Raw genomic sequence first — 59,506 nt, 5'->3', positions numbered from 1 at the left:
TGGCGTGTTAGTTTCTGCTTTACAACAAAGTGAATCAGTTATACATATACATATGTTCCCATATCTCTTCCCTCTTGTATCTCCCTCCCTCCCACCCTCCCTATCCCACCCCTCTAGGTGGTCACAGCCATTCTTTTTGTGACATGCTGCTGACGCCGCCTGCCCACGGCCGTGTCTGCCGGAGAACGTGCAGGGCAGCATCTTCGGCTGGGGGTGGGGCTCAAGGCTCCTCCTCCCCACCCAGGCCACTGCAGCCCCTCCCGCCTCTCCCCCAAGCCCTGACGGACAAAGAGGCTGGGAGGCAGGACTGCACTTTCCACAGGAGGTTTTACTGAGGAACTGAGGGAGGTTCCCCGACCCGAGGGCTGAGGGCCTGAAAGGCACACGGCGGCGCGGCGGCGGGGTCTCCCCCTCGGGTGGGGGCCGTCTTTGCAGAGACAGCTTCCCCACTGACCCCTCTTTGGCACTGAACTGGGCACAGCGGTGCCCTCATGCCCGGCAGCCCCAGCGTCCCTGCGCCCCCCGCCTGGCCCGCCCCCACCCATGCCCTGGCGGTTGGCAGTGTAGGCTGGTGGGGTGGCGGGCTGGCTGGGGGCTGGCTGAGGGGCCCAGGCCACCTCCCCCGCTGGCAGGGTGCTCATGTTGGCTCCGGAGAGGGCTACAAAGAGGAATGCAATAAATTAGCTTGAAGGAGAGAGGGCTGGGGACGGAGGGGGACGGGACTACATTCCTGTCATTGCTCGGTAGGAAATGCTGTGCAATTCTTTCTCCCGAGGGCTCTTTGGGATGACTGGTGGGGAGAAGGGGCACAGATGAGGGGCCCTGCCTCATCGCGGGGCCCACTTGGCCGTTTTTATGGCAGTAAGGGTGTTCCGGGGGACGGGAGCCTCGGCAGGCCACTGGGATGATGGCAGTAGAGAGATGGACCGGCCGTGATGTCTCCAAGGGACCGCAGAGGAGGGAATGGGGGGACTCCAGACTCAGGAGGAGGTGCTGCCCCGCAAACACCAAGGCTCCTGGGCACGGGCTGGTGCTGTGAGCGGGGCCGCGCCTCTGGCCCCTCTCCCCTTCCACTCGCCCGGGTCCCAGTCTGGTGGGGCTGGGAAGTGGGCACGGGTTTCGCTGGCTGTCCTCTGGGAAGCCTGGGAGGATGGCAAAGCATGCAGGGTGGGCCCGCAGCAGGGCGGGGGGTGGGGGGAAGCTTGGTGGGCAGGCGCTCCGTTTCCTTCACGTGATCCGAGGGCTCGGTGCGGGGCGTGGGCCAAGGGCTAAGAGCCAGGGCCGTCTGTCAGGTGGCAGCGGCCTGGAGGACTCCGGGGCCTTGGCCCAGGATCTGGCGGAGCTCCTGGAGGCGCCGCTGCATCTTGGGGATGCCCGCCAGCTGCTGCTCGAGCCGCTGCTTCTCCTCAGTCAGGCTCAGGCGGGCGGCCGAGTCCAGCTTCTCGAACTTCCAGCCACCCTCCCCGTCGAACTGTAGTAAGTGTGTGTGGTACTTCCTGTACCAGGAGAGGGAGCGGGAGGTTGTTTGGCAGCACCGCCCCCTCCCCAGCTGCAAAGCCACGGGCGCGTCGCTCACCGGAAGGGAGGGCACCTACCACAGGGAGGGTCGGTGGGTGATGGAAAGCAGGGCAATGCCTGCATCCTTGGCCGCCTGGAAGATCTTGCCTTCCACGTCGATGCTCACGGCACTGGTACATTCATCCAGGAGGGCGTACTTGGGCCTTGGGGGTGGGGGCTGAGTGGGTGAGCCTGTGGACCCTCCAAGGCCAACAGCCCGGGCCGGCCCCAGGCCCCAGTGGGGGCGGGAAGCCTGATCTGCGTGCTGACCCCCGTCCTTGCGGTCCCATCCCTGCTGGGCCCTGGGGGGCAGGGCAAGGCCTCCTGGTGGCGCTGCCCTCCCCACTTAAGGGGGTCCCAGGGAGCACAGATGCCGAGCAGGCTCCTGGGAGCACCCGGGGAGCACCCTTGTCTCTGCCGCCGGCTCGGAGGACTCCCAGTGCCCGAGGGAGCCCGACCACTCAGGGCAGCGCGGCTCACCTGTGGTAGAACATGCGGGCCATGCCAACTCTCTGCTTCTCGCCCCCGGACAGAATGTCCTTCCAGTCACACACGGCCTCCCAACCTGGCAGGGGACAAAGGTCGCCGTTCAGTTCAACAGGGGCCGGGCAGCACGGGCAGAGGGCCCGGGCCACCACGATAGCGGAACACGGCAGCGCACGTGACTCGGGGAAAGGCTGTCCACTGGGGACGTGTGCTCTGGGTACCTGTCCGTCTGTGGGGACACCGGAATAGTTCAAAAGAGTTGGGACCAGAATTACATCCCCTCCAAGAAAAGATACATGGGAGCCCTCACCCGCAGGGCATAAGAATGCCACTGCATTTGGAGACAGGGTCTTTACAGAGGTGATCGAGTTAAAGTGAGGTCACTAGGGTGGGTCCTCATCCAATGGGACTGGTGTCCTTATAAAAAGGGGACATTTGGAGACGCACACACGCACAGAGGAGAGACGACGTGAAGACACAAGGAGCAGACGGCAACTACAAGCCCGGGAGAGAGGCCTGGAACAGACCCTCCCTCACGGTCCCCAGAAGGAACTGCCCCTGCCCACACCCCTGGATCTTGGCCTCCCGGCCTGCACACCGGGAAGACGATACGTCTCTGTCATTTGCCCCACCCAATCTGTGGCGCCAGCGAACTCACACAGGACCTAATGGGGTGCTAATGAAGTGCCAGTGGGCATCAAACACTCATGGCAGAGCCCCAAGGATGGCTGCGATGGGCTCTCCAGAAGGCTTCTCACCCACAGGCGCCAGGCCTGTGCATCCCTGCTTGGTGGGGCACGTCAGCCAGGCTCAGGAGGCGAGTGGGTAATTCATCGGAAACACCTCCTCGCCTGCTCCCTCCACTGCCTTCCCAGAAAACTAGAGATTTTGGCAGGGCACGTGGCCACACACAAAAAAGACAAAATCCCCCAGCTTGCCTTGATGAGAGGTTTAACCACAGGACTGAATTCTGGCCAATGGGGTATAAGTGTAAGTGTTACACACGTGGCAGCTTCTGGAACTTTCTTTAAAAGACAGAAGGCATTCACTCTATGATTTGCACACACCCCCCCCCCGCCCCTGCCACTTTCTCCATCCTATGGCCTGGGATATGATGTGATGCCGGAGCAGCCACCTTGGACCGCGAGGTGACCTTGGGAAAGGAAGCCACATATAGCAGAGTGATCTGGGGGCCTTCGTGGAGTGGGGCTGCCCCCACCAACTGCGGCCTGCCTTCCTCAGGACTTCTATGTCACGGTAAGATGAAGGTGTAAATTATTTCAGCCACTGTTGGCGGATGGTTCTATTACTCACAGCTGAACTCGATGCTAATGGGTGTAATGGCCGGCCTCAGGGGCCCCAGGCACTCAGGGGTGTGTGGAGCCCAGGAGGAGGGGTGCACTCCCAGGGCGAGCGAAAGAGGCCCGACCAGGCCAGGGGGAAGCTGGGCATGAAGCTTTGCAGGGACCACGGCAACCAGGGCAGGCCCGGGAGGAGCAGCCCCACTGAATCCACCGCCTGCGGCCCCCTTTCTGCACAGGTGACAACACCTGGGAAGGACTCTCATGAGTCATCTGCCACGTCCTGCAGAGCCCCCATGGGTCCTCACAGGCACGCTTTCATTTACTGCTGGCACTGAGGTTGAGACTGGTACCTGGCCCCTTCTACAGGTGGAAAGCATCTCAAGAGGTCAGGTTTTGCTCAAGGTCAAGCTGCCCCTTGGTAGCCTAGGTAGGACTCGGAGCTCTGCCACTCAGCTTTCAGTATAAAAATCCAAAATCTGGCAGCTGGGCCGCACTCTCCTCTTCCGCCCCTCTGGGCACGATAGGCGATTAAAGACCAACCTGAGAAGTCCCCAAGCGATGCGTTCTCTGGCCATCGGCCTGTCCCTCCCTCCTGCGGTCTCTTCCCAGGGGACAACACCTCCCAGGCTCGAGCCAGACACGTGGGTGGGCAGGCGTCCCCTCCACCTCTGCTCCCGCCGTGCACACTCCAGGCTGCCCTGCCCACAGCCGTGCTCTGCCCTCTCCCTGAAATGCATAACTGACCTGTCGCTTCCCTGCCTGGCCCAAGAGGCCCTGCCTACCATGGAGCCCAGAGCCTGGAGAGGGTGCCCCGCTGGATGGCCCCCGCCAGGCTTGGCTCCCTTCCTGAGTGGAGCGCACTCAGGCCGTCTGGGGCCGCCGCTTCCTGTCGGTCCTCCCCAGGGGGCGGGGCTCTCCAGGCCACAAAGCACTTCGGACTCCCGTCGAACGTCGGTTGGGGTAGTCTTCATCCCTCGGGGGCCAGGAGGGAGGCACGGGCAGGGGCAGCAGCAGGTTCCCCGGCTGAGCCTTGGGACAAAGGACGATCGATCGACGGCTTCCCCTGTGGCACTGATGAGTGGGGTGCCCCTCCTCCTACCTCCTTCCCGCTGCAGGATGTGGTTCAGGTGCACGATGTCCAGAATGGCTTCCAGGTGCTGCTCTGAAAAGCCCTTCCTTCGCATGTCCTCCACCGAGTCCGGGTAGATCACTTGGTCGCGCAAGGAGCCCACAGACATGTAGGGCCTGCGGGAGAGCCACGTGTCCACCGAGGGCAGGGCGGCCTGGCTTCCCTGCCGACGCCCTGTGCCCGAGCAGGCTCCGCGTGGGCCCTGCCTGCGTGAGAGGGGTTGGCCGGAAGGCCGCCGCGCAGCGTGCCGCGCCCACCCACTCCCACACGCACGCACACTCAGCTTGCACGCACGCATCATGGCACATGTGCAGGTACTCGCCCGCACACACTCATGCGTGCACACGTATCCCCCCGCTGTGAAGCCGCTGGGCGAGAGGGTTGGGGCGGAGGGGCAGCACCCTGCCGTCCTCTGCCCAGGCCTCAGGCCCTGCCACCTCTGGGACGTCAGGTTCCGCAGGTCAGGGGGGTGGGGGCAGACCTGGGGACTCGGGCTCCCTCCCTCCCCCCCCACCCCCCGCTGGTGGCCCCATCACCCCAGCGCTCACCTCTGGGGGACGTAGAACATGCGCTGGGGCGGGGGCTTGTAGAGCACGCCGCCGTAGGTGGGCCAGAGACCGCCCAGGATGCGGAACAGAGAGCTCTTGCCGCAGCCGTTGGGGCCCGTGATGAGCAGGTGCGTGCCCTCTTCCACCTGCAGAGGCAGCGGCCGTGGGACCCGGCCCGGCCCCCCCACCCGCGGCCTGCCTGACAGCCCCGGAGAGGCGCCCGCGCCCAGCACGCGCCGTCCCCCGTCTCTAGGTGAGGCATGGCGGCCCCGACATGCACCAGAGAGCAGGGGGCCAGCAGGAGGAGGGCCTGTTCTGCCACAGTCCAACAAACGGCTACGTGCCCCAGAAGGTCAACGTCAGCCTGCAGCCCAGCCACCCCACTTCACCTGGAAGCCAAGCGTCAAGCGCCTGAGGCCCCCCGTGAGCCGATTACATCATGTCCACTGGTGTTCTGGAAACACCTGCTATAGGAAAAAGGCCGCCCGAGCAGGCGGGGAGCGTGCGGATGGCAGGGAGCCCGCCGTCCTCGGGGGGGGGGGGGGAGAGCATGAGGCACGGAGTCAAGGCACGTGGGGTACAGCTCCCTCCGCCCACCGCCATGTGTGACATCACAGCAACCCTAAGGGCCTTCCAGCCAGTGCAGTCCTCGCGAGATCCCAGAGTGTGGCGGATACGCGCGTCCGTCTGGTTTATCTCGGTCAGTGCCATGGGTTGAATCGTGTCCCCTCAAAGAGTCCTATGTTGGAGTCCTAACTCCCAGGACCTCAGAATGTGACCTTACTTGGAAATAGAGGCTTTGCGGATATAATGAAATTTAGATGAGGAGTGGGGTGGGCCCCTAATCCAGTGTGACCTGGTGTCCTTATAAATAGGAGACATTTGAACACAGAGGCACGTGCACAGGGAGAGTGCCATGTGAAGATGAAGGCAGGGACTTCCCTGGTGGCGCAGTGGTTAAGAATCCGCCTGCCAATGAAGGGAACAGGGGTTCGAGCCCTGGTCCGGGAAGATGCCACATGCCGCGGAGCAACTAAGCCCGTGTGCCACAACTACCGAGCCCGCAAGCCACAGCTACTGAGCCTAAGTGCCGTAACTACTGAGCCCGCACGCCTAGAGCTGGTGCTCCACAACAAGAGAAGCCACCGCAATGAGAAGCCCGCGCACCGCAACGAAGAGTAGCCCCCGCTCGCAGCAACTAGAGAAAGCCCGCGCGCAGCAACGAAGACCCAACGCAGCCAAAAAAAAAAAAAAAAAGATGAAGGCAAAACACCAGAAGCTGGGAGAGGCCTAGACACCCTGATCTGAACTTCTTTTGGTTGAGGCCCTCGTTTGCTGTTCCTCCTTCGTTAGACTATAAACTCCCCTGGGCAGGGCCCAGGCCTCCCTCCTTGCAGATGTGGGAGGGCTGGTTGGTCAGGCCCCGGCTCCTCTGTGTGCCTGGCTCCAGGAGAGCTGCCTCGGCCCCAGCCAGCTCCACGGCAGCCTCCCTTGTCTCCTTCCCTGCATCTCTCCGACCGCCCTTCTGACCCTATCACCTGGCTGATCAGGGCCAGGAACTGCTCCCCGTCCCCAACATCTCCCAGCCCCAGAGCCCAGCTCCACCAGTGGCTCTGCCAGGACAGAGCCCTTGCTCAGCTCCTGGTCACCCGTTCCTCGCCTGACCTCGCTCTCTAACCAGCCGCGCCCCTGCTCACCATGGTCTCTGAGCTTTGCCCAGCTGGGCTTCCACTGGGCCTGCCTGGAAGTCATTCACCCTGCATAAACTGGCCGTCAGTGGCAGCCTCACACCCCAAGGGTGACTATTGCCAGGGGCGATAGGCATCGCACCACTGGCCTGCGTCCAGCCTCCAACTGGTTCTCAGGTCCCCTCTCAGCACATCAAGGAAAGGAGCTCTAGGCACTGGCCCTTCGTGCTTATTCCCTGCCTGGCCATGGCTTCCGCTGCCCTGGCTCCTCAGCGGGGCACATGTGGCCCCTGCAGGACCTGGACCCGAAGTCCCTTGGCTCCTCGTCCCTGCCCTCTTCTTCACCACGCTGCCCGCCTGCCCGCCTGGAGGCTCCTGGGTGAAGCTTCATGTCACCTCTACTTCCCCAGGGATGTAGACCTCTACTCTACCTTTCCTGTGGCCCTCGCTGGACCCGGGACAGCCGTCTAACCATGGATCTTTTCTTTTTTTTTTGAAGTTTATTTTGGCCACACTGGGCGGCATGTGGGATCTTAGTTCCCTGACCGGGGATCAAACCCGCGTCCTTGGCAGTGGAAGCATGGAGTCTTAACCGCTGGACCACCAGGGAAGTCCCAAATCCGGGATCTCTGTAACCCTTTGGGGCTCCCCTGATTTACCTGTGGTTTACAGTGTCCAGCCTGGAGCTCAGGGAACATTAGTTGAATGAATGAATGAATGAATGAATGAATGACTCCTGCACCCAGGACTCCCCTTCACTCTATCACTCCCTGACCCTGTCCAAAGCCCTGGCTGGGGACACAGGTCACTGGTGGATGTCTGCCCCCAGGGCATCCTCTCCACAGACAGCTTGCGTAATGGTTGAGAGCCCTCCCAGTGGGCCAGGCTGCGCCCGGCACACACCCGCCCTGGGGGCCTCTCACAGCAGATCTGTGGGACCTCAAGCCCGGGTAGGTGGAATAGAATCTCTTTCATCACAGCTGGAGTTGGACCAGAGTCCCAAAGTCCTGGGCTACTCAGGGATAGGGGTGGGCGTGGGGTGCTGGCAACGACAGGGCCAGGAACCTTTGGGTGACTCCAGCCCAATCCAGGTAATCACTGGTCTCTTTTAATCAGCTCTGACTCCACTGCCCCAGAACTAACAGTCAGTCAGAGACACGTCGGTCTTTCACCTTGAGCTTAGCCTGCCTGCCACGTAGACCTGGGGTCAATGGCTACTGGCAGTGCAGGCAGGCTGGCTGGGCTGGATGCTGAGGGCTGAGGTGGGTGCAGAAGGCCAGGCCCCGGGCCCCAGAGCTGGGCTCGGCCCCGCCCGTGCCTCCAGGTTGGGGCTCGCCTCCGCCCTTTGACCTACCCTGATGTTGAGGCTGGCCACCACCACCTCCCCCGCGGGCGTGACGATGGGGATGTCCTCACACACGATGCCCTGCTCCACATCCACCACTTGGCCTGGAGAGGGAACGCGAGGAGGGAGAGAAGGAGCAGAGCTCTCCCTCCACCTCCGGTGCGCGCCGTGTACCCCCAACCCGCGCCAGCGTGCCAGTGTGCGGCCCAGGGGCCCTCGGGAATACAGTGCGGCTGCCCGCCAGCTGACTACAGCCCCCTTGCTGTGCTCTGGGCGGCGGAGGGGCAAAGCCGGTTCCCTGGCCCCTGGAACCCGAGCGTGGCGTCCGCTCCTGCAGCCCCTCAACGCCACACCATCCGAAAGGCGGCTCCGACGCCTGGGGCCTCTTGCACAGCGCCCCAGCCCCTACTGGAGCTTCGAACTTTCTCTCGCTGCCCGCGTGGGTGAGTGAGCCCCTCCGCTCAGGGACCACGCCCTCCTCTCTCGCAAAGGGAAACCCTGGCCGGGGCACCTGGAAGGGACTGGGCACGTGAGCGCGGTGGCCAGCGGCGACTGCTCTGAGAGGGAGGGCTGCAGGGGCCGCAACGTGCCCAGGAAGCCCTCCGTGGGGCGCCGGGCAGCCTGCCGCGGGAGGGCCGGGACCAGGGCGGCCTCTCTGGGGAGGGCACCCTTACCTCGGATCTGCAGGGACCCCTCCACACGGACACCGGACCTCACCACGGCCCCGGACCCCGCCTGAGTGTCCTCTGGCTCCCCGGGCCTCTTGAAACGGCAGTGCCGGACGTCTTCAAATACCTGGAACATCTCGTGGACCCGGGCTGTGTAGCCAGCCAACTCTGTCACCTGCAGGGAGGGTGACCCTGGCTCAGCCCCTGCCATTGGGGGCGGGGAGGGAGGGGAGACGGTAGGGGCAGGGGCTGGGCAGGGGTTACCTCTTTGTAGGACGCCATGACCCGCTCGATGGCGTCCGCGGCAGCTGTGAGGAGGTTGCGGGCAACGGTGAAGGCCTCCGTGCGCTCGCTCACCAGCTCCTCCCCCCTCGTCTGCAGGGCCGCCTTCTTCGCCACCTCCGAGTCTGCAGAGCACAGTGGGGCAGGGAGTGGCAAGGACAGTGGAAAATCCTAACTGACCCACTGGGGGAGAGCGGAAGTCTGGCCAGCCAGTGGTGCTCGGACAGCCGGCTATCCACATGCAAAAGAAGGACCCCTTCCCTGGTGGCGCAGGGGTTGAGGGTCTGCCTGCCAATGCAGGGGACACGGGTTCGAGCCCTGGTCTGGGAAGATCCCACATGCCACGGAGCAACTGGGCCCGTGGGCCACAATTGCTGAGCCTGCGCGTCTGGAGCCTGTGCTCCGCAACAAGAGAGGCCGCGACAGTGAGAGGCCCGCACACCGTGATGAAGAGTGGCCCCCGCTCGCCGCAACTAGAGAAAGCCCTCGCACAGAAACGAAGACCCAACACAGCCACAAATAAATAAATAAAATAAAATAAAATAAAAAGTTTCTAAAAAAAAAGAAGGACCCCTACCGCACACCACACACAAAAACTAACTCAGAGTGGAGCACCGGCCTGCACGGAAGAGCTAAGACTACACAACTCTTAGAAGAAAGCAGGGGTAAACCTTCGTGCCCTGGGATTAGGTATGGCTCCTTAAATACGACACCAAAAAGCACAAGTGACAAAAGCAAAACAGGTAAGGGAGCTTCGACAGACGTAAAAAGTTTTGGGCACCAAAGTAAATCATCCAGAAGGTGAAAACACAACTTACAGACTGGAGGAAAATATCTGCAGATCATATATCTGATAAGGGCCCAGGTCCCAGAATACATAAAGAACTTTTTCAATTCAACAATAAAGAGACAAACGACTCAATTAAACAATGGGCAAAGGATCTGAATAAACATTTCCTCTGTAAAATATACAAATGGCCAAGAAGCACATGAAGAGATGTTTATTGGTCACCAGGGAAATACAAAATCAAAACTGCAATGAGACACCACTTCACACTCACTAGGATGGCTATAACTGAAAAGACAGTAAAAGTGTTGGTGAGGAAGTGGAGCGGTTGGGCCCATGAGACACCGCTGGTGGGAATGAACAATGGTGCAGCCGCTGTGGAAGACAAGTTTGGCAGTTCTTCCAAATGTTAAACAGAGAGTTACCAAATGACCCAGCAATTCCACTCCTAGGTGTACATATATCCAAGAGGAGTGAAGACAGAGGTCCACACAAAAAATGATACATGAGTATGCGTAGCAGCGTTATTCGTAAGAGCCGAAAGATGGAAACAACCCAATTGTCTACCGATGGATGAGTGAATAAACACAATGCGGTAGCTATATACATACAATGGAACATTATTGAACCATAAGAAGGAATAAAGTACTGATTAATCCTACAGCGTGGATGAATCGTAAAAACACGATGCTAAGCAAAAGAAGCCAGATACAGACAGGCCACATATCGTGTGATTCCATTTATATGAAATGTCCGGAAGACGCAAACCCACAGCGACAGGAAGATTAGTGGTCGCTGGGGGCTGCCAGGTGGGGTGGGTAGTGACCACTAATGGGTCCGGGCTTTCTTGTTGGGGTGGTGACAATGTTCTAGACTTAGACAGTGGTGATGGTTGCACAACTTTGTGACTATATCAAAAACCACTGAATTGTACCCGTAAAAAGGCCGAATTGTATGGTATGTTAATTACGTCTCAATAACGCAGATATTGTGTCCTGCACTACAACGGCAGCCCCTCCCGAGCCTCTCAAACAGGACTATCCCCTTTCAGACCTCCGGTCTACCCCGTGTCGCCCTCATCTCTCCCCTTGCTGCCGTATTCTGTGGCCATCCTCAGTACTACTATTTCTCCCTGAGAGCCTGCTCCTGTCTTGACTTGCTTTTTTCTTTTCTGTCTCAGTTGACACCCCATGGTCGCTCACTTCAACCCCCTCTTGTCAATGGCCTTGACTCCCTTGACCGTTGGACCCCCTAGAGGGGCAAGGTTTTTACACAAGGAATGTTCTGGAAATGGTGATGGGGAGCACGGGGGAGGCCAACTCTGAGGGGAAACTCTATCCAGGGGCATAAATGGATCTGAGGTTGGAGCCTCAAGGATGTGATGGTGGGGGTGGGCTGGGAAGGGCCAGGGAGTCAGGTCAGGGCAGGTGCAGTGTGGGGTGGATAGGGCCAGACTGCTGGCTAGAGCACCAGGAGTCCAGGGAACTGGGTGGGGGAGGGGAGTGGTGATTCTGACAGTCTAAGGTCCCTAGGCAGGGGGGACACAAACCCTCCTCCCCGGACATCCTGAGAGTGGAAAGGGACTGCGCACAAAGGGAAAGGGTCTGCGTGGGGGCCCTGGCAACAGTGGGCCCCTCCCTGGAGACAGCATAACCCTCTGCAGCTTTCCTCGGAGCCTTGGGGGCTAAGATGGGTGCCCCAGAGCCAGACACCTGACAGCTCTTCCTGGCCAGGCCGCCGTGCCGGCAGGCCAGAAAGGCAAAGGTAGCTACACCTTCCCCTGTGGATAATCGCTTGCCTCCTCACCCGGTTCCCAGCGCTCTCTGTGTCCAGTTACTGGGGACACAGCAGGGACAAAACAGACAAAGCTCTGGCCTCCTTGAGTTTAAAGTGGCAGAGCCTCTATAAGGCAGCCGCAGACGTGGAGCAGACGGGCTGTTCAGCACTTTGAAGAGCAGCGAGGCGGGGGAGGGGGAGAGAAAGGCGGGGCGGGGGTCTCACCTAGAGGGTGCCTGTGAGCAGAGCTCCCATAGAGGGAGGGAGGGGCCGAGGGATGGCAGAGGGAAGAGCATTCCTGGCAGCTCGAGGAGGAGCAAAGGGCCTGAGGCAGAAGCAGGCCTGGTGCCGCGGGCAAGGCCAGTGAGACAAGCGGAGTGAGCAAGGGGGATGGGAGCGGTCCACATGTTCACAGGTGACTGGCTACAGGGGCTGTGAGGGTGGGGACAGGAGCTCAGGGCTCTGAATCGCCCACAGAGCCCGACACAGCAGAGGCGCCAAAAAGTCCTAGGCCTTCAGAGGAGGGAGAGGCCTCGGGGACTAGACAGGCTGAGCTGTGCCCAGTGCCAGCTTCAGAGGGAAGCGGGCACAGGCACTTCCTCACAGAAACCACGGCTTGGTTTCCTCCTGGGTCCGTTCCCATGCTCCTGGCTTAAATCAAGGCCACCCTTTGTGTAGGTCCATTGGTGGAAGCAATTACCCCCTCCAATTAGATCTTTCCTCTTAGGGGTCACCCAGAGAGGGACAGACAGCTGAGGGTACGGAAGCCCCAAGGGAGAGACACCAATAGGGAGAGAATCAGAGAGACTTCTGGTTCTGAAACACGCACGTCAGACTCCCTCTCTTTACGTATATCTGAAAACCCTCTTACTACCAAACTGCATAAAATACAACACCTTTTAAATCAGAGCTGTGCTTGCGGGAAAGCAAGGGAAATTCCCAGGAGTGAGACGAGAAGCCAGTTGTCAGGTGCTCCTGTGACATCCCCAGAGACGGAGAAGACAGGGCTCCAGGTGCAAGGACCAAAAAGTCTCCTCTAAGAATCTGTAATTATGTGTCTGGGCTGCAAATTAATATCACCTGCAAGTGCGGGGACCCCTCCTCCCCCAAGCAGAGAAGTTAACATGAAAGTGGCCTCCAACTGGTTCATTACCGGGGAGCCGCTTGGCTAAAAGTAAAGCAAATGTGCGCAGGGGAATCCTACCCTCCAGTTAGGCCGCAGAACCCACAACGACCGCGAGCAAAGAAGACCGGCAGACGGAAGAAAAAGCTGGCTTAGACCCCCAAGAATTCAGACAACCGAATAGCTGCACAGAGACCATGGAATGAGCATGATTAACATGGTCGCCGGCAGAACTTTACAGAAATAGTCATTGAAATAAAAAACAATTCAAATTAGGGACTTCCCTGGCGGTCCAGTAGTTAAGGCTCTGCGCTTCCAATGCGGGGGGCACGGGTTCGATCCCTGGTCGGGGAACTAAGATCCCTCATGCAGCGCGGTGTGGCCAAAAAAAAGGGAAAATTCAAATTAGATGCAGCCGAAGAGAAAACTAGCAAATGCGTAAGCAAGAAAATCTGAGGGAACCTCCCAGAATTCAGCATAGATAATGCTAGATGGGGAAAAGTGAAGAGAGACAGAGAGCCACAAAGGAGTGAGAAGCCCAACACGTAATGAGAGTTCCAGAAGGAAAAAGTGAAAAGAATGAGAGAGGCAATATTTGGAAAGATAATAGCTGAGAACTTTCCAGAACGATGGAACAATCTGAGTATTCAACGGCCATAAAACAAGTCTCAAGCCGAATAGACAGAAATGCACAGGCAAACGCTTCCTAAAGAAACTGCAGAAAAAGAGAAGTCTAACCAGGCAGACCACGCAGGCTGCTGAGAGCAGTTAAGCTGGTAACAGATTTTCCAACGGAGGTAACGGGATGTTGTCAATGGGCTGAGAGAGACCGACCATCCGTCTCAACTCCCTCACCCAAATGAACTTCAGTTCGGGGGTAGGGGGGAGGATAAAATAAAGACATTTTCAGACAAGAAAATAATCTCGAAGCTCCATGATGAAAGCCTCACAGTAAGGACTTCTGAAGGACGGCTGTCTGAAGGAGGGTCACTGGGCCGCGGGGAAGGGCTGGGAAGCCAAGAAAGCAGAAACTCACAGGTGAATCTGAACACGCACCAACCGGATAAAGCAACGGCAAAGCTGTTGCCGGGGACATCAGCACGCCAGGCGGGCTGGTCCTGCAGTCCACGTGTTCTAAGTAAGGGCCCAGAGGAGGAGGAGCTATTGATTAACCCGGACTGTTCTCAAGTAAGCACACTAACCTTCGAAGGGCAACCATGAAAAGACTGCAAACAGAATGAATTCCTTGCAAACCAGCAGAGGAACAAAATGCGAATCCTTCCCAGTCCCCCCAAGGCCTTGGGGAAGAGGGCTCTGCCCTCGACAACCTGCAAGAGCTATTGTAGGCGTGGGTGGGAAAGCCAAAGCCCAAGCCAGGAAGGGGCTCCCTCGACGTACTTCCCCACCCTCCCACTTCCAAGATGAGCCGAGGACAGGGCCAGCTGCGCAAGGGTGCGCGCGCCTGGTGGTGAAGGCTGTTCCTGAGTTGCAGTCCCTGGGCTTGGCCAAGTGGGACCAAGAAGGGTGAGATGCTGTAAAGGGGAGCCGCACACAGGGTGGCGGGCAGCGAGGAGCTCCGGGAGAGTGTGACCTGCCGGGTGCCCCCCGACCCCAGAAGTAGAAAAGTCAGGTGGGCCGGCTGAGCACTGGGGCCCCCCAAGCCCAGCCCAGTGGTGCAGGAGGACAGGCCCCCTCTCACCTGACTCTGAGTAGCCGGTGGCGGTGATGATGGGGACGGCCACCATGAGCAGTCCCGAGGCGCTCCACACGTACTTCATGAGGAACTGCTCCAGCATGACGTACCACAGGCGCTCCAGCAGAATGAGGTTGATCTGCGAAGCCAGGTCCTGGTAGGAGTGCTGCAGCAGGGCCAGCTCCACCTGCAGGGATGGGGCACCGGAGACCCAGAGGCCTGGCGGTCAGTCCCACAGGGGCAACAGCGAGAGTCCCCAAGTGTCGCTCACACAGGCCATGCTGTTTGATGACCACGACAAGGTTGAGAGCCGGGGGTTAGGACTGGGCCACGTTTACAGGGGACAGGTCTCAAACTCGGGGGAGGTATGGGATCGACATCACAGCATTGGGGTACAGCGGCAGTGAAGGGGCTCACCCCCCCACCTCCCGAGGCCCGCACTCATCCCCTTTCCGCTACCTCTTCAGTTGGGGTGCTTACCACACCCCTCTCTTTGCCCTGGACAGCTTCTCGAGACGGGCTGAGGGCAGCCACCTTGCCCGTTTCTTTGGGCAACTGCTGGGGGGCTACCCTGAACTAAGCGAAGGACAGCACAGGAAAGCAAAAAGCGGTTGTTGGTTTTGAAGGACTTGGTTCAATAATCTCTACTTGCTCAGGCCCCGCCTCCCTCTACTTTCCCACAGCTCCTCTGGGTGAGAAACTTGCACTGCATTCTCCCAGCAGAACCTGCAGGGCACACTCTCAAGCCAGCTCGTGCAGGCATCTCCCTCAGTGGACAGCCCCACGCCCAAGCCAGCTGAGGACTCCAGCCCACCCGCTCAGCAGTGAGTGGGCCTCCCCTGCCCTCCCCTTCCTGCACTGGCCACTACCTGCCATCTCAGGAGAGGGACCCGTGCAGGGCCTGGAGAAGAGAGAGGAGGAGAGGGAGTGCGAGAGAAAGAGGCTCCCTGTGACAGCAGCAGTTAGACGGGCGGGGGGCTGGAGTGGTCAGGAAGCAGTCACAGCAAGGTGGCCATTGGGGCATAGATTTCTTGGTCGGGGGGCACATGCCCTAGCCCCGCCTTCCCACCCCTGACTGACAATAGCTGCCCAGCCTGGAACCATTTCCTTTACCAAGTGGTTTCACAGCTGACTCTCCATTTGATTCTCACCATGTCCCACTGTGTGTGTATTCTCATGTCCATTGCAGCCCAGATAGGCAAAGTGACCTGCCCCAGCTCACACAGCCTGGAGGTAGCAAGAGGTATGGAATTTGGATCACATTGGCTGAGCCATTAGGAAGACCAAATTCTTGAAAACGATGCTTCATGCTTCCACTTATGAAGAAAGGTCTACCTAGGCACAAGCCAATAAGAGGCTGTGTGTGCTTGTATGCGCGTGTCTAAATAAGCCTCCTCCTTGAGATCCCAGTAACAGCAGAATACCCTGCTGTCTGCCCTCCAGCCAGTCACCTCTGCCCTAGCCTGTTGATCTGAGCCTGGGCATGGGGACATCAGCCAATGGGACTGAGATGAGCCACCTGCCTACACAGTAAGGGCAATCAACCCATCCATGAAGGCCCATCACTCCACACTGCTTTCAGGCCTTTGGCTGAGGCCTAAACAGACAGGCTGTGGACGCTCACAAGGTCCCTCCCGCCCTGGCCGGTGAATCCTCCCGGTGAGCATGCGATTTGCTGAAACTAGCCCAGAGGAAGTCCTTCAAGGAGCCAGTGATCTCTCTTCTACCCCCACCACCCAGGTCTGCGGCACCGCTCAGTGGCTCTTCCTCAAGCCGATCTCCTGTTCCTGAAATGAGCACGCCTACTCTGAGAACCCGGGCAATCCAGGCTCGTGCTGGGAGCTGGCAGGAGTGCTGGCTGGGGCTGACAATGTAGCTACGGGGAACGTGCCAAGTGCCTCACCCAAGGCCACGGCTGCCTGCCAAGGCCCTGCGGCCCAGAGGACAGGAGAGGAGGAGAGGGGGTTGCAGCTGCAGACCAGGCGCTTTTTCTCCTAATCTGGAGCCCAGCCCACGCCCGGGATGCCCCCTATCTGCTCAGGAATAAACCCTTTTTAAAAATCAGAGACAAGCCTGCCTCTCTGCCTGAAGTGATGCGCAGCCAGTGAGACAAGGTCTGGGGCACAAGGCCACCTGACCCGGGGAGGACACATGGGCCTTCACGAGATGGATGCCATTGTGCCCCTCCCCTGAGAAGCACTGAGGAACCGAAACCAGAGTTGCAGAGAGCCTAGCCGGAGGCAGCCGCAACCCCAGGCACGAGAAAGGGGAGGGGCCCAGGCGAGATAAAGGGAGCACTGGCCTGGAGTAACCTTTCCCAGGCCCGGGCTACTGGCCGTAGCTGGCCCGGCAGGCGGCCCCCCGACCCGGCCTGCCGGGAAGCTGCACGACTGGGACCCGGGCGGAAGGGCGGCCACGCTGGGGGCAGGGTGGCCGCCGGGCGGGCAGGAAGTGCGTCCTGCCGCAGTGGCGGCCTGGGCCCGGCATCCTGGGCCGGGGCCTCACGAGGGAGGCGGCCAAGCCCACAGCCAGGCGGGCCTTCGGGCTCCGGATGGGGGAAGGCTTGACCTGGAGCGCTGAGCTCCGCCACCGCTGCGGCCGGCACGCTGCGCGCTGCTCGTTAACCTCCGCTTGGGCTGAGTCATGCCCATAATGCCCGCCTGCCCGGCCGGCCAGCTGGGCCAGAGGCCAGCCTTCAAAGGGTCTGGGGGCCCAGGAGGGGCCAGGCAGCAGGCTGCGTCCCCAGATGGCAGGAGCCTCCTTTCTGTTGGCTGCAGGCATGGGGCAACCAGGGAACTCTGGTCTCAAATTGCTAGGGTCCACAGCCCTAAGGCCAAGAAAAGTGAGGCGGAGAGGAAGCAGAAGTGGCCCAGGGCAGTCCCCACCCAGCCTTCCTGCTTCTCCATTACTGTGCCATCTGAGCTGCCCAAGGCCCTGGTTGGCCCACACCTCTGGCATCAGCCGTAGGCAGCCCTGGCTCTCCTGCCCCTGAGCCCCCAGCTACACGCTTTCCGGCGCCCCAACCTGCCCCACCTCGTGGCCCCCATAGAAGGCAATCTCCTCCGAGTTGGCCACCACTCGGGAGTGCATGTAGCGCAACTCCCCCTTCCGCCGCGCCTCCTCTGCCACCAGCTCCCCGAACTTGGGCGAGAAGGCTCGCAGCACGTTGGCCGTGAGGAACACCACAAGGCCAGCAATGGCCGAGGGCCAGGCTGTGCCGGCCCCGCGGGAGCGGGCCACTCGAACCAGGGTGTAGGTGGTCACAGCCACGTCCAGGAGCGGCTTGGTCAGGTTGGAGTAGAGGTGGGCCACGGAGGCGGCAAAGGCCACCACATCCTCCGTCAGGGACTGGTCCGGGTTGCGGAGCCGCCCGTCCATGTTGCTGACCCGGTAGTAGGTCTGCTGGGAGAAGTAGAGGCTGTAGGCGTGGGCCACCAGCCGGCTGCGGAACGCCAGAGCCAGTCGGCCCTCTAGGTAGCGGATGGCGCTGTTGACGAAGGTGGCGGGGAGCGCGATGAGGAGCCACTGCAGGAGCTGCCAGCCGAAGGCCCGGGGGTCCTTGCGCACGATGCAGCGGGCCAGCCGGCCGTCCAGGCGGGCCACGTACACCGACAGGAAAGTCCGGCTCACCAGGGCGGCTGAGTGCAGCGCCAGCAGCCCCGTCTCCCGGCACAGGATCCTGGGGAAGAGCAGCCGCAGGAGCCACAGGAGTCGCTGGAAGAACACCCGGTTGACACCGGCCTTGGCCGCTGCGCCCACCGTGGCCCCAGAGGCCTCCTGCGGGGACTCCCCAGCCGGCGTCTGAGGGCCCCTGCCCGGAGCCAGGCACTGCCGCACCAGGGGGTAGATTTTGTGGGCTCCATAGGCCGTGAGGGCCAGGACCACAGCTGTGCGCTTCAGCGTGGTCACCCGCGAGGGCCGGGGGGTCGAGAGCACCGTCATGTCACCTGGGCTGGACTCACGGGGCTGGGACTGGTGCCTGAGGCAGCAGAGGAGGCAGGTGGCTGGAAGGGTGGTGGCTCTGACCCCAGGCTCGTTGTCTAGGCAACTGGAAACCTCGCAGTGGTCCCTGAGACTGTCGCTTTAGGCCACCCGGGTGGTGCTGGGCCCCCTGGTGCGGTGGGCTCAGGGCCCTCCAGGGTCGCGGCCTCTTCAGGCAGCCGAGGTGGAGAAACTTGTCAGTCCCCTGGTCCCTGGGGTCAGAGCCTCCAGAGGTCTCGGGTAGAGAGGGCGTCTTTTCCTCTCCACCTCCTCCTCCCCTGGTGGCGCCCCTCCCCCGGGGCACCGGGCGCGTCCGTCCGCTCCGCAGCCTGGCTGAAGCGACTGTGACTCCGCCACCCGCCCAGAATCCCCACCTACCCACCCACCCTTCCCCAGGGGGAACTCGGGGGAAGGGGAGGAGGCGAAGGAGGGGTGGGAGGCGGAGGAGGGGTGGGAGGCGGAGCCAGGGCGCGGGGCGCCCCACCCCGTTCTCGCCCCACGGTTGGGCCCCGCCCCCTCCCCGGACCACAGAGACGTGGGAGGACCGCGCGGGCTAGAGAAGCTGCACCTCGCCTTCCCGCCAAGGCCTCGCCCCGTCTCCCCGCGCGCCCGAGGCGCAGCTTCTTCCCCAGTCCTGGGCGTCGGAGCCTCGACTCGGGGGCGGGGCGGAAAACGGCCGTGGGCGGGGCCTCCGGAGGCTCGCGGCGGTTGGGAGCGGGGCGGGACCCGGAGGGCACTTCCGGTTCCGGCTGAGGGGAAGGGGCGGGGCCGAGGTTGAGGTGGGAGAGTTCGGCGGCGACGAGGCGTGCCGGTTGGCTGTGGGAAACTCGGTGAGCGAGCCCGCGCTCCCGGCCGGGCTCCGGGGTCGCCGAGGTGCCGCGGCGGGCAGCGCGGCGAGGCCCGGGGCGCGGGGCCAGTGCCGAGCCGGGAGTGCGGGGGCAGGGCCGGGCAGAGGGAAGTCGGGGCGGCGGCGGGTGGAGCCGTCTCCGGGGGCGGGGGACGACGGCCAAGTCCATCCGGAGGAGCCGCCGGGGTGGGGCTTGGGAGGGCGTGCCGGGTCGGGGCCACGTCGGGGTTCCTCTGGAGCGGGGTGGACGCCGTGGCCGACCCGGGCGGCCGGGAGGGGCTCCTCCGGCTTTTGAGGAGACAGTGTTCTAGAACTTTCTCTGGATGGGGCCGTGAGGTGCAGGGTCGAGACCCGCGTTTTCCCTTGGCCCCGACTCCCGTCCTCTAGGAGTCGCTCTCCGGGGCTTTGTGAGGTACCCCGAGTCCTTCCGTCCCTTCGGAGGCGGACGCGGAGGTCAGGAGATCTTGGAGCCCCGCTCCTACCCCGGGAGGGGCTGCTGGTTCTCTGTGGGCCCCGATGGGAGGGCCGCGGGCGCCAGGGCCCCTTGGCTTCCCCGGGGGACGGGGGCGCCGCAGCTTCGGGAGAAAGCGCGAGGGCGTTACGGAGACGGGGGCTGGGGTGTGGGGGGCGGGAGCGTCTGGCGCAGCGCGCCCCTCGGCGGGGGGAGGGGGCGGGGCGGGGCGGGGCGGGGCGGGGCGGGGCGGGGCGGGGCGGGCCCGGCCCGGCCCGGGGCGGCGAGGCGGCGAGGACGGCCTCCGGGCTCCATGAGTTTCCGATTCCAGACGCCGCCCCGGTTCCGCAGGCGTGAGGGGCCTCCCGGACTCCACCGGGAAGGAGTCGTCCGAAAAGGCGGCTCTGGGTGTGTTAGCGCCCGGACTGCCGGGGCTCGAGCCCGTGTCAGCCAGGCCTTGGAAGGCTCTGAGGTCGGGTGCGGGGGCCGCCCAGCTGTCACGACTCCTGTTTTTTCTGTGCTCCGTTAGGAACAGGCTCACATCTCCCCGTTGGAAAGCTGCTAGCAACACGATGAGTCTGCAGTGGACTGCAGTCGCCACCTTCCTCTATGCAGAGGTCTTCGCTGTGCTGCTTCTCTGCATTCCCTTCATTTCTCCCAAGAGGTATGGCCCGTGGAGCGGGCAGGCGAGCCAGGGAGAGTTGCTCCGCAGCTTATGCCTGCAGAGTTGGTGGGCCCTGGAGTTGAGGCCACATGGAAACAGGTAGAACTTGTCTGGGGTAGGGGTGGCAAGGGCTGTGTTGATTATCGCCAGCCTTCCCCACAGTTCTGCTCTGTCACATCTTGCCGAGTTCCTTTCGTGTGCGCCCTGCCTTCTGGTCTTCAGAATGTCCCAGAGGGGAGAAGACCTAGTTATGGTTCTGGGAATGATGCCCTCCTGCCGCCCCCCGGGGGCCCTGGCGTTCAGTGGATGGCATTGTGGGATCTGCAAAACTTGCATCACGGGGTCACGTTGCCGTTGGTTTGGTGACTTCTGTCCTCTTAACTAGTCTCACTGGCATTGCGTGGTGCCCTCATGAGCATTACTCAGCCTATGAAGGCCGGAGCCATGTTTCTTTTCAATGAACAGAGGACCTGTAAAAAGTTAACTTGAAATTAATTTTAGTTGCATTTACCATATGAACACGTTTGGACTTAAATTGGGACATTACAGATGAGGCTGTGTTTTCACGGATATTTTTTTAAAAGCTCTTTTTTAATGAAAAAGTGTAGGCCCTGTTGTGACGTAATAGAAAGTATACAACATTGCTTAAGGAATATTCTTGACAAAAGCGAGATCTGAGTCACCTCGTACAGTTCACAGGCCATGCAGAACAGAGGCCCCCTTGGAGCTGCAATCTGGGAAGCTTTGTAGGACAAACAACCTGGTTTCTGCAAACAGTGAACTGGGAAAGAAAAGAGGGCAAGGGAAGAGGGAGCTTATAGAATGAGAGAGACTTAAGATACTTATCAACTAAATGCAGAATCAGAATCTTGTCAGGATTTAAACAAACCAACTAAAAATAATTGTCTCAGTTGGGCTTTGGAGTTCTGGCTCTGGAGTTCTGATGATGAGAGATTCTTGTTGATTTTTTTTGAGGTCTGGTGATGGCATCGTGATTAGTATTTTGGAAGGCTCTTCTCTGATAGAGCTGTATCCTGAAGTACTTATGGAGGGAAATGAAGAGAGGTCTGGAGTCTGCTTCATGGTAATCTAGGGTGGTGGGAGTCTAGGTGACCCACGATTGGTCACGGGGGAAAACAGTTTAAAGAAATGTGTAGGTGGCAAGCATTTTGATACTACAGAGGGGAAAGTAAGTTTCCCATTTCCCTCCCCAGAGCCTACCAGTGTTTAAGACTGGTTTTCTAGAAATTTCTATACACGGACACGTATCTTTTTTTTCTTTTTAACGCTCTTGAATGGATGTCATAAATTGGAGAATTGCAGGCAGCTGAGCCTGACTCTGTATGTGATATTCAGCCGTGGGAGACGAGTGCAAAACTGTATTTCTGTTCCCAGGGCCCTGGATCCCAGGCGTGCGTTCTTTCTCTTCAGCCCTTAGCCTTTTTGTTTTCTTCACAGATGGCAGAAGATTTTCAAGTCCCGCCTCGTGGAGTTGGTAGTGACCTATGGCAACACCTTCTTTGTGGTTCTCATTGTCATCCTTGTGCTGCTGGTCATTGGTGAGTGAGCTACGGCTGAGGGCAGCTACCTGACCTAGACCCTTTGACGTAGCCTCTGCTGCAAAGCCCCGTGCCATGTTCCATGAGCAGTGTACAGCTTTGGCTTCTCAGAGACAGACCACTGAAGTGCGCCTGTCTTTCTCTTGGGGGAGGAGGCTCCTTTCATCCAGAAAGACGGCGATGCTGACTGCTGGCAGGGCCTTCACTTTGACCAGCAGCCTTTGTGTACCCGGTGATGACCACCTCATGTCTTAGGCAGCTCCTCACGTCCTTCCAGAGCTGAAACCAAGAGAAGCTAACTGACTCACGCTGACCCTGGTCTAAGTAGCGCTGCTCCTTGGGCACTTAGCAGCGTCAGTCTCTCCCTCAATGCCTGAAACAGGCCTCAAATAGGGGACTGAGCTACCAAGTAGATAGGGAGCCAAGCTGGGAAAGAAGCTGCCATGTCCTGAAGTATATGGGGGACAAGAGGTCTGATAGCATATCTAGGGGGCAAGTCCCAGACCTCTCTGGATCTGGGTCAGACTTCAGGTTCCTCGAAGTCCTTCCAGTTCTGAAGTTCTATAAATCCTGCATTGAGGTACACACCAGCAGGGGCTTGAAAGAGGAACAGGGGTGGGGCCTGAGGCCAGGTGGTGGCGTGATTGTTTGGAGACCAGAGGAATCAATATAGCTCTCATTTGTCTGTTAAATGTGCATTTTGTTGCGGTAAGTGATCAATACATCCCCCTGCTGGGTCTCCAAAGTATTGGCTCACCTCTGCCATAGACAGTGGTCCTGTCTCCAAGGTGCGATGCCTGCTTAGACTCAGAGCACTTCTGTCTCCCTGAGTCCCCAGCAGAAATGTGGCAGGGGGTGGGAGGCCAGGGGGCCATAGTTCAGGGGAATGTGCAGGGCCCCACCCACCAGCTGCAGCATCAGGCGTGTCTCCTTCCTGATGTCTCGGGGCCTGATGGGATAGGTCAGGCAGGACTGCCTCTGAACAGGTGAGGTGTAGCCTATCCATTCCCAGCCGTGGAGGGTGGGTGCCAGCTGCCCACAGACCTCACTGTTCTTGAAATACTTGGTAAAGCCCCAAGAGGCAGCTCTTTCCAGTCAGGGTTCTCTCCCTGAGCGGCCTCTGAGTCCAGAACAGATAGGGATTATGCGTGTCTTCCCCTGAGCAGGAAAAGCCAGGCTGCAGGGTTCTGGAATTGGGTGTGTGTGCTTTTGCTTTTGGGTGTGGGCTGGGGGCAAGAATTGGGGTGGGGAGGGACTGTGCTGGGGATGTTCACTTGGGGCCTTGCCCCTCTGCAAACCGGACTCCACGGACTCTCCTAGTATGGCAGAGTGGGCCGGGGGGGCCCTTTGCAGAAGGCAGTAGTTGGCAAAGGTGCCATTCTTCTTTTTTGGGGGTCAGGGAACTGCTTGGATGTTCTAGAGAGACATCCTGCTATGATGACAGGCTGCTTTCTATCCTAAGGGTAAGAAGCATAATCTAGAGGGGCCTACCTAAATAAGTTGTTAGCTAGTAGCAAATACTAATGACATAACATAACCAGCTAGAAGCTGCAGGCCTGGCTGGCCCCTAGCCATCACTGGGAGGGACCTAGGGCACATCTCACTGGGGGAGTGGGCTTAATGAGGATCCAGGGTCAACTGCCCTGGGCTGGAGGCCTGAGATAGAGGGCAGCACTCTGCTGCGTGACTTGGGCTAGTTTGGCCCAACGCCCCCATCCCTGCCATCAGCCAGAGGTGGTCCTGAAGTATACGGGGGACAAGAGGTCTGATAACATATCTAGGGGGCAAGTCCCACATGTTCTCTGCCATCAGCCAGAGGTGGTCCTGGAGGTGCTGGGGTTTCTGGATGCAGAAGACAGTGTAGGAAAACATGGTTTTTGTTTGTTTGTTTAAATCACAAAAATAACACATCTTTAAAAATTCACAAATTCAACTTAGAAAGTTAAAGTCTCCCATAATCCCACGTCTCACAGGTAAATATTGCTAAAAGTTTATGGTATGTTTCCACAGGCATTTTCTATGGTGCCGTCTTTATTAAACTAGTACATACCGTTTTGGCTTGGATTCAGATCACAGTACACACTGTTTTGGATTGTGCTTTTTCCACTTACTGTATCTTAGGTTTTTTTTCTTATGGCAGTCTCATTCTTCTTAAAGATTGGGTAGTATTTTATCATATGGTTATACTGTAATTCCTTGTATAGGCATCCTCATATCATTGCACATATATGCAAATCTTTCTGTAGGGTAAATTCATAGAGGTGAAATGGATGAACCCAAGGGCATGAACATTTAAAATTTTATGTCTTAGTTTGGGCTGCTATAGACCATAGACCGAGTGGCTTAAACAAAAGACATTTATTTCTCAAAGTTCTGGAGGCAGAAAGTCCAAGATCAAGGTGCTGGCAGATTCAGTGTCTGGTGAGGGCTCTCTTCCTGGTTCATAGGTGGCTGTCTTCTTGCCATGTCCTCACATGGAAGAAGGGACAAGGGAGCTCTCTGGGGTCTATTTTATAAGGGCACTAATCCCATTCACGAGGGCCTAGCGCTCACTTCCCAAGGGCCCGTCTTCCTAATATCATCTGGTTGGGGGTTAGGATGCCAACTTAGGAATTTTGGGGGCCAGGAACGCGCAGTCCATGAAAAACATTGTTGTCCTGGTTTATATCCCTGCTAACAGTGTTGAAAGAGGGCTTGCTTCTTGGTACAGATGTAACACGAAAACACCAGTAAAGGGAGGCAGATTTTTATAATGTAAGATCAACTTAAAAAACAAGCAGTCTCAAACCAGAAATTAAGAACCAGATAATAGCCATACAGTGACACTTTGACCCTCTCCCATGGGGGTCCATTAAGAGCCCTCCTTAGGTAGATCTTTACATACTGACTTAAAAAGATGTCTCAGATGTTCGCTTTGGCAGCACATATCCTAAAATTGGAACGAGATAGAGATGATTAGCATGCCCCCTGCACAAGGATGGCACACAGATTCATGAAGCATTCCATGTTTTTTAGCACATTGTAGGGTATACAGAAGTAGAAAGAAAATGTTGTACGCGTGAAACTTATATAATGTTACAAGTCATGTACCTCAAGAAAAAAGAGATTTCAGGGTTGAGGGAGAAAAACAGTAGGTATGGGATGGTTCCATTTCTTTTTTTTTTTTTCTTATTTTTTTTAACATCTTTATTGGAGTATAATTGCTTTACATTGTTATGTTAGTTTCTGCTGTATAACAAAGTGAATCAGCTATACGTATACATACATCCCCATATCCCCTCCCTCTTGCGTCTCCCTCCCACCCTCCCTATCCCACCCCCCAATCCCGCCCCCTAGGTGATCACAAAGCACCGAGCTGACCTCCCTGTGCTATGCAGCTGCTTCCCACTAGCAAACTGTTTTACTTTTGGTAGTGTGTATATGTCCATGCCACTCTCTTACTTCGTTCCAGCTTACCCTTCCCCCTCCCTGTGTGATGGTTCCATTTCTATTCCACAAACGCATAGATGTTAATATACAGGTGAACCAGAGCGCTGTGTGGCCAGCAGCAGCTCTCCAGAGCAGAGGCTGTTCACCATTCAGCAGGTGTTTGTGTGCCCCCTGTGCGCCTAGCACTATGCTAGGCCCTAGGGGTGTAATAGAAAAGATTTCTGCTCTCGTGGCGTTTGTAGTCTAATTTGGGGGAGATGGACAATAAACCTGTAATTGGGGTAATTTCAGATGTGTGTATTGCAAAGAGAATGACATCAGGTAATGGGACTGAAAATGACTGCTTTTTAGCTAAGCTGGCCACATGTAGCAGGTCCTGCTGGAGGTGATTATGTTATGGGATTCTTACTCCTTCTGCATTTCTGCTATGTTTGAACCTTTGATGAGCGTGAATTTCTTTTGTAATCAGAATAAAACAGTTTAACAAAATGGGTTATAAAGCTTAGAAACGAAAACCCTTGAATCTTTAGCAGGCATGCTTCAGGTCTTGACTCCTAGGCAGCTCACGCCTCCCTAGCGGGCATTTCCATAAACAGGAGTACCCCGGCTTATCAGTTAGATGGCCCATGGCCAGCCCAGTTTGAGATAAACAGAACCAAGCATTGGGGGCACCATGGGAAAGGGGAGCTGCCTCTGTTGCTGGCGACGTCTCAGATTTCGGTGAGCATCTTGACACGGAGAGCAAGCTCGTGGCCTGGGTCGAGTGGGTCTGGGGGGTGACGTGAGGAAAGCTGGAGGAGAGAGGAGGTCCAAGGGCAGCGCTTCTGACAAGGCATCCCCCAAGGTGTGTAGAGAAGGGGGATAGCAGGGGAGACAGATTCGAGGGAAGCAAGGCTGTCCCAGCTCATGCCGCCTGTCTTACCTGGACAACCCAGCCTTGTCTGAGCAGGAGCTAAATGCCCGTATCTCTTCTCTGCTCCGCCACAGATGCTGTTCGCGAGATTCGAAAGTATGACGACGTGACGGAGAAGGTGAACCTCCAGAACAACCCCGGGGCTGTGGAACACTTCCACATGAAGCTTTTCCGTGCCCAGAGGAACCTCTACATTGCTGGCTTTTCCTTGCTGCTGTCCTTGTGAGTGGGGAGGGGTGAGGGACTGTGAAGGGACCTGTGGGCTAGCCCATGACTTTGCCTCCTCAGTCTGTGGCCTTGAACTGGAGGCCCTTTCTGTGTTAGGGGAACCACACTGTTTCCCCAGAGGCCTCTGATTTTTCTCCTGACCTCCGGAGGCAGCATGGAGGGTGGGAGAGGGCTGACTAGAAGGTCAGAAGACCACGTTCAGGCTCTGCCGTAACCTGCAACACGTTCTTTTAGGACAAATGTCTTATTACCAGCTCGCTTTCTGTACACAGAGTGAAGTAAATGATGGGCGTTACCCTCCTCTGGGAGAGGCTCTTTGGAGCCCAGCTTAAAAGGGACCAGTTGAACAGGGGCTTTTTGTGTATGGGGTCTTGTCCTGAGAAGAGTGGGCAGAAATGGCACGAAGGGGCTGAGACCGACCCTGTCCCCAGGGCCTTCCCAGATGTAGACCTGTCTGTCACAGGAGCATGAGACCTATTGGAGCCTGGGGGCCAAGGGCTTCTGGAGTTATTGGGAAGAGCCTACCGTGAGGTTACTGAGAAGTAGGGTGAGTGTATGGATTCTTGGGCATTGGAATGACTGTCTGGGTTTCAGTTTTTCAGAAAAAAAGTCAGTTGCTCAGCTGAGCCTGGCCTCTCTGGGTCAAAGTTGGAAAGCGGTGGGTGGTGGAGCTGGAAAGGGCTTTTCAGGGGGATACATTTGATCACAGGAGTGATCTGCAAGGCTGCTGTTTTCCAACTTCTGAGAGTCAAGAACTGAGAAGGCTGGGAGGAGTTGGATGCATACCTTAGAGTTTTAGGGTTTCAGGAAGCTCCAAAAAGGAAGTATGATCTTGTGGCTGAGACTCTCCTGACTGCTCTGCTTTTGTGATCTCTTCCAGAAGGAGATCTCCAGGGCAGGTATTATCTGACCAGGCCAGGGGACAGTGGGTAGCCAGGTGTACCAGACGAGTGAGTGTGTGCGCAGCTCTGTCCTCTCTGCGACACCGTGAAGCGAGGTGTTCCAGCTTAATTCCTGCAGTTGACTTTAAAAAACTGACATATAGCACAAATCGGCATCTGGTTCTGTGAGTGACAAATGCAGAGTAGAATGATACCACTACCGTCAGGGTGCAGAGCAGTTGGCAGTCTCCTAACCCAAACAGGTGAATTCAAAGAAGAGCAGTCCTCATTTATACCTCCGCTGTTCCCGAAGGGCCGCGTGGAGGCTGAGAGAAGAGAGTGAGATTTGGGCCCACCGGTCCCATGCTCCCTCACAATCCCGCTCTGTGCTCTGTCGTGTCAGCTGCCTCCCTCACTTTGTTCTAACCTCTCCATTAGACAGGCGTGTAAGGAAGGCTTCATCGAATTCCCTTTAAAACGGGTCGGGCTTAGTAACTTCTTGGGCCTGGTTGTTCCAGCAGCCATACATCTGTTGCCTGTCCATCTTAGCTTGCTGTGCCTGCCATACCCTCCCGTGTCCCTGGCCGGTAGCTGATCAAAAAAAGGACGTGAGGTTGGTCTTGTGTGACTTCTTAGAAAAGGAAACAGTGACCCCAAGGATCAGTGTGGATTCATCAGTTGCCCACAAATGAGCTGTTTAATTGTTTCTGGAATTTTCTGAGATGATATACTCCTCCCTAGTCTAGGGGTCAGATCCTGTATGGCAGCTGTGGCCCTTGAGGAACTTCTCTATTTGCATGACATTAACCATCCAAGAAAAGAGATTACCTGTGAATTCTCTGGCCGTCCAGTGGTTAGGACTCTGCGCTTTCACTGCCGAGGGCCTGGGTTCAGTCCCTGGTCAGGGAACTAAGATTCCCACAAGCCGCGCAGCATGGCTCAAAAAAAAAGAAAAAAAAACTTATCTTGAAGACTGGACGGCCAGGTGACCTCGCCTGTGTGCGTGTGAGCTGTTTGGGTTCTGGTTCTGCTTCTGCTTGAGGTCAGTAAGGACGTTAATAACCCTTCATAATTCAGCGGGCCTTTATAAATGGGAAAGGGCAGCCCGAGAGAGATGGAGCGGCCTGCGTTGCACAGGTTCCAAGTGGCCAGCCCGAGCTCACGCCTAGTTCTGACCCTCTGTTCGGATGCCAGCTAGTGTGCGTTGGAGTGAGCAATTAGTGCCAGATTGTTGGTGTATAGCCTGCCTCTGACCGTAGACTGGATAGTGGGCTGCTTTTTTCCCCTGGATTTTGGTAGGAAGGTGCCTGGATCAAGTACACGATCTGTACATCAGCCTTATTAGTCTAAGTTTTAGGAGTCCAACGACTTTAATCTCTTAGTCCCATTTGTACATCTGAAAATTATTAAGTAATCTGGTAGTATAAAACCTTTGGCGGAAGTTGAGGCTTTAAATAAACAAATAAGAAAATACATCCTCTAAAATGCTATTGTAACCACTGTTGACACATACGTTTGTTAAGTATTTTTCTAGACTTTTCTATGCCTAATAGCAGCTACCACTTGTTAAGCATTCAGCGTGCCAAGCACACGTTAATTTTTATAGTAGCTCTGCGAAGAAACATCTGAGGTTCAGAGACCCCAGTTCCCAGAACTAGTCATCAGCAGAGCTGAGAATTCAGACTTAAAGTGATGGGACCTCAGCAGCCACATGCTTCTTCAGAACAGGGTCAAGTTGTAACTACCACGTGGAAACATGGGTCTTCCACTGAGTTTGTCATTAACATTGTTCTAGGACAACCCATCTGTTTCCAGCATTCTTAGGTGTCTACCAATTCCCCACTGGTGAACATCAGGCCGATCTCCCCATTTTTCTGATATCATAAACAGGGAAAACCCCTCTCAATTGTCACTTTGCGTGCCTCTCAGCTAGACCGCCTGGTACTCTTCAAAGTGTCTCTGCCCCTCTTAACTGTCTGTCTCTGCCTCATCCGTATTTGTGCAAGTCTCACTTGCAGGTACTGGCTCAGTCCCTGAACCCCCGTAGGCTGTTTGGGGAAGAGCACGTGGGTCTGGGTGGATGGGCCAGGAGTGGCCAGAGAGAGGGTGGAGAGTTTTGAATGCCAGTTTCAGAGTTTGTACCCGACCGCTGTGTGGTAGAGCACTGAGTTTTTCCAGTGGTGCTGCGCCATGGTCAGAGTTGCGTGTTCATACTTGGCGCCTGGGATGGAGTAGAGCAGGAGAGCCTGCAAGCAGGGGGACCAAGTCAGAGGTCGCTGAACTGAGAGATGCTGGTGGCCTGAACCAGGTTTCAGAGGTGCTGGTGGAAGAAAGGGGAGGAACTAGTGGGGATGCCAAGCCTCTGAGATTGAGGTGATGGTGGTTCTCCTGTGGGTGCCCACAGAGTGGCAGCTGTGGCAGAACCCAGAGGAAGGCTGCACACCCACCCGCGTGGAAGGAAGGGAGCCTGTGAGGCCTGTTGGAAGGAACGAGGAAGCCGGGGGAGAGGAGGGGGATGACTTCACCGAGGGGTCGAGGAATGGGCGACAGGGAGGTGCTGGCGGGGTGGGCACTCCCTGGAAGTGAGATGGAGGGGAATGAAAGCAGATGCAGGGAGAGGCAAGACTGGGGGAGAGGCAAGACTGGGGGAGAGGCAAGACTGGGGGAGAGACAGCAGGTTAGTGGGTGAGGGGACCACAGGGGGAGAGAGCAATGCTCAGAAGAGAGGCTGGGGGTGGCGCTGGTTCCTCATGGGGCTGGGGTCAAGAGCACACTGGGGGAGAATTCCCTAGCTGTCCAGTGGTTAGGACTCTGCACTTTCGCTGCTGAGGGCCCGGGTTCAATCCCTGATTGGGGAACTAAGATCCCACAGGCTGTGCGGGGCGGCCAAAAAAAAAGCACCTGGTGGGAGCCTTGAGCAGCCCTCATAATTGAAAACAGGGGCCCCAGGCTTAAAGGACGCATCACATCCTTAAACAAGTCTGCACTTCCCTGCAACAGTCTGCTGGTGGGGGGGGGGGCGGGAGGGGCAGGGTCTGGGCTTTTGTCTTGCATCTGCTTCGTGGTCGCTCTGACGTGGGGCAGCTTGCTACCTTCCCCGGTCCTCACGCTCCTTCCTCTGTGGGCTGGGGCCCAAAGTCTGAGAACAGCTGTCTCTACTCAGAAGCCTGGGGGTGCTCTAACTCTTTTTTTTGTCCCATGTGATCCCCTGCTCCTGTGTGTTTTTTTTAATTGCGGTAAAATGCATTAACATCAAACTGGCCATCTGAACCATTTTTAAGTGTACAGCTCAGTAGTGTTGGGCCCGTGCGCACTGTTGTACAGGCAGCCTCCAGGACTCTTCATCTTCAAAACTGAAACTCTGTCCCCACTCCACAGCCAGGGATCTCACCTCCTGAGCCTCTCTTCCTCGTTACCCAGGGAAGTGCTGCCACAGTGGGGCTGCGCCATCCCAAGTAGGCTTCCTGCCGCCGGCTTTGGTCTCCCAGCCTGTCCACCTTGCCCCAGCCAAGTGACCTTTCTGGCATGTAAAACCGACTCCACCACCCCCTGCTTCCAGTGCCTTCAGAGCACCTGTGGCATCAAGGCTTGAAACCTACATCCTGCAGCCCTCTGCAGTCTCTGCTTCGGCCTCCCCATGTCGTGAACCAGCCTCATGGGTCCCCTTCTCTGAGTATTTCTGTGGCCTCTGCCTGGAACCCCCCAACTCTTGCCTGCCGGTCTAGCCAAGACCTCCCCTTCATGCTTATTTGGGCCTTCCCTCCTGATTCTGCCGTGCAAGGCCCGTGCTGTGCTGTGGGCTGGCCTACAGAGCTGTCCTCCAAGGGCCCCAGCGGCCTGTGAGGGGCAGCATGGGGACCTGGGCTCACCCCCTTTAGTCTGGTTGGCTCTGTGCCGCCTTCACCTTAGGAACTGAATGGAGTGTCCTGGGCAGACAGGGACAGCTTCAGGCCCATGTCCAGGTTGAACTCATCAAACTGCTGTGTCGAGTGTTTTAGGTTGGATGCCCGGCTCTTCAGGTCTCCTGAGCTCTGACAGCAGGAACGCCGGGGGGTGGGGGCGGTGCTCGTGAAGACACACATGTCTGGGTGCCCCGAGGATGTGGATGTGGACGCCGTTGGTCCCAGCACTGTGTAGCGGGCCTCTGGTCTGTGATGGGTGTGGTGCAGGGCACCATTTAGCGTGGACTCGGGCAGCGCGGGCTCTGTCCTGCATGCTCCTGCTCATCCGTCGCCTTAGTGCCTACTTCCCTCCTCTGGGACTGCCTCTGATCGGCATCCCTCTGGAGCTACAGGTGTGGCTGCACAGCAGCTCTTGCTGGGCTGAGTTTTGCATGTTCTGAGAGCAGTGCTCTGTTTTCTCCGCCTTTGCTAAAATGTTACTGGTCAGGACCCAAGTAGTGGTCGTTATGCAGACCCAGGAAGGTCCACCCTTGTGCGTGAGGCCCCTCGATCTGTTAGTGACCTGCACTTGGTCCACAGTTACCGCTTGTTTTCTGCCTACCTCTCTGGGGCTGGGTTGTGTCACCACAGTCAGTCCAGATGGAGCTGCCCGTGCTTTGCTACAAAGTTCCTCTGCTTAACTGCCAGTGACTTGGGGGCTGGGTTGTCTCCTGGAAGGTGATCGTGCCCTTTAAACTGCTGGTGGGGCGGAATCCATCCGGACCCGATGGGGTGAGCGGGACGTTCTGCTGTGCTTTCTTTGCTTTTGGGTCAGCCCTGCTTGCTGCCAGCGTTCAGCTCTGCAGATAGTTGATGCCCAGGCGACCGCTGGGGCTTGTGTCGATGGCGAGACAAGCCAGAGCCACCGTGTCCATGGAGGCCACGTGGGCCCAGCAGGCGGGGATGAACATCCAGCCTGGGCTCTGCCGCCTGCAGTGGCCATGGGGCGCTTTCTTCCCTTGCCCAAGGGAGTATAACAGCCCATGGTGGTCCTGAGAGACAGATGGGCGTAGTGAGAGTGGACTTTGGAATTGGCTGGGTTTGGATTCTGGGTCTGTTACTGTCTAAGCTGTGTGATCTCGGGTAAGTCACTTACTCTCCGGAGCCTTTTTCCTTACCTGTTGAGCAGGGGTTGAGGATGCCTCTTTTGAGCGCTTGGTGTGAGGATGGAGGTGGCTTGGGTTATGTTCTCAGCATCATGCCTGGCACGTGGGGAGTGCTTAATAAACGGTAGTTGTTACCGGTATCACCCCAAGTAGTGAGAGGGTTTTGTGGGATTTTTCCCACTCGTGTGGTAGGCTGTGCTGGGCCTAGGTAGGGAGTTGAAGAGAAAGCTGGTGTTGGCCTTCAGGGGTCTTACATTCCAGGCTGGGCACAGGGTGGGGAGCATGGGGGCGGGAGAGCAGAGTGGGACAGAAGGACAGAGAGGACGGGTACTGCAGCCAGAGCAGAGGGTGGGGGGAGGGCTGCCCCAGGGAGAGGCCGAATAAGGGTTGGAGGCGGCCAAGCCGAGGAATCCTCAGGACCCTGGGCATCCGGTTCTCAGCACTGGAGGCAGCATAGAAGAGCCAACCCCCTGTGGTGTCACTCAGCTTCAACAGTGAGTGTCTCCCTGGCCAGTCTCATTTCATTGCCCCCTTCCCCATTATTCTCTGGATTATTTTGAAACCAATCCCAAATATTATGTTTGCAGGCAAAATAATATTTTGGATTATCGCTTCGAAAAGAGAGGGACTTAATTAAAAAATCATAAGCACACTAGCATCTTGCTTATTACAAGAACCTTACAGTAACTCCTTAGTAACCAACTCAGTAGTGATTGCTCACGTTTCCCAGATTACTTTGCAGGTTTTGTTTATGCTTGTTTACTGTTTGTTTAAATCTAGATAAGGGAACCTAAGGGGTTTTTAAAATGTGATGCTCGGGGCCAACCCAAAGATAAAGTGATTTAAGTGGAGGACTGACCTTAGAAGGCCAGGTAAAGGGATTTTTGACCTTTATTTCCTCTTGATCCAACGATCCATCCATCAGCTGCCATCATTTTCTTTCTTTCTTTCTTTCTTTTTTTAAAATTAATTAATTAATTTATTTTTGGCTGCGTTTGTCTTTGTTGCTCTGCGCGGGCTTTCTTTAGTTGCGTCGAGCCGGGGCTACTCTTTGTTGTGGTGCGCGGGCTTCTCATTGTGGCAGCTTCTCTTGTTGTGGAGCACGGGCTCTAGGCATGCGGGCTTCAGTAGTTGTGGCTCGTGGGCTCTAGAGCGCAGGCTCAGTAGTTGTGGCGCACAGGATTAGTTGCTCCGTGGCATGTGGGATCTTCCTGGACCAGGGCTCGAACCCGTGTCCCCTGCATTGGCAGGCGGATTCTTAACCACTGCGCCACCAGGGAAGCCCTGCCATCATTTTCTAAGACTACAAATACAGTAGTGCTTCACAGCTCAGCACTGGGTAAGAGCCTTTTTGATAAGTCCGTTGATTTCTAGTCCCCCCCTCCCCCAGCCAGACTCACCCCAGCTACTAGTGTGCTGGTGTCCTGTGGGTGCTGGGCCCAGGAGGGGGCTCTGATAAAGGGGGGACTGTGTTAAAGCGGGGGGAGTTGCTACGAAGAGGCCATGGAAGACCATCTGACACGCGTCGGCTTCTTTTAAAATATGGATTGTTTGCTCAGCTACTGGATTTTGGCCTAAGAATTCTCTTCATACTCTAAAGGCAAATGGTGAATGACCTCTTTGGGGGCAGGGTACCAAACTACAGGGGTTCAGTCTTCCTGATTCCAAGGTCATCGGAAGCCTGATGTTCCAGGAGGGCCCCTTTCTCTGAAGGCAGAGGGTAGGGGGAGAGGAGAGCAGGGCTGGAGATGGGAAGGGCGATTGGCTCCTCCAGCCCAGCGCCTTGTGACCAATTGCCTGCAGGCTGGAAACACTCGCTGTGAACAAATGTGGCTGGTGTGACTGAGGAGCTGGATTTTTCATTTAATGTAATTTTAATTTATTTGAACTGAAAGGGCCTCTGGTGGCCTCTGTATTGGACGGCATAGCCAATGCCACCTCTCGTTCTTTGCTTTGTTGGTTCTCCACCCTGGGCCAGGCCTATTTCCTGGGCTTTTTCCACAGCACATCGCCATCGCCCGCTGGAGACACTGCCTTGTTGCCTTTGGACTGGAGTACCGCGTGGGGTACATCTGGGGTCCACAGCTCCCTCCTTCCCATTCCCTCGAAGTAGCCAGGGGGCCACCAGCATATTTTAGCGCTGGAACATCTGCCTAGGTTGTCTGGCCTCTTTTGGTTGCTCTCTGTCCCCCAGTTTATGCAGAACCCCTCTGCTCCCTGGTTTCAAGAAAGCAACGTGACAGGCTTGCTCCTGTTCGCTGGTTCTCTTCAGCTCCAGAGGGCCCCCCGCCCCCGCTCCCTCTAGCTGGCCTTGCTGTCCCCAGGGTAGACAGGCACCACCTGGGCTTAAGCTGGAGTTGCTGCAGGGCCTTGGCCTTTCCTCGACCCTGGCCCCCTCCCATTTTGTCCGACCTCAAGGGTTAAGAGGAAGGCCGAGCACGCGTGCTGAGATGTACTCCTGAGATGGACGGGGGCAGCCCTTGGAAGATTTTCCCTGGATCTTTTTGAGTAAACTCTCCTCCTTCCCATTCTGCTGCCTCCTTATTTTCATGACTCCAGACTCTGTAGGGTGAGAGTTTCCTGGGGTGGCTTCCACCCTGTTATTACCGGTCTGCTTTGTCCGAAGTTTTTGCTGGGGCAGCACCTGGCTTTTGGCTCCTCGCCACGGTGGCCACCTCCCCACGCCGCCGCGCCGCCGCCGCCTCAGTGTTTTTTGCTGGCGAGCTGGGCCGAGTTCACCCGGAGTCCACCTGCCACCCTGTGGAGCAGCGCCAGAGGCAGAGCTGTAGTCGGCCTGGAGAGTCAACAGGTGGCGCTGTGACACCAGCTTCCCGCTTCCCCAGGGCAGCAGGGTGAAGGGAGTTGCCTGCCCACCTATCTCGCTGCGGGGCCCTGAGGGCTGAGTGACCCGAGGGCGTGGCACCTGGGAGATGCCTGGTAAATGCTAGTGGGCAGGATTGGCAACGGGGGGGGGGGGGGGGGGGGGCACAAGCATAGAATATTCCATTTGGGACTTGGGAGGACCCTCCCCCTTGCTCTCGTCCCACTTCCTGTTAAGTCCAAGTCTGCCTCCCCCTGTTCCGCCCACAGGAGGGAGACAGGATGGGTGTAAAGCACATGTGAAACCACGTCTCCATAGCTTGATATGGTTGGCTCTGTTTTTCCTGCCGATCCTTGTCTACTCAACCTTTTATAAAAGCATGAAAGCCCCACTCGGCGTCCAGAAACATCTTACCAAGAAAACCCAGTTGAATTCAGGTATTTGGGGATGACTTTTGTCTGCCAAGGACACATCTGGATTCTCTTATGGTTCTTGCACTGACTTTTTTCTCAGTCGCTGGGTGCATTTAACCCAGACCCTGGCCCTTCTACCAGCCCTGAACTTTTGGGAAATCCCTTCGGCTTGTGGCTTCTCACCTGTTGTTCAGAAATGGCTAGGAATAGTTACCTGCATAACAGTACTTGGGCAGTCAAGCCGAGCACGGTGGAGGATGGCCAGCAGGAGTGGGGACAGCAGTCCGTCAGCCTTCTCTCTAGGCTGACGTCTCTGGGCTATTGAGATTTGGAGATTCTGAAGCTCAGCACCTTCCACCGTGTGCCCTGCTCTGTCCTGGGTCTCGGTGGAGACTGAGAACACTGAGGGGACAGACACAAAAAGGGCACATTGATGTGCCTGGGAGAGGGTGGAGGCTCTCGAGGAGTGTTGGAGCTGGATCTTGGGTGAATTGGGGGCAGGTACAAGAGCATGGGGCCTAATGTGTGAGGGGCACTAAGAAGTTCTAGAAGACCAGCTCCTGGGCAGTCCCGGTCGGCCGTGCTAGGGAATGCTGCTCTTGGCTTAGCCGGGGGCCCTGCAGGGGCACCCTTTGGACTTGGGCCGGGGCACTGGGCTTTGCCCCCAGCTTTGGTGATGAGTGTTTTCCCAAGTGCCTACTCAGCTACTGCTGCAGTCACAAGCCTGGCTGGCTCATCAACACGGGTCTGACATGGCGCCTTCCTGCTGCTGTTTCTCGTCACCCTGTTGCTCAACTGACTGGCAAGCCCCGCCCGTGTCTGCCTGTGTCCCCCTCTGTGCGGCTGGGCCGAGGGAAGGCTGAGTCCGGGGAGAGCCAGGGCCCCAGACTCACATTCTGTCCTGGCCTGAGGTGTGGCATCACACACATGGGGGACGGGGGGAGTCATCTGCAGGGTCCCTTCCCAGTGGACCAGGTGGGGGGGTGTAGAGATTGAAGGTGCATTCCCTGGTCTGAAGGAGTTTGTGGCTGGGCAGCCAGTTGAGGAGCAAGTGACAGTGTGATGCGGGGAGATGACTGGGAGGAGAAGAGAGCAAGAACCATGCAATCAGATGAGGGGGCACAGGGGCTGGTGCGGGTACATGTGGAAGGGGGACCTGGGAGGTTCAGGAGAGGCTTTGAGGGGAGAGTGGTAATGGAGCTAGGTCTTTTTTTTTTTTTTTTAATTTATTTATTTATTTTGGCTGCATTGGGTCTATCGTTGCTGCACATGGGCTTTTCTCTAGTTGTGGCAAGCGGGGGGCTACTCTTTGTTGCGGTGCACGGGCTTCTCATTGTGGTGGCTTCTCGTTGCGGAGCACGGGCCCTAGGCGCGCAGGCTTCAGTAGTTGGGGCTCTTGGGCTTCAGTAGTTGTGGCTCGTGGGCTTCAGTAGTTGTGGTGCACGGGCTTAGTTGCTCCGCGGCACGTGGGATCTTCCCGGACCAGGAATCGAACCCACGTCCCCTGCACTGGCAAGCGGATTTTTTTAAATGTCCCCTTTTTTATTTTTAAATTTTATTTATTTATTTTTAATTTATTTTTGGCTGCGTTGGGTCTTTGTTGTTGCACACGGGCTTTCTCTAGTTGCGGTGAGCGGGCACTCTTTGTTACGGTGCGTGGGCTTCTCATGGCGGTGGCTTCTCTTGTTGTGGAGCACAGGCTCTAGGCGTGTGGGCTTCAGTAGTTGTAGCACGCGGGCTCAGTAGTTGTGGCTCGTGGGCTCTAGAGCACAGGCTCAGTAGTTGTGGCGCACGAGCTTAGTTGCTCCACGGCATGTGGGCTCTTCCCGGACCAGGGCTCGAACCCGTGTCCCCTGCATTGGCAGGCGGATTCTTAACCACTGCGCCACCAGAGAAGCCCTGGCAGGCAGATTCTTAACCATTGCGCCACCAGGGAAGTCCCCTGGAGCTGGGTCTTGAGTCATCAGCGAGAGTTCTCAAAGAGAAGGGGAGACACCCCTGCAGACTGGTGGGCTGACGTGCAGTGACAGGAGATGAGGCAAGTGAGGACTGGCGTGTTCAAGAGCAGCCAGTGGTTTGGTGTTAGTAGAGCAGAGGGCCATGCGGGTGGTGAGGGGACAAGAGCCAGCTCGCAGAGGGCTGTGTGCCAGCCAGAACAGTGGGCGGGCGTCAGAGGGATGGAAGCAGAGGAGTGACATCAGATTGTCTTGGAGGAAGATCACTGGCTTTCCTTGGGGGCATGGATTGCAAAGCTGTATGGTGGAGGGTAGGGAGGAGGCCGCTTAGGAGCTATTAAAGTCACCCAGGAAAGAAGCAGTGAGGCCACAGGGATGACTGGGGCCCAAGGTGGCGTGCAGGCCTAAGAGCTTGGGTAGCTCAGTGACGGCGTCCACCACAGCGCGGTGCAGGGGCAGTTGGCCTGTCATGGATGGGCTGAGTCGGGCATGTCTCGGGGACATGCAGGAGCCACCGGTGAGTAGGCAGCTGGGTGTCAGGATCTGGCTGAGATAAACCCCTGTCGGGGGTGGGATTGGCGGGCGGTGAGGGTTGCTTGAGGCAAGGGTAGGGGAGAGTTGAAAGGGGGTGACCCGTCAGCTGTGCCAAGTGCTACAGAGCGGGTGCCCCAAGGACTCCAGGGTGCTCCTTGGATTGGTCGGTTAGGGCACCAGTGATCATGCTGGTGGCGTGGCCAGGGCAAGGTATAGGTTGGTGTCGGTTAAGGAATGGAGGAAGAGAGGAGGGGCTTGGGCTGGTGGGAGGCAGAGCCTCGAGGGGTGAGGTTCCTGGAGGGAGGAATTACCCAGAATCGTCTGGGGCTGGGTTGGAGGAACAGGTCTAACAGGAAGGGAGAGGACGTGGATGGATGGCGTGGATGGATGGTGTGAAAGACACGTGGTCGGGGCGGGGCATCTACCCTGGAGGCTCTTGCCCTGCGCTGAGGGGGAGACCCTGAGGGCGGGCGGGGGGCTGAGCAGGTTGAGGTGGCGGGAGGCCCCCTGGACAGCTCTTGCGCTGGGTACCGCGTGTTTGCCCGGGCTCTTGTTGGCAACGCTGGTTCTCCATAAGTGGGGATGGGCTGGGACGGCGCCGAGGAGAGCTTGGCCCCTGCTGTACTGCCGTGGTCCTCACTGCCACCACCATCCTGGGCCTGGCCTCCCTGGGTAACTGGGGCGAGAGCTGTGGTCGCTCACAGTGCTGCTGGAGTCCCGCCCCATGTCAGCCGCCTGCCCAGCCTCGTCGGGGGGGGGCAGGCGATGGGGGAGCGTCACCTTTGGGCTTGCCTGCTCCATCTTTGCTGGCTGGGTCCGCCAGGTGGCACATGTGCCCTTCCCCCAACCCAGTCTCCGGCTGGGAGGAGCGGCCTCCTCCACGTCACCAGGATCTGCTCAGAGCTGCCTGAGCGCCCTGTGCTTGCGAGCTTGGGGCTTAGTCAGACTTGCCTTTCTTTCTGGGCTCCCCCGGTGACTGCCACTCTGCCTGTGTGACTCAGGCACGTTGCTTCTCTCTGGGTCCTGGGGCACTCGGGAGCTCCCTCCACCTCCAGGGCTTCAGCCCGGTGGGGGGCAGGCTGGTGGGCAGTTGCGGCTGAGACAGGGAAACCTGAGCCCTGGGCCACGAGGTCCCGGTCGCTAATTTTAGAGAGCACATGTCACTGGAAACTCTCCCTTCCTGCCAGGAACCAGTAGCCTGGCTCTCCCCGTCCTGACAGGGGCCCCTGGAGCCGCTCCCTAAACCAGGAAGTGTGATGGGTGCCTCACAGCCCCTGCGAGCCGCTCTCCCTCACGGCTCATTCCCAGCAGGGGCTCTGCCAGGGCCTAGCCAGGGAGAGCTGGGCGCCTTGTTTGCTCTCCCGTTCCTCCCTAGTCCCCTCGTCCCCTTGGGCCTGATGAGCAGCAGGTGTCCACAAGAGCCCTGCAAAGGCCAGAGAAGGCGGCTCGGAGCAGGCGGCTTCAGCTGCTTTGTCTCCTCTGAGCGAGCACTTTGTTGTGGAAACACCCTGCACATGCTGAGTCCTCCCCTCGCCCCCGGGGCCTGCCCATTCTGCACCCTCCTCGGGGCGGTGGCTGGCGAGACCCGTCCCAGGCATGTGGGGAAGTGCCCCCGCCACCCCCCACTCTGAGTCCTCCCATCTTCTCTCCTGCCAGCTAACATCTCAGGGCAGGGTGGCTGTCGGGAAACGGAGCAGCGTGTACTCAGCTGCCACGTGCTTGCCTCTCGTGGCTGGTCTGAACCTGAGATGTGTGCCTGGGCCCTGATTTTTCATTTTCTGTCCCCCTCGCCTGGGGAAACCTCGAGGTGGTGATGTTTTCTAACAGGTGTGGTCTGGCAGCTGCCTGTAGACTGCATTTGGGAAGGGGGTGAGGAGAGAAGAGTTGTTTCCATCTCTCTCATTTGGCCCGGGTAGTGGTTCCCTGGAAATCGAGCACATGTAGTGGTTGGCAGCTCAGGCCTTGGGATCAGACAGGCAGGAGTGCGGATTCCAGCCACATTCGTTTCTGGCTCTTGACCAATTGCTTCAGCATGCTGAGCCTCCGTTTCCCCTCTGTGAAACAGGGGCAGTAGTAGCAACTGTCTCACAAGGTGGGCTGGAGGATTCGGCCGGCCCTTTGGAAGCCCCCGCAGCACTGGCTGCTCTTGTGTGGTGTGTTTGTTTGTTTGTTTGTTTTGCCGCATGGCATGTGGGATCTTAGTTCCCCAACCAGGGATCGAATCCACGCCCCCTGCATTGGAAGCGCGGAGTCTTAACCACTGGACCACCAGGGAAGTTCTGGGCTGCTCTTGTTTATCAAGGCGAGCCCAGCCTTGCAGCGAGGAAAGTGGCAGCATGGCTGCTTTGGCACGTCTAGGCCCTGCCCTGTAAAGTGCCGGGTTCTAGGCCTTTAGGCTGTATCTAGGCATGACCCCTTGTGTCCTGTCAGGCTCCTGCTTCCTGTGCCTTCTGGGCTGGAGGAGAGCCCCAGGGCTGTGAGCGGCCTTTTGGGGGCACTAGTAATCATTCTGGTGGCAGAGGACAGCTCCTGGCTCCATCTTTCCCCTCACGTTGCCGGTGTGTTTTGCTTCGCCGCCCTGGCAATCCAGAAGGACAGGTCTAGGCTGCAGGCAGGTGTGGGGTGGGAGCAAACAAAAAAAGTTCATGCTAGCCATCGTTCCTTCTTTCTTTTGCTCACTTCTCCCTTCTTTTTGTAAACAATTACAGCCTGCTTAGACGCCTGGTGACTCTTATCTCCCAGCAGGCCACGCTGCTGGCCTCCAATGAAGCCTTTAAAAAGCAGGCAGAGAGTGCTAGTGAAGCGGCCAAGAAGTACATGGAAGAGAATGACCAGCTAAAGAAGGTGAGTTCGGCCTTCCCGACCCCCCCATGTGACATTCTTTATGGGCCACAGCAGCTGCCGTTAGCCTATCAGGCCGGGAAACGTGCAACACTGCTGTTGTCTGAAAAGCGGAGGAGTTGGGTGGAGGGACGAAGGGGCGGGGTACTGGAGGGGTCTGGGGGATGCAATGGGAAAGGGGGCGCCCTTGCTGCTCTCTTGCCTCTACCCGCTGTGCATCCAGGCCAGACTCTTCCCTGATGAACTGACTCCCTAAGGAGCCGAGCCCTGTGCTGTGAACATTGGGCAAGTTAGCACAGAAGAACACAAGATAGGATAGGACCAATCTTGGTCCCCTGAGGATTGCTATCAGCTGGGGACGAGGCGGGGCAGTCCTAGAAGGCTTGTCAGAGGAGGTGAGGTGTGAGCCAAGCTGGGAAGGAGACGGATGGACTTGGATTCATAGGCAGGATAGAGTTGGACGGGCAGGGGTGAGTTGGGGGCTCCTCGGCTGGAGTGAGCTGTGGAGCTTGGGGAGAGGAAGCGATGGCATTGGTCAGTTGGGGGTCACTGGCAGCAATCCCCAGATGACAGCAAATGGAGTCGTTGGATGGACTGGTCAACTTGGAGGAGCTGCCGAGAAAGGAGGCAGGGCTGGGGGCCAGGGCAGGCAGGGCGTGTGGCCTGGGAGCTGTAGCAGGTGGCCCTGCTGGCCCGGGCTTTGCCTGGTGGCTGGGAACAAGCAGTGGCCCAGTTCTGTGCTGACATTTCCGAAGGGGCAAGTGCCCAGGGCAGCTTGAGGAATCACAGCTCAGTGGGGAGGACGGAGCTGGACTCCTTCCCTCCCTCCTTCCCTCCCTCCCTCCTCCCTCCTGAGTAACCCAGGCCCTTGGCACTGTTCCTAGGAAGCTGCTGGTGGAGTCAAGTTGGATGGCAAGGATGCTGAAGTGAAGGTGGAGGAAGAGAACAGGAGCCTGAAGGCTGATCTGCAGAGTCTGAAGGACGAGCTGGCTGTCAACAAGCAAAGTGAGCACTGTCGTCGGGTTGCCCCCGGCCCCCAGAACTCGGGAGCCTCTGCCGGTGGCTGCCATACCTCTCTTGCCAAAGTATTAATAACAAACTCACACGCAGGCTCAGGAGCTGCGTGAAAACAAACAAATGGCTCCCTGCTCGTCCAGCCCAAACACAGCCGGGCTCGGCCCCAGCCAGTGGGGCTTAGTGGTTTAGCAGTGCACTCAGGGTCCCACCAAGGAGGGCCCAGGAACCCCAGAGGCCCATGGGCTAACTCCGGAGCATCTCATCCAGCGCCAGGCGTGGCGAGTGGCGCTCTGTGCCTTGTCACCAGGGGCCTGGTGGGTGGGGAAGGAAAGGCTGCATCAGAGCTGGTTGAGATGTTCCCATCTGCTCCCTTCCTGAAGGCCTTTCTCGACACACCTCTCGTTCTCAGCTTTGAGACTGGGGTTCTGCTCCCTGCCTCCTGCTCTCACCCGCAACCTTTTCAAAATGTTTGTCCCATGCTGTCAGCCTCCCTGCAGTCACCCCTGCTGAGAGCCATGCAGGGTCCCTCCATTAAAGGGGTTGGGGGGCGATCCTCGGTGTTCTCCTGCTTGTCCCAGCTTTGTTGGCCAGCCCTTCCCCACTTTTGGAGGCTTTCGAGGCAGCTGGCAGACGAGCTTTCTTGAGAGGAGTGGTCTCCCAGACACCCTCACTGGGGACAGATTTGGGGCGGCTGCATCTGCTGTCTACAGCAAATGGCGTTTTTCTCCCTAATCCTCATCTTTTAATTTTCCTTCCTTCACCACGTGCATCATCCCCAGAACTGGAGAAAGCTGAAAATGAGGCTCTGGCCATGCGGAAGCAGTCTGAGGGCCTGACCAAGGAGTACGACCGCCTGTTGGAGGAGCACGCGAAGTTGCAGGTCAGCATGCTCAGCTTGCTCTGTTGGAACCGAGCCCCCCCCAGCCCGCGCAGGCGCAGAGCAGGCCTCCCACTCCCTTAGCCTCAGGGCCAACCTGTCCCCTTCGAGAGGCCGCGGCAGCAAGCTGGCTGCTTTCTCTCCCAGTCCCCCTTTTTTCCTTTGTTGCCGCTGAGTCTGGGGCCAGCGTGGGCCCAACAGCCGGAACCCCTTCTGGAGCAGGAGGGGTGTGGCCTGGCAGATGGCAGCCACTTACTAAGGTCGCCTTGGCAGTCGGGTCAGCCCTCTGCACTGTGGGCCTGCCCAGCCTCGTGCCCAGCATCAGTGCCCTTGAGAAGAGCTCCTTCCCTTACGCGTACCCCTGGTCCATGGTGTGGGGCCCCTGACTCTCGTCCAGGTTTACTGAAGGGCCCCATCAAGTACCGGCCAGAGACGTGCAGGGGAAATTCCACTGCTGGCTGCTGGCCTTCCCTCTGTAGGGGCTGCGGGGTGATGTGAGGCCGAGAGCTGGGGACATCACAGCCAGCCCCCACCCAGTAGGTCCGAGTCACTGCCACCACCTACGCCTGCAGGCCCGGTCTGAGTCCCCAGGCTACCTGCATCTGGAAGCTCAGGTGCATGGAAATTGGGCATGAGGGCTAGGTAAACACCCCTAAGTTCTGACGGTTTGATTCAGTGCTTGGCGGCCTGAGTTTGGGCACCGTGGAAGGTGGAGAAGGAGGGCCCGGCCCCCAAAGGGGGACCAACAGCTTCAGTGCAGGGCGGGCTCACTGGCAGGACCTGTGGAAGGTGTGCAGAGTTGGGAAGAGCCTGAACTGGGACTTGGAAGGGACTCAAGTTCGGAGGCAGCCGTGGGCACGAGGGTGGGGGTGAGTGAGGCCCAGGAGAAGGTGGTGCTGCGGGGTTGGGGCTCTGAGAGAAGAGCAACAGCAGAGGCTTGTCTCCCCTCGCCCCCACGCCCCCGCCCGGCTGGAGTTAGGGTTACAGCCCTCGTGGAGTGGGGCCACTCCCACCCTGGCAGACTGTGAGGTGCTACTGGGGGGGGGGGTCCCTTGCTCATCTGACCACCTGGCATCTGGGGAAAGGGGCACCCCACCGGGCCTCTGGGGTGGAGGGACTGGAAGGCGAAGGGGAGGAGTGTGCCTGCCAACCCACTGCTTTGCAATTTCTGTCCCCTTTGCAGGCGGCGGTAGATGGCCCCACGGACAAGAAGGAGGAGTGAGGGCCCCTGCTCCCCGCCCGTGGCTGGCTGCTTCCCGGGAGCCCGGCCTCCCTCGGTACTTCGGCTCGCTCCCTTCCGCTTCCGTTCCCTCACGCTGCTTGCAGTTCCACGCTCTCCCAGCATTCTGTAGGGGACTCAGTTCCCACCCAGGATGAGTAAGGCTGCGGCAGGTCTTGCTTCCCGCTGGGTTAAGCCCCTTCATGTTGCGCGTTGATGCTCGGAGCTCCAAGACCCCTTTTCTCTGGTCCTGCAGGAGGGCAGGTGGAGCAGGAAGAGTAGAGTTTCTCTTGGGGCAATAAACGTTGTTGTGTTGTGTCCGTGGTGCGTGCGTATAACTGAGGCCGCAGGGAGACCTCCTTGTGATCCCTCTCCCTGGAGTGGCTGGGAAGGTGGCGGCAGGCAGCTCGGACAGAGACCCCCGCTCCAGTCTTTGCCCTGGAGGCCTTCCAGACATTTTGTCTCCATTTGTTCAAACCCCTAAAAGGCTCCCTCATCCCAGGCTGGGCGCAGACTCACACTTGCCCTCTCTGCCCCTCTGCCTCCTGCTCCCCAGGCCAGGCCCCGCTTTATGGCCATGTGGGGCGTGTCCGTCCTGTCGGTCTTCCTGGGGGTTGGCTGCTGGGCCCGGGGAAGCTTGGGAGGCAAGGTAAACCGCTGGGGCTTCCGGGTGGCAGACTCGCCTGCCTCCTCTGGGTCCCGTTCATCACATTTAGGACAGAGCATGGCAGAGTGCCACCAGTCACTCCCTGCCCCACCCCCTCCCGAAGGTTTGCAGGATGACCTCTGACTAGTGCTGGCGAGAGAGGAGACTTGCCCTTGGCAGTGACCTGCGACTGGCCCAGGGCAGAGCGAGGCAGTGGGGAAGGCCTCCGGGCGGGTAAAGTGCCCCTCTGCCACCTGCGGCCCGTGAACATGTAGGTGCACCGCCCTGATCAGAGAGCCTGCTCTGGCAGCAGGCTCCCCCTTGGCGGCCCCCTGGGCTGGCTTTGGCAGGTGGCCGCCATTGGGCAGGCCCTAGTGCTCATCCTCTGCTGGCCCTGAGGGCTGGGCGAGGGGAATTGGGGTAAGGCCGGAGGTGTTTTCTCTTGGAATTAAGGGGCCCCTGAAGACGTTGGTGCTGACACCCAGCCTCGCGCACCTGCTGCTCCTGCCAGGCTCAGGCTGGTGGCTCCCTTCAGGGCTGTCCTTTTCCCCACGTTCTCATGAGGAATGCCGTCCCTTTCTGGGCAGCCTTCTAGGTGGTGTCTGCCGGGGAGGGAGCCCACAGGTGACGCCCTCTGGTTGCTACGCAGAGGCTGAGGGCCAGTCCCACTTTTCCAGGAAGTGTTCCCTGACTACCTCGGCCTCCCTGAGCTCGCTCTTCTCTGAACTTCTACAGGCCAAAGTCCAAACAGTGTGCCTTTCGGTTCTTCCCTGTTCAGCCCCAGGTGGTCCCTGAACCCCCTTGGCATCAGGCCCCAGGCTGGGCAGAGGGGAAAAAGCTGCACAAGGCTACTTTTGGAGCACCCCATCTAGCTGGGGACGGGAAGAGACAGTGACAGGGGCAGCAGACTCTTAAAGGTGAAAAGCCAGGTGCTCGCCCAGCCTAGACTGGAGGGCCGCCTGCAGAAACTGGCCCCCTCTGGCCCATCCTGAGGGCTCTTTTCCTCCGGCAGCCTCCATTCCGAGTGGGACTGTGCCTGTCAGTATCCCCTGTCTTGCCTCCAGCTCTGGTAACCCCGTGGGCTCCACGGGTCTGGGCTGTTCCATTTCCTTGCCTGTCTCCCCCACTAGGCTGCTGGTCACTGGGTTCTCAGCCCCTACTGGAGGGACAGATTCCCAAGTGAATGGGGCCAGCCCACCGCTCTCGGGGCCCTGGCCAAGTAGCATGACCTCTGTCAAGTTCCCTTTTTTGTTTTTTTAAAAATTTTTAAAATTAATTTATCTGGCTGTACCGCATGGCTTGTGGGATCCTAGTTCCCCGACCAGGGGTCGAACCCGGGCCCCCTGCGGTGGAGCACAGAGTCCCAACCACTGGACCGCCAGGGAATTCCCTAAGTTCCCTTTTTTGTGCTGTTGATGTTTTCTGAGTCTGTCTTGGCCTGTGGCAGGTGGCTTGGAGGCCATTTGGTAAGAGGTGATGAGGACCTGAGCCAAGGCATGGCGGTGGTCGGGGGAACGGAGACGTTAAGGAGTCGGTGTGAGTCAGGGTGGGGAGTGGCGAGGGCCTGGGGGTGACGGCAGGCCCGGCCGCAGGGGAGGCAGGGACTGTTGATGGAGGAGCGGATGCAGGGTGGGGGCTGGGCACGGTGTGAGGGGCCTGCTCAGGACAGCCAGGCTGCAGGTTCGGGGAACTGCCAGCACACGGGGTTCTTGGAGTTGTGGGCGTGGTGAGAGCAGAGGTTTATAGGGTGAAAAGTCTTTTAAGAGAAGGGTGGGACGGGTTGGGTCGGAAGAATGGTCATCAGGTGTTGGCACTGCAGGGCCTGCAGGGCCTGCAGGGCCTGGGCTGCCGTCTCACCGGCGAGGCGCCTCTCTGCGCCAGCAAAGGCTCTAAAGGCCCAGGTCGAGTTGGGGTTGGGCCTGCTCGGCCGATGTTCCTTCCCAAGCTCTGCGGTGACCTGCGCTCTGTCCGGGTTCTTCTTGGTGACCATCAGAGCATGGGCTGATGGCCGTGTCACAAGCCAGAGCCCATCTCCGGCTGTACGGTTGAGGGCTAAAGCCCCCTCCTCTCTAAGGGGACTGTGCCTTGCTAAAGAGAGGGACTGGCCTGGGAGGGACTGAAGAAGAGCAAGTTGTCACTTTTCTCTGAAGGGCCACCCCCTCCCTTCTGCCCAGGCTGGCATTCAGAGTGGGCAGCAGGTTCCCAACCTTGACCCCCACCCCAGGCCTGCCTCAGATGATGACCGGGCTGGTCCTGGCCACCCTGTGTCCGTGCCTCGTCATGCCCCTCCTCCCATCACTCGGGATGGAGCCAAGGACCTGAATGGGTTCACTTTCTCCAGGTCTTCCCCACCCCTCCTCTTACACTGGGCTAAAGTGTGTGTAATCTCAAACTTCTGCTTTAACCATTTTTAGGATTACCATTGAGTGACATTAAGTACACTTACACTGTGTGTGGCCTCTCTCGCCATTAAACACTAACTCCCCTTCCCTCTCCCCCCATCCGCTGGCACCCACCGTTCTGCTTTCTGTCTCTGAATTTGATTCTTCTAGGGCCGTCATGGAAGTGGAGTCACACACTATGTCTTTTTGTGATTGGCTTCTTCCCTTCCACTGAGCGTAATGTCTGAGGTGCATCCGTGTTGTAGCAGGTGTCAGAATTTCCTTCCTTTTTAAGGCTGAATATTGTTCCATCGTGTGGATGGATCACATTTTTTTCGTCTGTTCCTCTGTCGGTGGACACTTGGGTTGCTTCCACTCCTTTCCAAATACCACTCCAATCAGGCTTTGGCCCTTCCTCCCACACCAGAGCTCTCTCATCCAGGTCTCTGCGATCTTGTCGCCGATCTTGTCGCCAAAAGGAGCTGGCGATCCCGGGCCTCACCTCCCTTAACCATGGGCAGCACCCAACAGAGCCCATTGCTCCCTCCTCCCTGACGCCCAGGGCGGGGGTGGGGGGTCCTCACGCGTGTTCCAGGACCCGTCTGGCACTCGGGGGCCCCTCCCGAGCCTCCTCAGACTCTGCAGCCGGTCCCCCCTCTTCTCTGCCACCTCTTGAGTGTCCCAGGGCTCAGTGCTTGGGCCATGTCTCCCTCTCCAGCTGCCCGTGGCCCCCCCCCCACTTGGGGAGCTCATCCAGGCTCTGGGCTCTCGGGGCCATCTTTATGTAACGAGAACTTCCAAAATTTGTCTCCAGCCCAGACTCTTTCCAGAACTTCAAACTCCTTGTCCACCTGCCTACTGGACATTTCTACTCAGTTGACACCAACGTCCCCTCCAAACCTCCTCGTCTCCCTGGTGCAGGGCCTGGCAACTGCCATCGTCCCCAGCATCCCAGCCTTGCAAACAGGTCCCTAACCTGGAGACTTCTCACCTGTACTGCTAGTGCCCTGGTCCCACCCAGTGATCTCCACCTTCCGGGCGCTCTGCCGGAGCCTCCTCCCCAGCCCTCTACCTCGCCTGCCCTGGGAAGAGCACCTGTTCAGTGCAGCGTTTGGGCAGCCTTCGCAAGCCTCAGTGCCTGGACTTCACACCCACCTTCCCCGCTCGGCGTGCTCCTCTTTAGCACACCGTTATCCTTGCTCCCCAAGTATGTCAGCTCCGTGGGGAAAAGGCTTCCTGCCGGCTTCCTTCCCTGCTCCGTTCCAAGTTCCCAGAACAGTGCCGGGTGCAGAGACCCTCAGGGCGAATACTTGCCCAAGGAAGCTGCTCGAGGTGGGGAGGCCTCCACCCGCAGCCCCGGCACCTGACAAACAGAGGGGGAGCAGGAGCCAGCTTTGGAAAATGACATGTTTTTATTGCTATGTTTGCAGCGGCTTTTGAGCACAGTAAGGGTGTCCCCGCTGGACCGCCGCCCTCACCCGCCCCCCACCCCTCCAGCCCACGTCAGGGTGTGAGGGAAGCCTTTCTAGGGCCCCCTCGGCTGTCTCGGGCTCGGACGTGACACAGACGTGGGTTAAGTGAAGCTGCCACGCGGAGGACTTGAGACGTGGAAAGTGCGTCAGCCTTAAGCTCGCAGGTGGGAGCCGCGCGCAGGATCCCTGGGGCGGGGGACGGAGGCCCACCTCAGATCCCTGCCGCGGGGGCGCCCGGCCCAGGGCGCAGGGTGTGGGCCAGCCTGAGCATGCCGGGTGAGCGGCCCCAGGTCCGGATCCCCCCGCAGAGCCCTGCGTCGGCTCACCCTGCCGACCTGTGGGCAGAGCGGGGAGTGTGCGGACACCCACTGAGGTCCCCACCACGCACTTCTCCACCCCAGTCTGGGGCCAGGGACTACACGTGCGTACCCACACGACAGACTCACACACTCGACAGCTTGAAGCTTCTGTTTTGCCTATGAAAATGAGATCTATAAATTCACACTCCTTGGCTGGGGCAGAGGTGTAAGAGGGGCTGAAAGGGATGGGGCGTGGCAAGGAGAGGGACGTTGGGGTGTTTCTCTTAGAAATATACAAGCAGAAATCTCCTCAAGTTTTTATAAAATGTGCAAAATACAAGCCTCATTTGCCCACAGGCACGATTTACACCCGGTATTCACCTTGGCTAAGAAATAGAGATCTATGTCTACACCCTATGAACTCACGCACACATGCACTCAAGCTCACACAACTGATATTGGTGGCAATTGGCTCAGGAACTGAAGGTTCCCTTGCTGGCTGGCTCTCTAAGCTTCTAGAGTAGGGATGGGGAGAGGGGTCTAGCCCAGCTGAAATATTCGCCTTGGGTCTGCCGCCCCTCCCTCACCTGCCCCCTCCGCTCTCCAGTCCCCCCGTTTCCCGAGCTGCCACTGCTGCCCCTGGGGTGAGGGGCCACCCAAGGGTGTGCTGGGTAGAGCCTGGAGAGAGGCAGGCAGGGCCTGGTGGGGTCAGGTGAGACGTGACTGTAGCGGGCACTGGAGGGCGGGCGGCAGGGCCTGGGAAGCAGCGTGTGCACCAGCTTGGTTAAGGGGGGTGGGGGAGGCATCTATTTTTGGTGGGTTGTGATATTTTTGGCATTTTATTAAAAATGGAAAAAGTTATTTTAGTTATAAGCACTCTGGTGCTTCCTCCTCTCCCCCCCCGCCCCCCGGCAGACCCCGTAGGTGGCAGGGAAAGGCAAGCCCCTGGGGGGGTGGGGGGCTACAGCAGGGGCTGCTATGGCTACGAGAGGGTGAGCTGGTGATGTGAGCCGGGGCACCTGTCACATGACGCTCTCCACCACCACCACCTTGCTGCTCTCAGACATTGGGGTCAGGGTGGTCAGGCCCCTGACGTCCGAGTCCTGAGCTCTGTACTCCAAGTGGTGGAGACCCCACACGGGCTGCGTCAGGTGCTGCCAGCGCTGCGGGAGAGAGGGACACGTTGAGGCCCTGGGGAGGGGCACCTGCTTGTCCCTGGCCTCTCTCCACTTCCCGCCGCCTGCCACCAACTTGTGGCCCGGGGCCGCGCCCCTCCTGACCAGGCCCCGCTCCCTACGCTAGGGAAATAGGGTTCAGCGGAGGGCTGGGTGGCTGCTAGAACAGAGGCTAGGGACAGGCCTCTCCTCCGCCGCCACCACCTGAGCAAGGCCCTGGAGGGCCAACTCTCCTCCCGTACACCCCCCTCCGAGCTGGCCCAGAGGCTCCGGGCACAACGGGTCTGTCCCGGCGGGTGGGTGGGAGAAGGGGCAGGGCGCTCTGGAGGTCATGTCTCGACCCAACGGGAGGGAGGGGAGACGGGGCGCGGGGAACTGACCTCAGCCACAGTCCCCTTGGCCTTGAGGAGGCAGCCCAGGAGGTGGAGGGGCACACACAGCATGGAGGAGAGCGCGAAGCCCCAGCCCACGGCCTCGCCCCACCATGGGTACACGTAGGTGTTGTTGTAGACCAGCGGCTTGTAGTACACCGTGTTGAAGATGAAGATGCCCTGCGGGCCAGAAGCCTCGCGCTCAGCCAGCAGCCACCACTGCAGGCCCTTGGAGTCCCTCGCCCTGCCCAGCCTCTCCCGGCCCTTACCATGCACACCAGCGGGGTGAAGAAAGACCAGCACCATTTCATCCAGGGGCAAGGTCGGTACCCGATCATGCAGGCCACGTCGTCCATGAAGCGGTCGGCTCCTGGGGTAACGTGAGGCCGGAGGGCCGGAGCTAGAGACGCACCACCCATGACCGCGCCGCGCCCCCGGCTTGCCTGTCGGCCCAGACCTACCGTACACCCAGGCGATCACCACGCACTCCCAGAAGGCCTGCCAGAGCAGGGTGGTGCCGCTGGCTGAGTAGTAGTCAAACAGCTGGAAGACATACATCCCGCCCTGGGGATGGAGCCAGGTCAGGGAAGGTGGCAGCCGGCAGCCTGAGGCCAGGGGCCTCCCTCACCCTGCCCCCACTCACATCGGTCACCATGGAGAGGTCAATGACAAAGCAGAGGGCGCAGCAGAGGGCCACGGAGATCTCTCTTTGGAAACGGAAGTAGTAGGAGGCCGGGAGGAGGTCCAGCAGGCCGGTGATGAAGCCTTCCACACCTACAAACTGTGGCCGGGCAACTCAGGCCGTGCCCCCCCCCCCCACCTGCCATCTCCCGTCGCCCAGTGTGCCCTCTGCGCACCAGCCCCCCGCCCCCCCCACCTCCCAGCCCCCTCTATTCTGCCCCCCCTTTTGCAAACCTGGCTGTCGAGGCCAAGCAGCAGCAGCATGAAGAAGAACAGGGCAGCCCAGAGCGGGGCCACAGGCATCAGCGTGACGGCCCGGGGATAGGCGATGAAAGCCAGGCCAGGCCCTGAGGGGGAAGGGGCGGGGTGTGGACACCTGGAGCCCCCCACCCACATCCTGTCCCCCTCCACCCTGCACCACAGTACCAGAGTAATGGACGATGCCAGGGCACCCTGTGGCCAAGGGCCTTTCCACTTGTGTCGGGACACTGCCGGGCCACTCGAGCCCTCGTGTGTGTGTGTGCGTGTGTGCGTGTGTGCGTGTGCGTGCGCGCCATACCAGGGGCTGGAAGATTCCCGCGAGCCCTTGGTAGACCTCTACCCATAAGAGTGGCGTGTCTGGCTCAGCCTTCTGGACCTGGGTTCCAGCAGCTACTGTGGCCACAGATCACCACTGACCCAGAAAAGGCCGACCTTTCCCTCTACAACACTCAGGCAAGCGTGAGGACATACCCCGAGGCCCCTGGATACAGATGGATAGGGGCTCGGGGCTCCACGTGGCCTGGCCTGAGATGGCTGAACAGCTGTGCCTCGCAGCTGCTCAGCCAGGCCTCCTGGCCCAGGGTGATGTGACAAATGGAGTTTGAATTGTTCTCATTTCTCAGAACGTCGTTCTGTGTGCGTTCGTGTACACGGTACGTTATGACAGCAGCTGCCGCTGCTCCGGAGGCCGGGCTGGGGCTTGGGGGGTCTTTACCTGATTCCGCCACCTTGGAGATGTGCACGCCCTGCTCTGTGGCCATGAAGCCCAGGATGGAGAAGACCACGAAGCCAGCAAAGAAGCTGGTCCCGCTGTTGATGAGTGCGAGGATGATGGCATCCCTGGGGGCAGAGGGGACCGTGTGGGCTGGTGAGACTGCCTGCTGCCCACGGGGCAGGCAGGGCAGGGGTGGCAGGGCTGTAGTGCCTACTTGTAGCAGTTGTTGTTGAAGCGATTGTAGCTGCCCAGGGCCGTGAGGGCCCCCAGGCCAATGGCGTAAGAAAAGAAAATCTGGGTCCCGGCATCTATCCATACCTGGAGGTGAGCGAGGGGAGAGCAGGTGTGAGGAGCCCCGCTAGGCTGGCCTGCTCCCGCACCGTGTCCCCCCGCCCGACCTCTGCCTCACCTGAGGGGACGCCAGCTTCGACCAGTCAGGCTTGAGATAGTAGATGATGCCGTCCACGGCTCCGGGCAGCAGCACCCCACGCACCAGCAGCACGACAAGGACCACGTAGGGGAACGTTGCGGTGAAATACACGACCTGGGGGGCGGGGGTGCTCAGGGGGGCCCTGCGGCACCCACCGCCCCCTCAGGCGCCCTCGGCCTGCGCAGGGCTGCCAGGAAGGCCACGGTCCCCGCCCCCCCCCCCCCCCCGCTGGCCGGTGTGCTCAGTGGTGAGGAGGGAGGCCACCCAGCGGCACCCACTTCTACTCATCAGAGCCCCGACTCCTCCCAAAGGAAGCTGGGTGCTTGGCTGGGGCACCAGCAGCCCCACGGCAAGCACAGGTCAGCTGCACAGGGAGGGAGAGGCAGGGCCCTCCCCTGGCAGGGAGTGAGGCCGCAGCCCGCGGGTAGGTCCCACGCCTCCGGACTCCAGGTCCTCGTCTGCAGAGAGGTGGGGGTCCTTGGTGCCGGGGATTAGAACTCAGCCAGCCAGAGACAGAGGCAAGATCAAGACGACAGCAAAGGCCTCTGCCTCCCACCCAAGCTGGGCCAAGCGGCTGCTCTGCGGACCCTGCTGGAATGGTCCCGCCCTCCAGAAACCCAGCCAGCCGTGTCCCGCAAACGTCGGCACGCTGTCTTATTGTGTGTCTGTTCGCACAGTTGTCCCCGCAACCTGACAGGGAGCCCCTGAGGGAGGGATGTGTCCAGGCTCCCCGCTGGGTCCCCCAGGGCAGACAGGCAGGTGAGAGAGACAGGCGGAGACCAGGTCTACCCAGACGGTCAAAAACTGACTCAGAGCCAGAACCGAGAGAAACTGGAAGGGAGGGAAGGCGAGCCAGGGGTGCCCCCCACCCCAGGGACGGGGCAGCCGCTGCCGGGGCCTCTCCCCCTCCACTCGGGAGGGAAGGCTGCCGGGCCTGGAGGTGCAGGGTGGAGAGGACTCTCCAGCCAAGGGGTGGGGATCAAGTGGCCCGGACTGAAGTCCCTGCCCCTCCTCGGGCTCTGGCCCTGGTCCAGTCTCCTCCCGTTGCAGCAGTGGTCGCTGGCAGACACCCACACCCCCCCAGGCAGTGCTGCCCCCAGCCCTGCCGTCACCCCGGCTGTACCTTTCCTGTTGACTTGACCCCCTTCCAGACACAGAAGTAGACCAGCACCCAGCAGGCCAGCAGACACAGGGTCACCTCCCAGTTGAGGGCCCCCGGAACCTCCAGCCCCCCGGAGAGCCGCAAGACTTTGTTCCTGGGGGAGGGAAAGCCCATGAGGGCTGTGCCAGCAAAGGAGACTGGGGGTGGCCCTGGGGTGGCGCCCCCCGCCCCCCACCCCCGCCGCAGCCCTTGAGCCCAGCCGGTCTCCCCCATGCAGCTGGCCGGCCCGGGCCAAGCCTGCAGCCTGGAGTCGCTGCAGTCTGTGTCCCCGGAACCTCGGAGCCGCTGGCGGCCCGGCCGCACGCCATCCCCAGCGGGCCCAGCAGCAGCCCCCCGCTTCCCTCCCCAGGCGGGCAGGCACCGCCCGCTCCGCATCCCTGGCCTCATCCCCCCAGGGCCGGGCCCCGACACACGCACGCGTGCACCTGCACGCACACGCACGCGTGCACACGCACACACATGCAGACTTGAGCCACGTGTGGGAGACCAGAGAGACAGGCCAGGTCTGGCCCAGAGGTGCCTGACTCACTCCCAGAACTCGATGACAGGGGACCGGCGGTCAGCAAGCTGGTCACAAGTGAGGTTGGCCAGGGTGGCATTGGCACAGTCTTCGTGGCGGAAGATCTCCACACAGTCGGGAGTGTTCCAGGTATGGCCACACGTGGCCCAGGGCAGCGTGGTGGTGAAGGACTTCACCAAATAATAGAAGCCCCAGGCCAGCACCATGATGTAGTAGGTGTTGCAATAGAAGACGATCACCATGGAGGCGTAGCCGAGGCCTGGAGAGGAGCAGAGTTTCCGTGCAGGCTCTTTTCTGGCCAGTTCCCCACCGTCCCCACTATCTACCTGGCTAGGCACTGCCAGTGGTCCCTGCTGGACCCCTAACATCCTGCTCCCTGCACCTGCCGTCCTCCCCCTCCCCCACCATCCGTGCAACTAGATCCTTCTCTGTTGCTGTCCAACCAGACCTCTCCAAGTTCCCCTGGACTCTCCCTTGCACTGTGTCCCCAGCGCTAGGCTAACTCCTCAATCTGTCCCCCCAAATCAGCCCCTGCTCCCTGCCCCCGCCCTGCTTCACCTCCTGCATCCTCCCCAGCCCCAAAGCAGAGCACACATCCTGCCCCCATCTGAGAGTCAAGTCCTCTTGTTTCCCTAGTCTCACACACCTGTCCCCTTCTTCTGGGTCCCACTGCCACCATGATGGTTGAAGGAAGGCCATGCCTCCACCTGCCCCCCACCCAGTGGCCTCCCGTACCAGCAGCTGGGGGGGTTTTCTGGGGACCTGGGGCAGTGTGGGAGACAGTCACCCTCTCAGCAGGCAACCTCGGCCAGTCACTTACTTCACCTCTCTGTGCCCCAGCCTCCGAGGAGGGTAACAGTAGGCCCTCCTAGGGCCTTGAGCTGATGGGGGGACACTGCCCGCACACAGAAGGGGCTTGGCGGTAACCCTGGCCGCTGGTCCTTCCCTTCAGACCCTGAACTTTCGATGGCTCCGGTCCCAGCCCCTTAGGCTGGCCCTCTAGCTTCTCCTGCCATCGCATCCCACGCCCAGCCACCCTCTTTTCAGCCCCAGCGAGCCAAGGATACTCGGCAGGGCCTGTCCCGGGCGCTGCTGGGGCTGGGCTTTCTCGCCCTGGTGGAGAGGCCCATCCCCCACTCTAGTCTCCACCTCCCCAAGGTCAGCCAGGTGGTCTGCACGTCCTCCAGGTTCTCCCTCACAGCTTGGGGGGCATCCCAGACCTGGTGCTCAGACAGGAGGTGCTCAGACTTGAGGTTTCTCAAGTGGGCACCAGCTTTGCCCCAGCGGCGGGGAAGGGGAGAGGTCCCGGAGGGAGAGGGTGAGAGGGGCTGCCTGGGGCTGCTCACCTTTGAACAGGGGGCAGATATTCCACACGTTAATGCTGCCGGCCTTCATGAACTGGCCCAGCGAGATCTCCAAGAAGAAAATGGGGATTCCTCCGACCAGGGCGATCAGGATGTAGGGAATAAGGAACACACCTGGGGGATGAAGCTCAAGGTGGCCACTTGCACAGGGTGGCCCCTTAGCCAGGTGGGGACTTGACCCAAACTCCTCAGCCGGGCCGGGCCAGTCAGCCTGGCTTTCAGAAGCCCTGCGAGGCGGGTGGAGCCCCAGCTGCAGGCTCCGCCCGGGCCCCATCATAACTTCCCACTGAGTGAATCAGTGCAAGGGGTGGCTGCTGACTCAGGGGCCCAAGGTGAACAGTCTTGGGGAGGTGGAGTGTCGAGGGGCCTATGGCAGCCCCTGGGCCCTTAGAGCCCTGTTTCCTGGGCTGGGGGTCCCCTACAAGGCTTCTGCCCCTACTCACCTACGGTGACCTGACTAACGGGCACGGAGGACACACACACTCGTGGACACAAGCCACTCCGTGGTCGGCGCTCAGGCCCGGGGACCTGCCGAACTTGGGCAAGGGGAAGGGAGCCCTGGCCTGTCCCGGCACCCAGACTCTTGCCTGCAAGTGTGAAGGTCCAGGGGAGAGGGTGGGTGGCAGTCGTCTGCCGGTGGGCAGAGTGGAGGGTGTCTGAAAGGGCATGTGAGCAAGGACAGAAGGAGACAAGGCTGGGGGAGGCTGGCAGGGACCTCAGGCTGGGGGTGGGGGAGCCCTTCTCCTCTCCAGGCCCCCCTACCCTTGCCCCGCTCGGCACTCTCCACTACTCAAAAGCTGAGCTTGGTTGCAGCTTGCTTGGCTTCTGGTCTCAGCATCCTTCTTGCTTGTGACCTTGGGCAAAGACCTTCTCTCTGGGCCTCAGTTTCCCACCCGTCATCTAGTCACTGCGGCTCCCCACCAACCCTGGTGCTGCTTTGCAGTCACAGGACACACGCGTGCCCATCGCTGTTGCTAAGCTGGGCTGGGGCGGGCGGCGGGCATGGGGTGTGCATGCAGTGTGTCCAGTGGCGGCGCCAGGCGGCCCAGGCTGCAGGCTTCCCAAGCCTGGCTCAGGCACCCAGTGTTCCAGGCCCAGGCTAGAGGGGAGGGAGGGGAGGGGAGGGGAGGGAAGGGGAGAGAGGGGAAGAGAAGAGAGAAGGGAAGGGAGGGGAAAGCAGAGGGAGGGACAGAGTGGCCCATTGTGTGTGTGTTCGTGTGTGCACACGTGGGGGGCCCACACAATGTGCCACTTGTGTGCCTGACCTGCGGGGGCAGCCAGGGCTCCTCACCTCTGGAAGCCCCCCCCAAGGGGTAGGCCTCGCCTTGCCACCTCGGTGGCCCAATCACTTCGGGGCCGAGAGTCTGTGGGGGCAGCTCGGCGGCTTCGGCAGGAGGCTCGCCGGCCCCCTCCCCCCACACGCTGCCAGGCACATGACCGGCCGGGGGGGCGGAGACCGCCCGGCTGGGCCACCGCGCGGCGACGGCGGGCGAGGGGCAGCCCCCGGCCGTCCCGGGGGGGCCTCCCCACCCCCTGGACTTCGCACGGGCGCCCCGGCGGGGCCGGCGGCAGGCGGGGGAGGGGCTCGCGCTCACCTCCGCCGTTCTTGTAGCACAGGTAGGGGAAGCGCCACACGTTGCCCAGGCCCACGGCGAAGCCCACGCAGGACATGATGAAGTCCATCTGGCGCGTCCAGGTCTCGCGCGGCGGCACGGCCAGGTGGCCGCCGGGCGCCCCCAGGCCCGCGGGGCCGTCGGCCTTGGCCGGGGCCCCGTCGGGCCCGGGCGCGATCAGGGGGCCCTTCTTCTCGTCGCCGGACACGCTGTAGATGCCGTTCTCGGCGCTCTTCTTCGCCATGGCCGGGGGCGCGGCGCCCCGCGGGAGCGGGCGGGCGGCGGGGGCGCTGGCGGCACTGGGGGGGGGCCCGAAGGCGCGGGCCCGCCGGGGGCCGGGGGCGGCCGGACCGGGGGTCGGGGCGGCGGGCGGGCGGCGGGCGGGGTGCGGGACGGCGGGGGCGGCGCGGTCAGAAGCAGTCCACGAAGCACTTGAAAGTGAGCCTGAAGAATCTCATGTGTGTCGGGGGCCCGGGGGCGCGCGGGCGGCGGCGGGGCCCGGCCGGGCGGCGGCGGCGGCTCCCGAGGCTCCTGCCCGCAGCTCCCGCGGCGGCGGCGGCGGCGGCGGCGGCGGCTCGGCCGGCCCGAGGCTCAGCCTAGCGGGGCGCGGGTGGCATCCGGAGCCCACCGGAGCCCACTGTCTGCAAGCGGCGGCCGGAGCAGGGGCCTGCGGCCCGCGCCCCCCGCCCCGGCCCGGACCCGCGCGGCTGCTCGGCTCGCCCGCGGCTCCCCCGGCGGCGGCCTAGGCGCGCTCGCCCCTCCTTCCCGGCGGCGGCGGCGGCGGCGGCTCCAGCCGCTCTCGGGGCCGCGGCGGGCTCAGCAACTCACCACTGCGCTGCGATCCTGCCTCTCCTCCCCGGCCCGACCGGCTGCCGCTTAAGAACCGACTCCGGGATGATGTCACTGTCGCCCCACCCCCACGACTGGACTGCTCCCCCTCCCCCTCCTCCGTCCCTCCCTCCCGCCTGCCCTCCCCGTCACTCCGCCCACCTCCTCCCGCCCTCCTCCCGAGGAGGCGACGCCGCTGCAGCGGGAAGCTGGATGGCTGCTACCTGGGGCGCCGGCCAGCACCTCCTTCCCAGGGGCCCGAACCGCCCCTGACCCCAGGTTCACCTGGGCCTGGTTCACGTCGACCCTCCTAACCTGCCCTTCCCGGTTCTAGGCCAGCCACTACCCTGGCTGCCTTCTCGACATCCTTGGCCCCCCTCTTCCCTCCTCCTCCTTCCAGCCTGTCCCATCTCGGGCCCTTCTCTGACTCCCAGCTGCGGCTTGGGCCACTGTTGGGTACCAAGGCCTACAGCTTCCCGGCTCCCCTGCACCAGAGGGGGTGCAGGGTGCTTCCGCCTCCTGCAGGGCTGGGCCCAGCTGGCCAAATCGGGGAACGGCTGGGGCGGGGGTGTAGGTATGCCTCCAGGTATGCTGTGGGGCTTTGCCAAGACCCTGTCTCCTGCCATTCGGCCCTCCCTGAGGGACACAGCCCTGGTAGCTGGGGGTCAGGGTCCCAGCTCTGGGAGTGACAGGTCTCTGTGAGTCTCCTAAGCAGGCAGAGGGGAGCCTGCCCAACCGACGGACAATGCTACACCTTTTCACCAAAGTGGAGGGTGGTAGGGATTCCTGCCGCCCCTACCCCTGCCTGACGTGCGTGAGACTCTGGCAGGAGTAGGGTAAGGCTGCCCCCTGGTGCTTGGTAGGTGCACAGACCCTCCCCCAGAGGCCTCAGCTAAGAGGCCCCAGCTCCGCACCCTCTACGCTTCTCTCCCCAGGGACCTGCAGGCCTCCCCAGCAAGGCCAAGGTTGTTCAGCTGCTTGCCCATCAGCAGCTGAGCAGCCTGTCCGGAATTTTCCAGGGCCAAGAGCAGCCATAGGATGGGGAAGGAAGGGGTCATTATCCTGGCTGGAGATGTGAAGTGTGCCCACCCCCACCCCTGCCCCCAGTCCCAGGCTCCCCAGTCGCCACGCTGCAGTCCCCAGATGGCTCATCCCGTTAAGCTAAACCCTCAGCCATCCGGGCGGCTTTAGGAAGAAAAGCAGTTCCGGCCCGAGCCAGCTTGAACCTGTTGGGTGAGGGAGGGGCAGCATCTGCACCCAGGCTTGCTGGAGGAGCCTTAACGGGCCTGTGTGGGAGACAGGCGGGGTCTCCGGTGTTTAGGCGGGGTGGGGGCACTGGAGGCTCGGGGAGTGACCCATAGCTGGCCTGGGGAAGCAGGGGCCACCCTCAGGGCGAGGACTGAGGGGAAGGGGGCCGGCCCAGTGAACCGCAGGCACCCCTATGCAGTTTGAGACAGGAAAGAGGATCCAGTGGAGTAAGCGGAGGGGAAGGGGCAGGGCGTGCTTGCAGGCCGAGGGGGTGACG

General features: G+C 59.5%; 3 protein-coding genes and 1 non-coding gene across 6 annotated transcripts; 2 read left to right on the top strand and 2 right to left on the bottom strand.

Moving 5' to 3' along the window:
- Window positions 1-308: 308 nt before the first annotated feature.
- Window positions 309-19,012, bottom strand: ABCD1 (ATP binding cassette subfamily D member 1). Of its 2 annotated transcripts, XM_061179282.1 has the most exons (11): window positions 18,936-19,012; window positions 17,420-18,536; window positions 14,393-14,573; window positions 8,990-9,132; window positions 8,732-8,900; window positions 8,067-8,161; window positions 5,025-5,170; window positions 4,447-4,592; window positions 2,038-2,122; window positions 1,596-1,721; window positions 309-1,496 (listed from the first exon to the last, which is right to left on the bottom strand). In XM_061179282.1, exons 2-11 carry the CDS (start codon window positions 18,326-18,328, stop codon window positions 1,289-1,291), a joined length of 2,208 nt encoding a protein of 735 aa, XP_061035265.1. In that variant the 5' UTR covers window positions 18,329-18,536; window positions 18,936-19,012; the 3' UTR covers window positions 309-1,288. The 2 variants fall into 2 exon arrangements, with proteins under 2 accessions (XP_061035265.1, XP_061035266.1); XM_061179283.1 differs by lacking the exon at window positions 17,420-18,536 and having other exon boundaries at window positions 18,936-18,987.
- A 101-nt stretch (window positions 19,013-19,113) lies between these two features.
- BCAP31 (B cell receptor associated protein 31) lies at window positions 19,114-44,383 on the top strand. 2 transcript variants are annotated; one of them, XM_061179285.1, is made up of 8 exons: window positions 19,114-19,197; window positions 20,195-20,329; window positions 21,788-21,888; window positions 26,305-26,452; window positions 40,818-40,953; window positions 41,835-41,955; window positions 42,747-42,847; window positions 44,028-44,383. In XM_061179285.1, the coding sequence occupies exons 2-8, from the start codon at window positions 20,238-20,240 to the stop codon at window positions 44,064-44,066; spliced, it is 738 nt and encodes a 245-aa protein (XP_061035268.1). In that variant the 5' UTR covers window positions 19,114-19,197; window positions 20,195-20,237; the 3' UTR covers window positions 44,067-44,383. The 2 variants fall into 2 exon arrangements, with proteins under 2 accessions (XP_061035268.1, XP_061035269.1); XM_061179286.1 differs by lacking the exon at window positions 19,114-19,197 and adding an exon at window positions 19,565-19,667.
- Window positions 24,796-24,900, top strand: LOC133082762 (U6 spliceosomal RNA). The gene has a single exon (XR_009698991.1). It is a non-coding gene; the product is annotated as a U6 spliceosomal RNA (small nuclear RNA).
- Window positions 44,384-49,681: 5,298 nt separating the features above from the next.
- SLC6A8 (solute carrier family 6 member 8) lies at window positions 49,682-57,458 on the bottom strand. The gene is made up of 13 exons (XM_061179379.1): window positions 57,136-57,458; window positions 55,523-55,654; window positions 54,186-54,435; window positions 53,618-53,750; window positions 52,474-52,608; window positions 52,279-52,382; window positions 52,065-52,189; window positions 51,323-51,435; window positions 51,051-51,188; window positions 50,869-50,971; window positions 50,677-50,777; window positions 50,417-50,587; window positions 49,682-50,024 (listed from the first exon to the last, which is right to left on the bottom strand). Exons 1-13 carry the CDS (start codon window positions 57,395-57,397, stop codon window positions 49,884-49,886), a joined length of 1,908 nt encoding a protein of 635 aa, XP_061035362.1. The 5' UTR covers window positions 57,398-57,458; the 3' UTR covers window positions 49,682-49,883.
- Window positions 57,459-59,506: the final 2,048 nt, after the last annotated feature.

The sequence above is a fragment of the Eubalaena glacialis genome, chromosome X (assembly GCF_028564815.1).
Source record: "Eubalaena glacialis isolate mEubGla1 chromosome X, mEubGla1.1.hap2.+ XY, whole genome shotgun sequence".
Lineage (NCBI taxonomy): Eukaryota > Metazoa > Chordata > Mammalia > Artiodactyla > Balaenidae > Eubalaena > Eubalaena glacialis.
Note: the sequence above shows the minus strand (reverse complement) of the source record. Positions and strands in the feature narration are given on the sequence as shown.

Bases quoted from the DNA above. Each gene is read 5' to 3' on its own strand.
- ABCD1 (XM_061179282.1), bottom strand. From the start codon at position 18,328: ATGACGGTGCTCTCGACCCCCCGGCCCTCGCGGGTGACCACGCTGAAG. The intron at 8,901-8,989 runs GTAACCCCTGCC...CCCTCCCTGCAG, and splicing joins TCATGGCGTCCTACAAAGAG to GTGACAGAGTTGGCTGGCTA. The intron at 8,162-8,731 runs GTAAGGGTGCCC...TTCCCTCTCCAG, and splicing joins GGGGTCCCTGCAGATCCGAG to GCCAAGTGGTGGATGTGGAG.
- BCAP31 (XM_061179285.1), top strand. From the start codon at position 20,238: ATGAGTCTGCAGTGGACTGCAGTCGCCACCTTCCTCTATGCAGAGGTC. The intron at 21,889-26,304 runs GTGAGTGAGCTA...GCTCCGCCACAG, and splicing joins CCTTGTGCTGCTGGTCATTG to ATGCTGTTCGCGAGATTCGA. The intron at 42,848-44,027 runs GTCAGCATGCTC...TCCCCTTTGCAG, and splicing joins AGGAGCACGCGAAGTTGCAG to GCGGCGGTAGATGGCCCCAC.
- SLC6A8 (XM_061179379.1), bottom strand. From the start codon at position 57,397: ATGGCGAAGAAGAGCGCCGAGAACGGCATCTACAGCGTGTCCGGCGAC. The intron at 54,436-55,522 runs GTGAGCAGCCCC...GCTCCTCTCCAG, and splicing joins TATCTGCCCCCTGTTCAAAG to GCCTCGGCTACGCCTCCATG. The intron at 52,609-53,617 runs GTACAGCCGGGG...CCCGCCCCCCAG, and splicing joins GGGTCAAGTCAACAGGAAAG to GTCGTGTATTTCACCGCAAC.